Source organism: Miscanthus floridulus, chromosome 10 (assembly GCF_019320115.1).
Source record: "Miscanthus floridulus cultivar M001 chromosome 10, ASM1932011v1, whole genome shotgun sequence".
Classification (NCBI taxonomy): Eukaryota; Viridiplantae; Streptophyta; class Magnoliopsida; order Poales; family Poaceae; genus Miscanthus; species Miscanthus floridulus.
Window position 1 is genome coordinate 7,209,667 of NC_089589.1, and position 71,743 is coordinate 7,281,409.

At 44.4% G+C, this 71,743-nt stretch overlaps 5 protein-coding genes and 2 pseudogenes across 5 annotated transcripts; 5 read left to right on the top strand and 2 right to left on the bottom strand.

Moving 5' to 3' along the window:
• The first annotated feature begins 991 nt into the window (after window positions 1-991).
• On the top strand, window positions 992-2,166 carry LOC136486406 (probable WRKY transcription factor 53; annotated as a pseudogene).
• A 3,974-nt stretch (window positions 2,167-6,140) lies between these two features.
• Window positions 6,141-7,864, bottom strand: LOC136487848 (cytochrome P450 716B1-like). Its single transcript, XM_066484958.1, has one exon. The coding sequence runs from the start codon at window positions 7,765-7,767 to the stop codon at window positions 6,310-6,312; it is 1,458 nt and encodes a 485-aa protein (XP_066341055.1). The 5' UTR covers window positions 7,768-7,864; the 3' UTR covers window positions 6,141-6,309.
• An 11,378-nt stretch (window positions 7,865-19,242) lies between these two features.
• Window positions 19,243-26,585, top strand: LOC136487573 (transcription factor WRKY45-2-like). The gene is made up of 4 exons (XM_066484697.1): window positions 19,243-19,375; window positions 23,380-23,742; window positions 23,859-23,963; window positions 25,944-26,585. Exons 2-4 carry the CDS (start codon window positions 23,534-23,536, stop codon window positions 26,431-26,433), a joined length of 804 nt encoding a protein of 267 aa, XP_066340794.1. The 5' UTR covers window positions 19,243-19,375; window positions 23,380-23,533; the 3' UTR covers window positions 26,434-26,585.
• Window positions 26,586-27,619: 1,034 nt separating this feature from the next.
• On the bottom strand, window positions 27,620-28,390 carry LOC136487922 (UDP-glycosyltransferase 89B2-like). The gene has a single exon (XM_066485010.1). The coding sequence runs from the start codon at window positions 28,388-28,390 to the stop codon at window positions 27,620-27,622; it is 771 nt and encodes a 256-aa protein (XP_066341107.1).
• Window positions 28,391-34,580: 6,190 nt separating this feature from the next.
• Window positions 34,581-37,356, top strand: LOC136487923 (primase homolog protein-like). The gene is made up of 6 exons (XM_066485011.1): window positions 34,581-34,720; window positions 36,718-36,748; window positions 36,804-36,851; window positions 36,942-37,027; window positions 37,125-37,185; window positions 37,303-37,356. The coding sequence occupies exons 1-6, from the start codon at window positions 34,581-34,583 to the stop codon at window positions 37,354-37,356; spliced, it is 420 nt and encodes a 139-aa protein (XP_066341108.1).
• Window positions 37,357-41,033: 3,677 nt separating this feature from the next.
• On the top strand, window positions 41,034-42,520 carry LOC136487754 (uncharacterized). Its single transcript, XM_066484858.1, has 2 exons — window positions 41,034-41,444; window positions 41,569-42,520. Exons 1-2 carry the CDS (start codon window positions 41,125-41,127, stop codon window positions 42,260-42,262), a joined length of 1,014 nt encoding a protein of 337 aa, XP_066340955.1. The 5' UTR covers window positions 41,034-41,124; the 3' UTR covers window positions 42,263-42,520.
• Window positions 42,521-44,077: 1,557 nt separating this feature from the next.
• On the top strand, window positions 44,078-46,380 carry LOC136487924 (protein FAR1-RELATED SEQUENCE 5-like; annotated as a pseudogene).
• The last annotated feature ends 25,363 nt before the right edge of the window (window positions 46,381-71,743 follow it).

The window sequence follows — 71,743 nt, forward strand, 5'->3', positions numbered from 1 at the left end:
CACAAAAATGAACACGAACTTACAGAATATCGACAATTTCAAAAACAAACTAACTCGAGCGGAATTAGACTGACCCATAGGACCAAGTGCATAACAATTAACAAGTGCATGACCAAGTGCATAACAATTAACATGTTCTACAACTTTCATATGAAAAGTATCTCCATTTGAAACTAAGAAAGAAATGATTTTTCTAAGGCGACAAGTGCTTGTATGCGATTAATATACTTCTGAAACTTTGTTTAATTTTTTACCATCTTAACGACTTCAAATGAAAAAACTCAAAACTAGAAAGTTGTATTTCTCGTCGAGAGCTATAACTTTTATACAAAAATCATCTTGATCCGAGAACGTATGAAAAAGATACAATTTTTGTAAGGTTGCACCTTGCCATAGTTGAGTTGGACTTCTAGTGGGCCAAAAACGGTATAATACCGTATTTAAAAAACAGGATATCCTGAATAAAAAAACAGAAAAGTAGAAAACTAACACCTAAACCATTTCCGTCCTGTTTTCAAACTTGGCATATCGTATTTCGTACCGATTTTTGATTTGTCCAAAAATACGAATTCAATCGGATCAAATGTAGAAAATGATGCAGGACAGTATGGGGTATATACCGACCTTTCATCCCTAATGATGACAGATATGTCTCACAAGTCTTATAAGCCATCAAAACCTCTTACCAATTTATGTAAAAAACACGATCTTGAATATTGCCATGTTTTGTTCTGGCAGGGTGTTGGATAGAGACAGTACGCTCCCTAGTCCTTGTTCTGGCATGCTGTTGGATAGAGACAGTACGCTCCCTAGTCCTTTTTCTAGTGAGAAAATTTGAACAATAACTGATTCCCTACACCATGCTCTCAGACTGTGTGCTGCCATTTGCTATTATAAATAGATGCCCAAAACTGCAATTATCTTGCACCCTCAATTCCAACAATCCAACTATTAGCTACTTATATGTATACATATATTGAGAAACCATCACATGATGAACATCCTTGAATCTTCCAATCTTGGTGGCTGCAAAGAGGTCATCAATGAAGTTGAACACCAAAGGGCTCTCATGATGAACCTACATGACCTTGTACTACCAATACTTGATCCCCACAGTGGGCAAGCAAAGCTCGTACAGCGACTCTTTGAAGAAGTATTCAGTTGGCTCAAGTAAGATTATCTCTTCTCTGGAACTTGGTGATAACAGCGAGAAACAGGCCATTCTTACCAAATATAAAAGAAAAGGAGGTGAGAATAACGTGGAGAATCACATATTGGAGGAGAACAAGGGCCGTGGAAACAAGAGAAGGTAAGTGGTAATGGAAGCATATTTATTTATCATTCGCTGGGGCTAAAAATTTTGATTGCTTTTTCTTGGTGATGGTAAGAAGAATGCAAAACACATAAGTTCAGTTGTGACACAAGCACCATACTTTGATGGATATCAATGGAGGAAGTATGAGCAGAAGTGGATCTCCAAAGCAAAGCATTCTAGGTATGTGGAAAAAAAATCAAAAACATTTGCATTAATGTATGCATTTACTATGTTCTATGTTGGATTTACTATTGTGTGCTTTGAACTCTTTTTCTCTTTTAATTGAAAAGGCAGAGCTCTTGCCATCTTCGTTGAGAAAAAGTATATGTGGATAGATAGATTTTTGCATCGTGCAGCTCAAAAATGCTCCATACATATCTACTGGTATGTAACTGTATATAGTAAAAATAATCTTATTTTTGATACATCCAAAAATAGTTTTCATGCCAGTATGGTTAACCAGGAGCTACTATAGATGTGCCTATAGTAAAGAGCAAGGGTGTCCTGCAACTAAGACAGTACAACAGAAGGAAAGTGATGGCAATGGGACGGTGAGGTTGTTCGATGTTGATTACTGTGACCAGCACATTTGCAGCAGAGATGGCATAGCTCATCCATATGTTGTTGAGGCAACACACGACAGTGTGCCAATTGTCAGTCAAAACCAAAGCAGTAGCTCAACGTTTGTTAACACCGATGCCCACGGAGTTCAGGATGAAAGCTTTGAAAGCTTGTTCATGGTGCCTGACATGCCAGAATATTTGACAGAGTTCACAGATGTTGAAATGGCAAGGGCATTTGAGATTACCTCAATGAACTCGCCAATGATCCCGGAAGACATATGGGCATGAAGAAGTCAGAAATCAAACCAGTCCTTTTATTGAATATATATGGGTGTAGACATATGGGCATGAAGAAGTGAGAAATCAAACCAGTCCTTTTATTCAATATATATGGGTGTAAATCATGAGTTCTGACAAGGAAAAAGGACATAGTTGAGTTACCGATTAGTCTACACTAAGTGTGGTAAGAAAAGTAAAAAGAGTGCAGAAAGTACGTAATAATAGACCGAAACTAAACATCGTGCAAAATCTGTACATATGGTCTAGAATGCTGATGTACTATCTAGACTTTGGAGTGACATATAACTGTAAGGGATGCATCATGATTATATTACTTGTCATTCCATTCCAAGTCTGTAAAAGGACACCCTGCAAAAGTCTTCCATCGGTAGAGTCCTCCTGACATCGCTTACTCTGCTAACATTGATTGAGAAAACTAGAGACATAGGACATAGACACATAGTAATCAACATTAAAAAAAACTGCTTGTTAAGCAATACCTAATGCAGCCTAGCTAACAATCGGGACGGTTGTATTCTCACCTGACTGCTTAACTTTGTCCATTTTGTACATGCTGTTGAATTGAACTGTACCGAGACTGAACCTTGCAACCAAAGAACGGAACAAATAAATCATCTACATTAATTTGTCGACCACAGAAATAAATTAGGCGATGAAAGATTCACATGTGAAATGAAGACCGATCCATCGATTCGGTTTCCAAAGACTCTGAACTGCCCACGGTTTGGCAGGAAAACCCAAAGCGAAATCCGTCCAAACCTACTAGAATTTTTGCTCCCCAGAGAAAGACAGAGACACAGAGGGACGGAGGGAGAGGTGACCTTGGGCGTTTGGCGGAACTGCAGCTGCTCCCCCATGTCCCCTGTCTCCGCAGGGTGATCACTGATCAGCGAAGAAGCCACGGCCGCCGACCACCATCGCCGCCTTGCCGGAGCCGAAGACGAGATAACTGGGCTAAAAAAAGGAATTAGGCAAGGGGCCCCTGCGCATTGCACCGATGGCGCCTGCTGCACCATGGATGAATGAAGCCCTTAGAAGGAAAGCCTAGCATGCCCTTAAGGTCAGTCTCAGCGGAAGGTTTCATGTCCCAGTTTTCAAGATCAAATAGTTTTGGAAACTGAGAATGAAACAGGGTCTCTCAATGCAAAGTTTCATTTCACTATTTCATACACTAGTTTTAGCATTTAATTGTTGCACTATGTTATGATCAAATGTGGCTTGTGAACTATGTAGCCATTTGATATTGCTTTAAGTATTAGAATAGTGGAGCATAAATTAAAATAGCAAATAAACTAAACATGGATTTTGGGGAAAATTTGATCCGGGGCAACATCTTGCGTCTTGCTGTGGTGGTGGCCGGTGCCTGTTGCGGTTGTGATGCAGTAGAGGCGGGCGGTCGCTACAGTGCAGGCGAAGCACTCGTTGGCTGCGGCGTAGACGAGGCAGTCGGTGCGACGTGCAATGGTGCTGGCAGCCTAGGAGAAGCACTTGACGGCAGCGGCGTAGGCAATACACGCTAGAAATCTTGGTCCCCCGGCTTCTCCAATCCCTCAATCCAAACCTTGGTGTCCGTCCTTTACGGCTCTCAGTTCATCGGCACGAACATGCTTGACCTTCATCGTCGACCACCACCGTGCTCCACATCTGTTCACCACAATCCAAGAGACATGTTGTACAACACAAACCCACACCATGGTTAGTCTCAAACTCTACCAAAATCGAACTCACCTTGACAATCACTCATCATCAACCGAGTCACATGGGCACATGTCAACCATGTGTTCACAACATATCATTTCATTGTATGTAAGGTGATTTGCCAAACCTAACACCATGTTATGGTACCAATAAGAAGGAAGCTATGGTGAATATGTGCGCAGCCGAGCAGTAGACAATAGACTAAGAACTCATGGGCATGCTCAGTATGGACATGAAGTACAGTAACTGAAGTGCTTCCCATCGCTTCATCATATTTTTATCGACAATGCTACAAACAGGATATCCGACGCCAGCGACTCCCTCAGCTCGAACATGTGGCGTGACGTGCACCATAACTTTGAATCCCTCCGTCTCTTATTCTTATCGGGACACCTCGGTCACTCCGCTCGGCCTTCACCCATGGCACCCAGACCCTACGCCGCTCGCTCCCTCCTTGCTCCGACGCCATCGCGCGTCCCACCTATGCCACTCGCTCCTCGCTCCTCTCCCCCACCCATCGCATGCCCCACTCACACCTCGCTCCTCTCCCACGCCTGTCGCATGCCCCATTCGCACCTCGCTCCTCACTTTGGTCATGCGCCGCGCCGCCCACTCCCTCTCGTAGCATGTGCCGCCCGCCAGGCTAAGCCAAGGCCGGTGCTGGTGGCGCTGGCTGGTGGTGGTGCTCGCACGCATAGTTTAAAATAGCGCGCTCTTGAAAATAGCAGCAACTTTTTTCAGCAGCTATGAAGCTATAGCTGCGCTACGACAGATAGCGTATTTATAAAATAAGCATGAAAAACACCAATAATTAATGCAAAAAAGATGTCAAATATGAAATTCGATGAACACAAATATGTTTCAAAGATTCTACAAGTCTAGGTAACATTACCAATATGATATTACAACATGGTTCGTGAAACTCCAGTGTTTAATTGTTCAAAATACCAAATTAGTAGCAAATTATAAGTAGGAAATAACTAATTAAATTAGTAAGCAAATGATAAGTAGGCAAATATGAAATAGTGCCACTATTTTAACGCTAAAGCTATGCAACTTAACGGTGCTATAGCTCACAATAGCTATCAAAGTTGGCATAGTGGCATAAAGAGCAATAGCGTAGCATCAAGCCTCTTCGGCTACTATAACCCGCTTTTTTTCTATGCTTGCACGTGCCGCTGGTGCTAGGTGCTAGGTGCTGGTGGTGCTCGTATGTCGCAACTTGCCGTCGGCTCCGACCCGACGACTGGAATCTACCGGCCCAGGCTTCCCCTCTCCTATGTTGCAAATATATGTTTCGGGTGTTTAAGTCATTTCAAATGTATATTGTAGTTGTTTCTTATGGATGTTGCAAAAGTAGCGAGATGTTTGCACATGTTGCATATGTTGCGAGTGTTTCAGAGGCATGTTGCAAGCGTTTGTTCAAAATATTTCATCTGTTCCAGAAGTATGTTGCAAGCATTTTGATCCGGATGTTTGCATATGTTGCAATAACATGTTCCATATGTTTTATGTGTTTAGACATATGTTGTAAGTATTCTATTTGGATGTTGCATATGTTACAATGATTATGTTGCAAGTGTATGTTCTAAATATTCATCTGTTTCAAACGTATGTTGTAATTGTTTCATCTGAGTGTTGCAAAAGTAGATCTCAATGTAGGGTTGTTTAGCGCGGAAGAGAGAGCTAATGCGGGAGCCTTGGCGGCATCGACCGTAATTAAGCTGGCGGCAGCGCTCCACCGGAGGATGCGCAGGCGTCTGCGCTGGCGCAGCGTTCCCTATACGACATGCTGCCTCCACTGACCCCGCCGAGGTCCTAGAGCAGAAGCTTGTGGCATCTCCCCGCGCGACGGAGGTGCGGACCCTGGCTACAGAGGTGATGCGGGCGCAACGAGGTCAAGACGCCCTGCGGGCACGGCAAGTAAGCGAGCTCCCCTGTTATGCAGGCGCTACACGGGGAACGGGACAGGGTGTGGCGGAGCTGCTCTGGATGCGGGCCTGGTACAGACGCTAGTTATTCCGTATTTTTATGTCAGTATTATTGTCACTTTTGTCAGCACACGCTCTTGATGTGGCCACCATCCTACTTGCTCTATACTACTGCCATCAACTTGCAGACATGTTTACACAATGTCCTTCGATCATCCCGTTTTTTATATTGCAAATGGTGATCTTCCAGAAAAAATTGCAGATGGTGATCTGTGCATGAATGTATACAACAGATGCCCCTTTCGTTTCGCTGAAAAGTCAGACTGAAAAAGTATTGTTCACTGATTTGTTATGAGATAAAAACAATGTAACATGGCTAATTACCCCCACTGATTGCGATACAGCTTTTCTCATATGATTCATGCGCTAAATCAGAAGCCGTAATTTTGTCAAGCTGTCTGCTACTTTGTGCGTCGACGGTTTACTAGCACTGAATTGAATGTCACCGGGAGGTGTTTCCATGATCGATAGGCTCGATGTCGATGAGGAGGCCCTGAGACGGGTACGGCATGGGCGACCTGGAGAAGCTGCCGTCGCAGCCGGCGGCGAGCTTCCACCTGAAGCGCGTCACGATGTGGTGCACGGCCACCAGCGTCTCCACCTTGGCGAACTCGTTCCCGGGGCAGATGCGGGCGCCGCCGCCGAACGGCACGAAGCCGTAGGCCGGTATGGCCGACGGGTCCTCGAACCGCGCCGGGTCAAACCGGCCGGGGTCCGGGAAGATGGCCGGGCTCCAGTGCGTCATGTTGGTAGCGTACATCACCTGCCACCCCTTGGGGATGACGTAGCCGCCGTACTCGACGTCCTGGAGCGCCTTCCTCAGCATGCTGAACGCCGGCGGAACCATCCGCAGCGTCTCCATCGCCGCCGCCCAGGTGTACCTCATCCTGCGGAGGTCGTCCCACGACAGAGCCTCCCCTGCCGCCTTGCGCCGCGCGATCTCCTCTTGCTCTTGGAGAACTTTGGCGTAGGCGTCTTTGTTGGCGTCGAGATGCCGGAGGAGGAAGGTGATGAGGGCTGCCGTCGTGTCGTGCGCCGCGACCATGAGGAACATGACGTTGTCCGTGATCTCCTCGTCGGGGAGGCCCTTGGAGAGCATGTGGGTGATTATGTCGTCGGCCGGCGAGCTCTCACCCCGCTCCAGCTTGGCCCTCCTCTCTTCGATGACCCCCGCGACGGCGCGGCGCCCGCGACGGCTCGCGGCCAGGCACCGGCTGAACCTGGTGAAGGGCAGGTTGAGCGGGACCGCCCAGATGCCCTGCACCAGCTGCTGGAACTCCGCCGACAGCTCCCGCCGGACGTCGGCGTCGTCCCTCGACATCCCCAGCCCGAAAAGGACGGTGCTCATGACGTCGAAGGTGAGCGTCTTCATCGACGGCATCACCGCCACGCTGTCCCGGCCGCGCCAGTGCGAATCGAGGTGGCGCCGGACCTCGGCGTCCATGCCGGCGACGTGCCTCTTGACGGCGTCCAGCCTGAGGAACTGCACCATCATGGCCCTGACGCGGGCGTGCTCGTCGCCCACCACGTCGCGGACCGTCCGCCGGCCGACCATGCGGCTGAAGGCCTCGCTGTTCATAGTGGTCAGCGCGGGGCTGGTGAAGACGAACCTGTTGGCGGAGGGGCCGACGAGGAAGGCCGTCCGGTACCGGAAGAGCGACAGCCGTGACACCGGGCCGTAAGCCGCGGCGCGGCGGCGGAGCCAGTCCTCGGCGGTGTTGGCGCGAAGGGCGCGAAGCAGGCTAAGCGTATGCCCGACGACGGGTAGGCCAAAGGAGCCGGGAGGGAGGGCCTTTCTGCTCGTCTTGTTGCCGGCGCTGGCGAAGAGGAGACGATACAGCACCGGGAGCGATACAAGAAACGCGGCAACGATGGCCATCGTCATCGAATCAGCCTCCATTGCTTTTGCTTAATTGGGTCGATTGGGTGCGTTGAGAGAAATTAAACTGCTTTTGCTCACTCCGTATATGTTGCTAGATGAGATTTAGCGATGTGTAGTGGGTGGATTCCGCGAGGAGATGCCATTAGAGTATATGCATCTAACGACAAGCTAAAGTCACATCGTGATGCTTTATGCTTTGGGTTGTACTGACTCGTGGTTACTCTATTGGTATTGGGTTGGGTTGGGTGTTATCGAACTGACAAGTGACAAGGACGTGAATATATATGTTAGAGTTAGACTATCATTAGGATATCAAAACAAAGGACTCCATTCCTGTAAATTAACATAAGGCCTTTCTCCTTTCAAAAACATAAGGCCTTTCATCCTTATCCAGCCATGCCGGCCTTACGAAATCAATGTTGAGCAGTGTGTTTATACTTTATCCACTGTATTCGTAGTTAGTGATGAAGAGGCGATGTTTTTTTTTCGCGAACAGATGGTAACCTGTTTTCATTACGACGACAGGAAAGTTTCAAAGTTACACGACATCGACGAGTTCCGGCCGTTCCACACCGCTAGCAAGACGCTAGCGTTCAGGACCAACCAAGAACGTCGACGCGCTACAGCTAGAGCCTAGCGACTACAACACATACAAAGGACTATATGGCACTAGAAATTGCGACCATGGGTACAACAAGGCAAAACTCTAGAAACGCTTGGCCTATTCGACGTCTGTCACATGACGTCGACCTCTCCCCGAAAAGAGGGCCCACATGGCTTCCCGCCTTCCAGGGGTAGCTCCGTAGAGAAAGTCTGCTGAAACTCCTCAATGGACACCTCATCAGGCTTCTCTGTCTCGACCTCCTCAAGCCCGTGCTTTTTCAGGAGCACCTTTCATGCCTGGGCATCCGGCTTCGTTGCTCTGAACTTGCTCTTAGCAGCTAAATGGGCACTGCGCTTGGGGACGAAATCACCATCATCAGCAGCCTTGGGATCCTTGGTGATGCGCAGCCTAGGCGGTGACACCATAAGCGGCTGCTTGAGCGGTAGCTTGATGGCATCGATGAAGGACACCATGGCACTATCCCCAGAGGAATCCGAACCCGGCCTATCCGTGTGCGGCGATCCACAACTACGCACAGGCGAAGCTGGCGTTCTGGGCGCTTCGTGCTCAGTCGGTGCTCTAGCTGTCTGGATGATAGGGAGCGCGGCAACAACCTCCACCATCATCGGATCCTCCGCCACATCTCGACTGGCCTGCCCCACGTCTAGACACAGTGACCCACAGGAACACCTAGGCGAAGATAGCATTTCGGGGGCTTCATCCTCCGCGGGAGCAGCAAGCACGGGAGGCAGTGTTCTAGCTGCCTAAATAACAGAGAGCGAGCGAGGTGACAAGCTCCACCATCATTGGATCATCCGCCACGTCCCGACCGGCGTGCTCTGCGTCCAGGCGTAGCGACAACGTCAATGGTAGAATGCGGAGCAGGAAGGAGACGAAGCTCTGACGGTAGTGTTGCCCGAGGACACCGCTTGCCTGCCTCTAGCAGCCGGTGAACCCTTGCGCTGGTCCGGCTTTCGCTTCCACTGCCGCCGCCGACTTCTGTGGGGATGACCACAGGCTAAGGTGTCCAACGTGATACATCAGCAACATCCACTGTGACGCCTGAGAACGAGGTGCGTGGTGGGCCATCAGAGGACCGGCGAAGAGGTCATCCACGGGCCGCTCCCCGTTTATGCCAGCATCGACGTGCATGGTGACCCTCATCCCCACAGCGGAGGCGCCTAGACCGATTGCGGCAAGCTACGCAACATGGTCAGGACCAAAGCAGTTGAAGCAGTGCCCAATGAGTTCTGGTGGAACCGGACGAGCCTGGGGCCTTGGACCAACCGGGTGTGCCTGCAAATCCACGCCGTGTGGTAGAATCTTCCTCCAGCCATCAACGTCCAGGGCCGAGATATGGCGCCGCAGGCCGAGACGCTGGAACACAGGCACCCTCAGACAACCGATTTCAACGTCCCGTGCACCCTGGCGCTTTGGGTCGCGTAGGGGTAGGCCGTGGACAAGCACAGGGCAGCCCCAACGCCTCCTACGGTGGTGCCGACCCCTGCCGCTAGCGCCAAATGGGGGTGCCCCCTGCACCATGATTGAGCGCACGGCGGGGGTGGCAGAGCCACGACCGAAGGAGCCCCTTCCTAGGGACGCTCGAGGTTGGGCAAGGAAGGGCCCGGAGGTGAGCGCTCAAGGTTGGAGTTGAAGACGAGAGAGATGGAGTCCTCTTCCCAGCGACGCAAGACCGCCTAATCTAATGCCTCCCAGGAGTACTTGTCTTCCATTAGAAATTAAGTACTCAAGGGAGAACACTAAATTACACAGTTTAAATTACTCAGAGTATAATATTTATTATTTATAATAGCGGAATATGAACATGTTATCAAAGTTATGAACAATTTAAATTAACAGCGGAATATAAACATGTGATCAGAATTACAGCAGAAATAAATAGCTATTCATGACATGATGAAGCATTGATATGTAAACTATGACAACTGATTATAAAACTTCCATTTATAAAAACCTTCAGGGAGAGTTATAAATAAAAACTATGATTGCAGCGTAAAGAAAATTCTCTCTGAGCCCACCAGGAGGAATCCACATATAAAGGTCAGCTCTAGCGTCCACCTATCACCTGCAATAGGGGAAATAAAACCCTGAGTACTCAATTGTACTCAGCAAGACTTACCCGACAGGAGGGAAAAAAAGACTCCAAAGATATGCAAGGCTATCTGGCTTGTGGGTTTATTGCATCTGCAGGAAGCATTACTAAGCGTGCGTTCTTATATTCGATTTTTATTAGCAGTCGCATTAGTTCATTAACTAACCATTCTATGTAAGCACTTGTGCTACTTTCAAGCAGGTGGTAAGCAATCAGAATCATTTTACCATCTTTCATCTTCCAGTTCTTACTACGTTGCTAGAATGTAGACAGGTCGTATCGATATGGCGGCAATTCGTGAATCAATGAGCATAGCTAGGTACCCCAAAACACATGTCCCGCTTGTACCTCAGGCACAAGCAGGACTAACCCACTACCCTCATGTCACGGGGTCTAGGTCTCCGTCCAAACTGAGACTCTAAGCCCCCGCACCTAAGTCCCGGACTCAGTGCGGTGCAAGGTCCTCCATCCAAAAACCACCCTAATAGTCGGTCTAAAAAGAGCCAGAACCCATGACAAGAGAGTAACAAGTCTTCCCTACACCCATACCTAAGTTTGTGATTGGGATAATAAGTCTGTGACCTGCCTAGAACCCAATGCAACGGTCCATCCTTAACCGACACAGACATGGAAAATAGTGTAACCAAGCTATGTCCCATTGGCTGCAGGACACAACCTCTTACGCCCACCAATACCCAAACCATATCCCTGTCCAGTCTCCATTTCCCTTTCCACCATTTTATATATTCCAAGTGATAATAATACAGTAATATATTTTCTATCTCTCGCGAGTGACAGGCAATCACTCGACTTCTACCGGAGCCCTGTAGCATAGCAATCTACACGATCATGTCATACTAGTAAGACTCATAGGATAAACATATATATGCAAGTGGGTTTCATTCAACTCCTTAAAACTTAATGCAGAAATATAATTTAAAGTACAGAAAAGTAGGGGTCATGCACTGTGGCTTGCCTAGATAAGATATATACTAAAAAGTTAGTATCTGCATCTTCAGATCATCCACCATCAACTGAATAGAAAGCCTATTGCATCATCTCCTGGAGAGAATACCATTACACCATCTTCAGATTCCCAATCATCCTTCAATTGATCCGTTGATCCAACATCGTACCTATATGATATGCATTGATGCAAATGATGCAATAGATAATTAACAAGGCAAAAACAACTCTTAAAACAGAGTACATACTACGAACTAACAAGCTAGCTCTAATGACTAACGTACTAATCTACGTATCAACATCGTCGAGAAAGGTGTTATCTCCCAATAAGTGTTTTAGTTATATAATTCCAAGGTGTCTCTTTATTTCATTTACTTGATTTACTATATATTCAAACTTACCAATTTAATTATTCTAGAACTACACAATTTACAGTGGACACCTAACCATATGATGAACCCACCATAAAATTTTTAGAGTTAATACTATCACCGATTTATCACGGAAATTCCTACAAGTTCATATTTTAACAATATTAAACACTTTAAAATAATTAGAGCAACCCTAAAACATACGGAACCTATACGAACGAAACACCCTATCAGATAGATCATGATTTTAGAAACTCAACAAACTGGTTTGGCATTTTTATGATTTTTCTATGATTTACTATGCATTTTACAAGTTTCAGCCATTTAAGGGGATTAATAACAGTGATAAAAAGGAAAAAGGCTTCGCCATCCATTTCAGCCCAAGTCGGCCCAATCCGACGGGCTAGAAGGCCAGCCCCCACAGCCAACCGTCGGAGCGCAGCCGGAGCAGGCTGGCCCACACGGCACCAGGCCCAGGCGCGAGCGGCGAGTAGGCCATGGCCACGGAGGCGCAGGGCGAGCGGCCCAACAGGCCGGCCCATGGGGGGGAAGCCCAGCGGCGGCGACTCAAATTGCACCGAGGCCCTTGCACTTTTACCTAATCCACCCCCGGGACATTAATACTATTCGAGTGAGTCACAGAAATTACATTGAGAACCCTGAACAAAATTTCTACTGCGATTCTCACCCTTCTCTTCCTTTGGTGAAATAGAGGAGCAGAGCTCGGTGGCTCCGGCGACCAAATCCTGGCCATCCAGCGCACCTGCCGGTGGTGGGGAGACGGCGTGGGGCAGCGGCAGACTTGGATGCGCACGGGCATGGCCAAGGCTCTCCCCACCGTGGCTCGTAGAGACATGACCACGCGCAGCGGTGGGCACGACGGCCGGCAGCTAGCGGTGGTGGTGCTGCGGGGCGCGGTGGCTGGCAAGGGTGGCTCCTCGGCACCGGGCAGACTTGGCGCGCCCCTGGCTAGGCCCCGCACGTGCCGGGGCAGGACGTAGCGGCCCGGCCACATGCGCAGCACGGCAAAGGCCTGAGCAGGGGCCACGGCGGCTCCCGACGACGCGGCTACAGCGATGACGGGGGCGTGGTGCGGGGCTTGGTGCTCGATGGAGGCGAGGCATTGGCAATGGAGGCTTGGGCATGGTGGATTATGGAGGGCGAAGGAGGAGGCGCTGGAGCGGACGACGGCGAGGCAACCGCTTAGGAAGGGCAGTGCAGCGGGGCCGCAGCTCCAGCGCAGGACCACGGGGTTACGCACGTGGGCGCATGAGGGGAAACTAGGCGACGACGGGCGGGAGCTGGGGCACATCCACCACGACAGCAAAAAAAAGCAAGGGAGGGGGCGGCGCTGTGGGCATAGGCACACGGGAGGGACAGTAGTCCAGAGCGGACTGGGGGCTCACGACGGACGGGGCAGGAGGCGTAGTAGGCAAGCAGCGAGAGTGAGAAGCTACCGGCGGTCGCGTTTTATGCAAGCAGCAACAACGGCGCCCTGCCCAACAGTCCGGAGGGAGAGCGCGTACGAGCAGCACAGCGCCTACACCGGAGCGCACATGGCCAGGTGCAGGACATCAATAGTATGGATGAGACGACTCAACTTGGCAGGACGCGAAGACAGACCACGGCGCTGCGACCAGGACAATAGCGCGATAGGACAACAGAGGAAGACCGCGGTTGAGCGACAGTGGTGGCACACGTGCTGGTGCTGCGTAGCTCATGGCTAGGGAGATCGTGCGCGCGCAGTGCCATTAAGGCGGCGATAACGCTGTGCGGGGAGGGGCATCCCCAAGTACGCGCAGCAATGGTATCAGGCGGCTGACTGCGTCACAGCGGTGCAGGGGCCAGGACGCGATGCGAGACAGCAGGAGCACAGCGCAGAGTGAGGCAGTGGCAGCGGCCCGGGCTGGCCGGGCGGGCAGCCAGCGCCCGGTGTCTGGAACGACGTCACGCACGCTTTTAAAATGAAACCGAAAACAACTTACTAATGCGACGAAGGCTCAACCGGTTTTGCGAACTCAAGTTGGCCCTAACAGCTAGCTAGCGAAGAAATTCTTATGACCAGAGGATAATCGGAGATGAAATTAGAGCGACGTCAAGATAGGTTTGTCACGCTGAACGACAGTTCCCGACCAGAGCTCCAACGGCATAGCTACAACGCGTTTCAATGTACTTTGAATAATTTTTAAGAGGACCACGGGACAACCAACACAACTACCACCAACACCATGCTCAAGTACATACTTTGATGCAACAAATTGTACCAAAATACGAAACTAAGATTTAGGAAATTTTTGTTAGAGTTCAAACGCCAAAATAGCATTTTTATCTACTAAACTTGCACTTCAAACTTTTATCTACGTATGAATTACAAGCTATATTTTATTTGGTTTATAAAAATTGTTTTTACGCTTAATCTAATAGAACAAACCGTTCGCTATCTATTTGCTAGAATTGTTGTCCGCCATTCCTAAATATCTTTACGCACCGAGTAATTTAACTTGGACGTTTATTTGAGTCAACAAAACTAAGTCACACAGGATTCACTTATCACATCAAGTATATTTTAAATAAAAAATCTGAGAAACTCGTTTCGGAAATTTTTCTTAGGTCTAAATCTCGGTACTAAATGAGTTGGTAACACCAGAGGTGTTACACCCGCGAAGCTACGGGCAGGAATGAAGGGAACGGCGAAGGGAGATAAGGCGCTTGAGGCATCGGGGACGGCGGGGGCTTGTGCGGTGGCTGCCGGCGCCGGCGTAGCTTCCGATAGGCTGGAGGGATTGGGGCTCTCGGTTAACCTGCGCACGTCCTCCAATCCATCAGCTGGTAGATCAGGCAGTGGAGATGACAGATGTAGGGTGAAGCAGTTGATTTGTGTAGCGTTGGAGCGATATGGGGAATCCATGGGTGGAAACATTGAGGGTGGGAGGAGGGAGGCGAGACGGGGGTGGAAGGAGGTGAGGCGCTCATTCGGATTTGATGCCCATCCTATTGATATGGCTCTTGGTCATAGTTAAGGCTGGATGAAAAGCTCGAAACTCATTAGCTCGCTCGGCTCGTGACTGGCTCGACTCGGCTTGGCTCGGCTCGTTATGATAACGAGCCGAGCCGAGCCAAGATTTTAGCTCGTTAGCTATAACGAGCCAACTCGAGCCAGTTCGCGAGCCGCTCGCGAGCTAAACGAGCCAAGCTTCCAGAAAAAAGTATCAAAACTTATATTAGTTTTTGTATTACTTCATGTCTTGCACTTTATAATTGACTGGTAACTGGTCTAGACCCTATAAATTGACTGGTAACTGGTCTAGATGTATTTCTTTTATATTATTATTATTCTCAAACTTTAGATAAATGCAAATATTATATTTTATGTATTTTTTATACCTAGCTCGTGAGCTTAACGAGCCAGCTCAAGCTTTTAACGAGCCGAGCCGAGCTGGCTTTCTAGCTCGTTAGGATAACGAGCCGAGCCAACTCGTTATTCAGCCTTAGTCATAGTACATCTCTGCGTCTCTAAGATCATGATCCTTCTCTCCCACTAAAGCTCTACGTGTTGTATGTGAATGAGTATTGCATGATCCTAGTTGATGCTTGTTGAATTATAGATGAATTGTTCATATAAGCTTTTTAGCTAAAAGCTAAATTCACCTTTTGAATGGTCGAACGGCTAGCTTCCTGGCGAAGATGACCCGGCCAGTTGTCCCGGAGAAACCAGGTGAGTACGCATTCCTATATAGGATCTAGCTTGAAACTAATGGTAATGCTTTGATCCGAGAGTCCGACTCTTTACTGGATATCGGACGGACGCGGAGTGTGGGGCTATGTTAATTTTAATTCTCGTCTACTCTAGCCCAACTAACACGACCTCTGTTTAATATCCCGTCAATTCATCACATGTGTATCTCCCACTCCGCAGCTCGTCCCACTGCTCCGCGCACTCGCCCCGCCGCTCCTGCCGCTGCTCCGTGCGCCCACCCCGCTGCTCCTACCGCTCACCGCCGACGTAAAGAAGACTCCCCACCGTAGCACTGTTGCACCATCCCTATGGCTATGGCTTCCACCATCACCGCTGCTGCTCCACCTCGCCTTCCCTCTCCTCTCCACGCCCTCCTCCTCCTCCTCGTCCTCCAATACCCTTTGCTTCCCTCTCTGCCGCCGCCGCACCTCCTGCCCCCTCACCGTCACTGACTTCAAGAAGCTCTCAGAGGCATCCCTCATTCCCATCCCTCAGCAGCCCACACAGCCCCTAGTCGTGAGGATGCCCTACCCCCAAAGTTCGGAGTCTACGGCGTCTACGACCCCGTTGGGGAGCTGTAGTTCGTTGGGATTTCGCGCAACATCAGGGCCGCACCGGGATATGATGCATGTTGCAAGTGTACATTTAAAATGTTTATGATGTTTTAAGGTATGTTTTAAGTGTTTCATATGGATGTTGGAAAATTAGATCGGGATGTTGCACATGTTGTAATGATTTGTACACCTATGTTGCAAGCGTCTGTCCCCAATGTTTCATCTGTTTTTCAGACGTATGTTGGAAGTGTGTTTATCTGGATGTTGCATATATTTCACAGATATGTTGCAAGTGTTTCACATATATGTTGCAAGTATTGACAGAAGTGGGTCTCCAAAGCAAAGCATTCTAGGTACGTGGACAAAAACATTTGCATCAATGTATGCATTTGCTATGTTCTATATTGGATTTACTATTGTGTGCTTTGAACTCTATTTTCTCTCTTAAATGAAAGGCAAAGCCCCCTGCCATTTTCATTTAAAAAATATATATGTGGGTTGTTAGATTTTTGCATAGTGCAGCTCAAAAATGCATCAATATTACATATCTGATAGTATACCTGTAGATAAGAAAAAAAAAATCTTATTTTCAATATATCGAAAAAAGGTCTAATGAGGTTATGTTTAAGCAGGAGCTACTATAGACGATGTGCCTATAGTAAAGAGCAAGGGTGTCCTGCAACAAAGACAGTGCAACAGAAGGAAAGTGATGGTAAATGGAACGGTGAGGTTGTTCAATGTTGACTATTATGACCAGCACATTTGCAACAGCGATGGCATAGTTCATCCATATGTTGTTGAGGCAACACAAGACAGTGTGGCAACTGCCAGTCAAAACCAAAGCAGTAGCTCAATGTTTGTTAATACCGATGCCCACGGCGTTCAGGATGAAAGCTTTGGACAGAGTTCACCGATGTTGAAATGGCAAGGGCATTTGAGATTACCTCCATGAACTCGCCAATGATCTCTGAAGATATATGGGCATGAAGAAGGGAAAAATCAAACCAAAGTCCTTTTATTGAATATATGGGTGTAAATCATGACTTCTGACAAGAGGACATTGGTGTGTTACCGATTAGTCTACATTAAGTGTGATAAGAAAAGTAAAAGAGCATGTGCAGAAAGTACTTAAAAATAGACAGAAAACTACATCGTACAAAGGCTGTACATATGGTCTAGAATGCTGATATAGCCTGTTCGGGAGGTCGTATCGTATCGTGGATTATTTACTGCTGGCTGGTTTGGTGTGAGAGAAAAATACTGTTCCCAGCTGGAAATTTACGATCGTTTACGAGCAAGCGAACATGCTGACTTTCCTGTGACATATACCAACTGTAAGGGATGCATCATGATTGTACTACTTGTCATTCCAAATCTGTAAAAGGACACCCTGCAAAGTCTTACCATCGGTAAAGTCCTCCTCACATCGCTTACTCTGCTAACATTGATGGAGAAAACTAGAGACATAGGGCATAGACACATATGGAAAAAATCTACTTAACCCCACCTTTCATACATGGTCTACTTCACCCCTCAATTATGAAACCATCTGTTTTACCCTCTAAACTTTCCAAAACCGTCTATTTTACCTCCCGATGGTTTTTGACAGCGGTTTGCTACAGTAGATTAAACCTGACTGCTAATATATGGTTGTCAAAAACCGCCGGGGGGGGTAAAATAGACGGTTTTGGAAAGTTCAGGGGGTAAAACAGACGGTTTCATAGTTGGAGGTGAAGTAGACCATGTATGAAAGGTAGGGGTTAAGTAGACTTTTTCATACTAGTAATCAACCTAGAAAACTGCCCCTTCGCTGTCGAATGCTGGAACATGCTCCACTTACAAACTGGGGGCCCTTTGATATTCTGGACAGCTTCAGAACGCAGCTTGCAGTTCCTTTTTTCCTGGAAATCCTAATCTGCATGTCTTGGGCAATTTGGTCTGTGCGTAATGACCATATCTTCAGAAATAAACCTGTCTCTCTTCGGCGATGCAAGCAAATTTTCAAGGATGAGTTTGCAGGGGTTATCCTCCGGGCAAAGCAAGCACTCCGGCCTTCACTTAGTTCATGGCTAGACAATTATGTGTAATCTTCCTTATTTTCTTTGTGTCCTTCTTTGTTTCGTGAACCTGTATTTGTATCCTTTTGTTTGTTTGTTTGATAAATCCCAGCAGGGGGAAACCCCTCCTGTTTTCCTAAAAAAAAAACTGGAAAACTGCTTGTTAGGCAAATACCTAATGCAGCCTAACTAGCAATCGGGACGGTTGTATTCCCACCTGACTGCTTAACTTTGTTCAGTTTGGCCCCGTTCGCGTGCCCTTTGGCTTGATCTGCTTTTTTTTTTATTCGGAACAGTGTTTTTTCTCATAAATTCCTCTAAAATTTCTCTAGAACCATACCATCCGAACGGGGTGCAGAGATGATGCTGAATTGAATTGAGCTGTACCCAAACTGAACCTTGCAACCACAGACGACAGAACGGAAGAAATAAATATCTGGCTATACATATACACGTGCCGATAGATCGGAGTGCCGTGTTTTGTGCTCGCGTCTACTCTAGGTCTGCAACGAGTGAAACGACGACCATGACGACCAATCGATTCGGTTTCCGGAGACTCTGAACTGCCCACGGTTTGGCAGGAAAACCCAAACCGAAATCCGCCGAAACCTACTAGAATTTTCGCTCCCCCGAGAGACAGAGAGAAACGGAGACAGAGAGGGACGGAGGGAGAGGTGACCTGCAGCTACCCCAAGTCGCAGTCACAGTCCCAGCAGGGTGATCAGCGACGACGAAGCCGCGGCCGCCGTCACTGAGGAAGCAGAGCGAGAGATGAATGAGGCTGGGCTAGGCTGAAAACGTAATTAGGCAAGGCCCCGTGCGCATTGCGCAGGTGCTGCACCGTGGATGAATCAAATGAGGCCCATAGAAAGCCCTGACGGCCCGAAAGGCCGACCACAAATGAGGCCCACTAGACTAGCGTGACTCATCCGGCCCAAGCTGAACAAACGGTGGTTGCCCGCAGACGGAGCCGGGCCTAACCGAAGGCCCACCAAGCACGGCGTCCCCTCTTCTCCAGTGTACTGCACAGTCCCGTCCTCCTTCCCCGGCTCCGGCCGGCGACCCGACCAGCGTCGGCGGTATCTCTCTCTCCCGTGACGATCGACCAACTCCGACGGCCGGCTGGAGCCGGAACCGGTGGCGGACTGGGCGTGGGCGAGTCTTCTCGGTTTCGCCCGTACGTCCGATCGAATCCGACGGATGGCTTTCCGGCGGCTGGCAGACGGTAATTCCAATGCGCCTGTTTACTTCATATTATTACATTGGTTCACTGCACTTTCAGGGGAAAAAATTACATTGGTTCATTTGGAGGACTCCTTTTTACTGCATACTCTAATTTCGGTAGGTTGGCGTGGTTTTTCATGTGCTTGTTTGTGTTAATCTCGATCCATTTGATTTGCCACTCACTCACCTCTAGTTTAGATTTGCAATAGAAGTTTAGGATTCTCATGTGATTCTCCAGAATCTTTGCCAAAAGCACCCTAAAAACGTGAAAGGTTTTACCTTGAATCACCTAATAAAACGATTCTTGTTCTTAGCACTACTAGGTAGAATCACCGAAAAGGGTGTCCCACCTGTTCTAATTCATCATCATCTTCTTCTTTTTCTTCACAATCCAAATCCAAAATCCTTACCAATTTTTTTTTTACAAACTGATGGAGAATAACCATGCATCACCTGAGAAACATTTCAAGGAGAATTCGGATATGAAAAGATTTTATGAGAATTTGATGCTCTCTGCCAAACGAGACATGTCTGAGTCCTGACTCCTGGCGCATACCTATCTCCCTTTCACCGACGACACCGAAGCCAATAGGTACGTGATTTTCTACTATCTCGTTGCAGCCACAAGCCTGCACATATAATTATATAAATAAAATATTGCTGGGCAGCAGCAGCCTGCTAGATAAATTAGAATAATACTAGTAGCAGCAGCAGCAGAGACTGACTTTTGTGAAGATTGCCGTGTCCCTAAGCAGCTTCCTCTTGCTTTACAACATGACACTGCTAGTAGCTAAGCTGATGCATGGACTGCTAATTAACAATAGGAATCCTAAACCAACTCAACATCTCATTTCGATTTTTTTTCTCCCCAGATCAACTATATACTTGATTCCTACACATGGGGTGGTGGCATTATTATCAAATAAATATTACTTAAGTGCCTGCCGTGTTTTATCGTCTTTGAGAACAATTCTTTTCTTGAGCCGAGTGAGATTCAACAGACCTTCTGTATGTAAAGCAAAAAGGTTAAAATCGATGTTTCTGAGGCTATTTTGTATTGGGAAAGGAGTTGATTTAATTGGGTCCAAGACGAATAATATCTTCTTCGACTATATATTGTAGATTCTCTTTATTAAAAAAATCACTTCCTAATGGGTCAAACAATTCTAATTTTTTATCTTATATTTAAAATTAGTAATATTTATGATGGCAATAAGTTTTACTAGATTAACTATAAAATATATTTTACAATAAACTTATATACTATTTTCTATAAAACTAGTCAAATCAAACTCTAGATTGTTTGATTTTTTTTATTTAGAATGTAGGGACTTTATTTATTTATTACTCTAACTTTTACAACATGGAAGAAAGCTAAGCTTGGCATGCAACACAGATCAGCTGTCAGAAGACGACAGCACTGTTCAATTTCTATCTCAGGTCCCCCTGAAGAGATGATAGCATAGCATAGCTTCCAGGAAACATCCCACCGCGCTCTCATCATATGAGTTATTAACAACAGAAAGAAAACTGTTTACAATAATATAATTAGAGAGATTCTCACGCGGATCGATTAAGATGGAGCGATTTGCACGAAAACAGCGCAACAGCACATGGAAGCACCTTGTATCAGCGTCCACTTTTTAGATAGCGGATCACTAGGTCGTCTTTGTTTTCCTCCAACAGGCTCTCTCTGATTATTCAATTAGGTGCTGCTCACAAGTTCCACTGCATCTGCCCCATTGTTTATGACCCATCACCTGGGTGTGCTCAAGAAATAATAGAAATTAGAAGCCATTGTTAGATCAAGTTAGTTTTGCGCTTCATGTAGATGTAGTACCCATTCCTGAAAGGTGGCTTCAAGTGCTACTTGTGTAAATGGTCTGTTTTTACATATCTAGTATTTGTCACTTTTTTTCTATATTTGGATGCAGATAATAAATTTAAATGCAAATTAAAGGGTATTTTGCAGAGTAGAGAATTATATCCCTATTGTTCTCTGTCCTCTCCTCTTCCAAGTATTTGTCACTTGAGATGAAACCACTCATATTTGGGGAAATCAATTTTTTTTAGGGAGGGTGGACATTTTTGGAACTGACACAATACTATATATATATGTGTGTTTTTTTAAGACAATGTAATATTTGAAACATGGAGGGGTCCATTTGGACCTCCCCTCAATCTTGATTGGGACTAGGTACTACTGCACTACAAATATAATTCTTTTTGCAACAGTTTGGTAATTGAATAACGCAACCGTCTTCTTCTTCATTCCACAATTAAAAAATAAAGAATGGTTGGGTGGATGAGCTGTTTGTTTGTACGTGGATGTGTTTGAAGCAAATAAACTAAGCTTGACTGCTTGAATGTGTCACCAGAAAGTCCACTATCTCTCCTAATTCCGCAACAAAATAATGCGTGAGATGATGCGGCTACTTCGATAGCCACGATCTCAATGGCTAAAATATTGGTATGATGCAATCTTATCTTATTAAAAAGGACAAGTGGTTTTCATTGATATGGGCTCATTGGTAACTCGGTATTTAGTATTTAGCTTCTGGAATGTTAGCAGGATATTATCCAATTTTTGAGAAGAAATATATTAATTTTTTTGAACGAAAAATATATATTTAACTTTTTAATCACATAGAATCCATAGCAACTAAGCAGCAGTCTTTTTAGATTAGTAATTTTGTTGTCAGTGTCATGTTCAGATGGAGATTTAGGTTAAAAAAAATGTTCAGATGGAGATTAATTGCCCATGAACAAGTGACAATTGATAGTAAGCGAATTACAAGCTACAATAAAATGAATTTTGTGGATTGGAGAAGTGAAAAACACACACTGCTCCACTGCTAGTGCTATTTTGCTTCAGCCTTTAGGAATTCTGTATCTGATTTCCGAAGAGTGTAGAAAGCACCTTGCAACTAGTTAAGTGCTTTCAATTTTATCATCATTATGCAAAGGCTCTGTTCGATTGGAGGAATTTTGGAGGAATCTGGATGAATCTGAAGGAATTTGTGACAGAAAAGTACTGTTTCGGATAAAAAAAAGAAGCAGATCAAGCCGGGTTTAAAAACACGCGAACGGAGCCAAAAGCAGGAAAGACATATTTAAAACATGTCATTTTCAACTATTCCTAGCTAGCGCATTTGTCTTCTGCCCATAAGGTCATTATATTAGCATTATGGTAACTAATAATACAGCTCAATGAGGAGCCGTCGACAGGATGACATATTTTTCTTTTCTTTTTGGGCTTCTCTCCTCTTGGGACTTGCTTTGAAAAAGACTACTTGGTGAAAGTTTGTTCAAAGCGATGCAGTATTAAATATATGTAATGAGGTCTTTAATTTATTTATGCTAGCCTGTGGCGGTGGAGATTCATCCACCAAACCCAAGATTTTGTAGTGAGGCTGTGCCTGCTTTTTATTTTATTTAACAAGTAATGTAAGACCAAGCTGAGTCTTCAGAAATGTAAAGAAATGCAGAGCTAGCTGTCCTCCTGCACTGAACATGGATTTGTATTGTTAATGGCGTTCAGTCCTTCAGATTTTTTTTAATAACAGTCATTCAGATGTGGCCGGCTCTTTGATAATACCAGCAGCCTCACTCCGTCAGGTCTCTCCGTTACTCATTACAGCTACTAAAATTATTTCTGAAACTACTGTAATGACATGATCTGGAGATATATAAAATTAAATAATAACAAGGCAGACACACATCAGAAGTTTTATTATTCGGGAAATTTCATATAGTATTCTCGCTCTCAATCCTTGGACAATTTTGCTGCTCTGTCTCTGATTTGTATGTGTTGTTTGTTTTTCATTGTTTTATTAGAAATAGAGAAGTAGTTGTTATGTAACAAGGTTTGCTTCTTCTTTTGTATTATTAAAAACATATCTTTTGTATATAAAAAAAATTGCTGTCTATTGTTTTTTTATAAGTTTTCTGTCTATCGTTGAAAAGATACTATAGATAGCTCCTGGCTGTTATTTTTTATTTCAGGGCTGCAGAAAGGGTATTAGTATTTTCGAAGGAGAAAAAAAAAGAAAATAATTGATGTTTGATGAAGACGAGAAGAGTGGAAGCGGCGTTAAGCGACGCGTGTTAATTAACGTTGAAATGAAAGAATACTCTGCTCCTGCACCGTCGTTGTTTAATGCCTATAAATAAAGGTGGTCAGAAACGTCGTCTCCAGCACCACCACCAACATCCAAGCGCAGGCCGCCGAGCTCAAGAAACGCCTCCTCCGGTCCTCCCTCTCGCCTCCGCCGTCCTCCTCACCATGGCTCTGGACTCGGTTCCTCCTTACCCCTGCGACCTGGGCTCCAGCAGGGCTGCCGCCGCCAGGACCCAGCAGAGGATCAGGTACGCAGCGTCCTCGGTCGATTCCTCCTTGCCCCCCGCCGCGAAATTTGCGCCGCGAGTTTCAGTCTCACGGTGTGTGTGCGCCTGTTCTTAAAAAAAAATATCAAAATCGGCAGGAAAGATGAGCGCACCTGGACCTCGGACACGTACGCGCCGTACGACGACGGGCACCAGTGGAGGAAGTACGGCGAGAAGAAGCTCTCCAACTCCAACTTCCCCAGGTTCGTTCCGTTTACCCATAGCCCCTCTTGCCCTACAGTGTTCCCTCAAATTAGCGTCTTTTGTTCCTGTTATGTATCGCGGATGGTCAATTTAGTTCTTATTACCAGATCTGGAGTGTGTTTATGAGACCTGTTGCTGGTTCCACTGGGGGTGGTTACCTCAACTCTTCAGAATTTATTTAAGGACAAGTTCTTGCCTTGTTTTGACTGCAATAATTCCTCATTTTTAGTTTCTTTATATATGCTATCCTGGCTTCTAGTGTAGTAGTATAAGTAAAGATGAACTGCGCGTACTTCCTATCTCTAGTCTAGTGTTAGTATAATTTTTATCTTAAATGAAGCGTGTTTGCCGGTTGCAGTAGTTTTGTGGGCAGGCACACATCTTGACCTTTTCAGTATGGATTGTTTACCTCCTGATGCCACATGGAACTGGAAGAGGATCATATATATGCCTGTTGTGTATTTTACGTCTCTCATTCATCTTGTCTTGTGCTAGACCGCTAGCTTAAGAAAATTGCAATTCACCAAAATCCCTGCTCGCACAGGAGTATCGAATACCATAGGTGGTTCAGCGGTCTGAGTGAGTGGAGAACAAATCTGAAACTGACAGTGGGTAGCGGTTGCAGACATGTTCATCTAAGCTCCAATTTCCACATATCTAAATTCAATCTAATGTTGCTACTATACGTTGTCCGCAAAAAGAAACAAATCTCTTGCTTCTGGTCAATATATAGTCTTTGTATGTTTAGTTTGTGGGCCAAATACTTTTTATTTTCCGCCCCAAATCACATTGCCGCTTAGTGCGACTAACGTTTGAATATCAGGGGAGACGGACATATCAAATTGTGTGATTGTCTACTAGTCGCTCTCTGGTGGAATTGTCGGTGGACAGGTGTCGCCGTACCCTTGAATGATTGAAATAATAACAAATGCTTGTGAAATAGAAAAGTCTTTTATGTCGTGACTACTGGAAAAAGAACATTCAAAGTGGAAATCTCTTTCCTAACTGACAACTCAACTAGGCACATAAAGAACTCGTAAAGTGTTACTTCAGACTTCCTTCCTCTTAACACTTCTTATATGTGAATATACAGTTCACAAGTTGGCCACCTTTAGTACCTGTCATTTGCAACTCGTTTGAAATCTAATACTTCACTAGCATACTAAAAGTTGCCTCATTTGTTTAGCGTGCATGTTGTCCAACTCAAGTCTTCAGCTATTAGTAGTATCCATGCCGACAGTCTCTGGCAGTCCTTTTTCTGCATTTTTAGAAAGCGATTGGAATGCGGTGCAGACCCCCATATATATTGTTAGCCCATCAAGAGCATGTTAATTGATGGGGAGCTAATGTTTATTTTCTAAAAGGCAGTGGACGCAGTAGATGAAGAGGCCTCAAAAGTGTTTGTAGATGGTGTTCCACCTAATTTAGGTAGACTGAATGTTGACAGAGGGGGGAAGGACATGATGCATCTTTATTTTCCAAAATACTCACCCACTTACTGAGTTAAAGGTAAGTAGACCTTTGACATATGGATGTTATTGCAGAGTCGTTCCAGAATTGTTAAGAAGAATAAGACAAGTTGGTACACTAAAGTCTAAAGAAATCTTTAAAAAGGTGTTATTCAACCTTCTGAGAGGAAATTTAATAGGACCGTGTGTTTTACTCACTAACTGTCGGTGGTCTAACTAAGTTCCAACCGCTCTAATAGAGAATTAGTGAAAAACTGAGAAATTTCATTTTGACGCAAAGCAGCTCAACTCAAAGTCCCTTCCTGTGACTTTGTGATGTCCTCTTGTTATATTATTAGTGGAAGACATGCAAGTACTGATCTCAAAACGTAAAAAGGATGGAACAGAGTATTCTCTTACATATGACTGAACTTTTCGTTTAAAGTATTTAAACTGCATTTAGTATTTTCGCAAATAATTCTTCTCTTCCCTTTTGGAATGAACTTTTCTTACATGTCATCCTATTTTCAGGTTCTATTACAGATGCACCTACAAGAACGACATGAAGTGCCCCGCGACGAAGCAAGTCCAGCAGAAGGACACCAGCGACCCACCATTGTTCTCTGTCACTTACTTCAACCATCACACCTGCAGCACCAGCTCAAGCGCCTTAGGAAGCGCTAGAGACATAGCGTCGCAGTCATCTTCGAAGAAGGCGGTGTCAATCTGCTTCAGCCAGCATGCCGCCTCTGAACAGCCCTCATTCCTGACATCCCCAACCACACCACGGTCGCCGATCGTGCACTCTTACAGCGCTAACCAACAGCCTGACAGGAGCGCCTACGCACACCAGTTCCAGTGGACAGGCGGTGTACCATCTCCCACAAGTAACGGTCCTGCTAAGATGGAGGTTGATGACTCTGCGCAGCCAAGCCCTTCGTCCAGCAGCAACAGCGCTCTGTCAAGGACGCTGTTGCCAATCGGTCAGTCCAGGTGCATCGAGTACTTCCATTTCTTGTGATGAACTTCAGGAATGGAAGCAGCAGCATTGTCTGCCTCTTGGAGTGGCAAGTGGAGTTTGTATCTTGAGTTGGCGGCGATATTGCTGTCCCGGGCCTGAAGCCTGAACTACACAGGCCGGGGCCCAATATACTGATCTGCATTGCATAGAGAGATGATTGCCTGCTGCTTACTTCTTTGCATTTGGATTCAAGCCATGTTTTTGTGCTTGAATGATGTGAAGAATGGTATTTGGACTATTGGGGTTTCTTTATTATCTGGTAGTACATAAATGATACGTACGAAGAGCAGGCCTGGTGCAATGGTGAGAGCTGTCAGACTGAGTCACCAGGTTGTGGGTTCGAAGCAGCCTCTCCGTAGATTTTGCGGGAGAAGGCTTGCCTCGGTTTTTTTCTTCCCCAGACCTCACTCATGTGGGAGCCTCCGGCAGTGGGTCTACCCTTTTTTACATGAATGATACGTACAGAATGGGCGCTTGACAGTTGAGATAGCTCCATTTGTTTGTTTAGAGACTGATACTAGTATGTCTCGGATTCCTGGCAGCAGATTATTGGCCATGTTCAGTCTGCTACTACTGAAATGCTGAAGGTTACAGATTCTATACAGTCACAGTTTTATTAAGATGTTTTCTACAATTTTAGAAGCAGGTTGGTTTCTGTTTCTCTATCAAAAGAAAATACAGTCTAGTTTATACCTGGTGGATCTTGTTCAGTTCATATTCGAAAATCCAAATTCGTCCAAAGTTGAAGTGGAGAAATGAGACTAGAGTATGGCTCCAGTGACCTTATTGCAACACGAATTACGAGCGCACTTGAGACGAAGGCAAAACCATCTACGGCCTGGATCCTTTTTTTAGTTTGTTTTTTTTCAGCTGAAACAATGTTTTTCTCTCACAACAAATCAGCAGAAACGTGTGCTGCCTTGCTCGCAGCCGAACTCCCGCGCCAGCTCCTCCAGCTCGCGCCCCCGAGTCGCTGGCTGGGCGCACCGCCGCTGCCACCTCGTCCGCGAGCTCCCTCACCCAACTGGCCACCTCAGCCCACCGCCGGCCGTTCACCGCGTCGTCGAGCACCCGCGCGACCTCGTCCGCGGCGCCACCGGGCGCCGCGTTGAGCCTGCCCCAGCTCACGGGCATGGCCGCGCCGAGCTCGTCCACGAGCAGCCGCGCGTTCACGAATGGTCGGCGGTCATCGGCCACGCCAGCGGGCTCTCGGAGACGTCGTCGCCCTGCCGGAACGTCCGGTCCGATACAGCGACGACATCTGCCGCCACGGGAACGCCGGCGCGCCCGGGAGGTCGGGTAAGGCGCTGGGGCTGTCGTCGTCGCGCTCGTCCTCGCGGCGGGGCATCCGGCGGAACAGCGACTGCAGCACGGCGGTGCCGCACACCGCGCCCGGCGAGAACACCACCCGCGGGACGCCGAGCTCGGCCGCCAGCGGCTGCGTCCAGCCGCAGAAGAAGTCGGAGAGCACGGCGACCACGCGGTCGGGACCGTCCGCACGCGCGCGGGCCCAGGAGAGGAGCGGGCCGCGGAGGTCCGCGAAGGCGACGATGAGCGCCGGGGGCAGGTGCTTGGCGCTCTCGACGCCCGCGGGCAGGGCGTGGTGGGAAGAGAACGGGGGCGTGAGCGCGCGGACGGCGCCGTCGGGGTGCGCGGACAGGAGCGGCGCGAGCTGTGGCGCGGTGGCGGGCGTGGCGACGACGGTCAGGCGGAGGCCCCGGGACGCGAGGAGGCCGGTGAGGTCGAGGAGCGCCAGCATGTGGCCTTGCGCCGGGCACGGGACGACCAGGACTTGCGGCGCCGCAGAAGAGTCGGCAGGCGTGGCCATGGCAACGTACGTACTGTCGCACTCTAATCTCCTGCCGGAGTGGGAGGCAGGGAGGGCGAGGGCGAATGTGATGCCCGTCCGACGTCTGTGTCGGTGCTGTCCTTTCATGTCGGAGATTCCCCGGTCCATTATCGTTAGAAGAGACGATTTGCAACTGAAATAAGGGGCTCAAATTTCTCTTTATTATATCAAACTAATAAAAATTAAATTTTTTTCTCTATCTTAGTGCAAATACGCTGCGTGATCGAGAAAAAAAACTAATGAACATATCTATATGTTGCAATGAGACGTATAATTTGTTGCATGGTCATCTACTCGTAGATAATTACAGCTATGAGATTTTCAATAAATGTGGTCTATTCCAATCACCCTGTTCGCTTGTTGGTTTCAGCCAGGCTTATTCAACCAGCCAACAGTGTTTTTCTCTTAAAAAAACCAGCACCAGCCAGCCTAAACCAGCATCAGCACCAACCAGCGAACAGGGTATATGTCTTGGAGTCGAACTCCATTTCGTCACTTCGCGAAATCAGCCTTCGTACCATGACTAGACGCTAGTGTTCTAACTCATATGAGTTATTGAGTTCAGGTTACACACGGAGGACTTAGTGGCATTTGTGAAAAAAAAAGGTGTACTAAAAATTTCTTTTTGTCTTCAATATTAAATATAGACAAACTATTCCAGTAAATAAAGGGCATGTGTCTACCTAGTAACACATCATTCTCGGAGGTAGTGATAAGGTGCAGTTGGAAGGTTTTTTCGATCATTGGATCGACCAAAAAAACATCAAAGTGATCAATTAGTTAAGATTATGAAGCAAGAAAGTTGGTAAACGGATGAAGTAATTAAAGAGTAGCCCTAAACTACCACTAGATATCGATTAGGCTGAGCTAGGTTGCATGGGCAAGAAATAGTTCTGGGTTGCGGATTCAAACATGATTGTTTGCAAGTATTCTCTTTTTTTTTCTCTCCATGCACAAAGTAGTTGCTAACGCATAAAATTTTCACGGTGAAAGGTGCTCAGGATCGGATGCTCTATCGACTATCACTCTCACTCCATAATGGTAATAATCTCTAAACAAGGACAGCATATTTGCATTGTCATTCTGCTATATACTCTCGAAGAGGCTGAAGGTTTTATACGCCTCTTTTTTGTTTTTGTTTTCCTTCAGATGCATGCATGCAATTTTAGAAATAAGCTGGTTTTGTGCAGGGACGGATCCAACGGTGGGGCGGGCGGGGCTCTAGCCCCCCCTACGGCCGCCGGACCTAGAGAAGAAACAACTTGAGAGGAATTTTGCCATGGATGTTGTCTGGATGTTGAAAAAGCCCCCCTAGATATTTTTTCTGGATCAGTCCCTGCTCCCTTTCTTCTCTGAAAAAAAGGTCAGTATTGGAGGCAAAATATTGGCAACCTTAACTGAATTGAATTTATTACAGTTGACCCAGGGTCCATGGACCTGGAGAAGTTCGTTCATATTTAGTGGGCCTGAAGAACCATTTCGTGTAGGATGTTGACTTCAGAGTTCATAGACCGTCACTGGCTGTGGTGTTGGGCCTGCCCATGCAAGCACGTGGGCTCAGGCTGCGCGTTTGGGCTGTAGCGCTGTGGGCTATCATCCAGTGACATGCGGAGCTATGGTGGTCTGGGCGTAAGATGGGTTCTCTTCTTTCTTTCTTTCTTTTTTGAGAAAATTAGTTTCTTGACCCTAAAAATAAGTTGTGCTTAGTTTCTTAGCCATTTTTCTCTTGAACTTGCCTATTTGGCCCTAAAACGAATTTTATTTAGTTCATTGGCACTTTCCGTTAGTTTGATGGTCTAACAGTGCTAACTTGTACACGAAATGACTCTTTTACCTCAAGCGCCGAAGGCAACAGTCCAGCCGCCTACAATAGAGATATACAGACCTTTGAGGCTGCCTATTATAAAAAAATTCCGAAAATAGGGTATAATGTTTTTTCAAGCAAAGAATCATTAGTTTTTTTATATATATTGTGCAAATATAATGATTTCATACTTGAAAAAATATTTTCAGCAGGCTGCCTATAGTAGAGTCATGTGCAAATATATATAAAAATAATTTTCTCGTACAAGTTATTTTGCGTATAAGTAGAGGACCGTTGCCTTGGGCGCAAGGGGTAAAAGAGTCATTTCGCATACAAGTTAACACTGTTAGACCATCAATTTAATAGAAGGGTCGAGAAACTAAACAAAATTCATTTTAGGGCCGAATAGACAAGTTCGAAGGAAAAAAGGCCAAAAAACTAAGCACAACTTTCTTTAGGCCAAGAAACTAATTTTCTCTTTTCTTTTTCAATTTTGTTGCTTCTGTACTGTTGCTGGAACGGTGGCAGTACTACATGCAAAACCTAAAATGGAACAGATACCGCCATACTCAATTGGTACTACCTCCGTCCATAAAAGAATACAATTCTAGCACAGTATCACGTTTTAGTATCTTAAGTTTGATCAATTATAGATAAAAAAAATATCTACGTTTATGATACCAAATAATTACCATCAGATTAATTATAAAATATATTTTTATAATAAATTAATTTAAAGTCATAAATATGAATATTATTAACTAAAAACTTGGTCAAACGTGAACCACTTTTCGTGGCACGTAAATCATAGTTGTATTCTTTTCAGGACGGAGGTAGTACAAGACATTCTATTATGAGCTAATAAAGGGCGGCACTTCCTAAAAAAAACTGGTACAGGATATTGCAAGTTGCAACGACGACCTGTCCTTATTTTTAACAGAACTTGATAACTTGTACCCGAATTTATGTATGTTTCCAACAAGCACCTTGGCATCATCATTATTATTAGAGTCAAGTTTGAATTTACCGCTAGAGTCATTGAATTTGAAAAAAAAAAACCCTCTAACTTGAATACCAGACTATACATACACCTTAGCTTTTAAAACTGAACAAAATACACTACTTGACAATTTCAAAGTAATTTTTATTGACGTGGCAATGAGCCCCACATGTAAGGTGGTCTCTTTCTATTCTCTTATATAAAGAATCATTACTTTTTCATATGATATCGGATTAATACAAACTTTATATCAACATTGTAGAGCTCGACACAATCTATGACTTTTTAGTTGATAACTTTTATATTTGTAGAGCTCGACACATGTAAAAAAAATTCAACGATCTTGGGGATGTTGGCATGATCTATATTCCTCAATGTAATCCACAACTTTATAGCCGATAACTTTTTTTTATCTCAGATCGTTTAAATGCATAAATATTTGTTTTAATATCTCTATTTTTTATTTTGATTTTTCGAAACGACCTGAAATGTTGTCAAGGCCCATACCAAGTTTATACTTCTCAATGTGATCTAAAACTTTGCCGTTAACAACATTTTTGTCGGAGATCATTTAGTGGACCAAATATTCTCTGATTTTGATTTTTTTTAAATCAAATGGCCTTGGACTTTGACATGGTCTATACCAAAGTTATATATCTCACCTTCATCTATAAGCTCAAGATTTTTTTAAAAGCTCAAAGGTTTGTTTTAAGTTCTCTGATTATGAAATTCATTTTTTTTTATTTTTTTTTCAAACAACCTTAGATGTAGGCATACCACATTTGTGGTGCTTGATAAGATCTAAAGCTTTGTAATTTACTTTTTTCATTTCATGTTTTTTAGGAGCCCAAATATTCAATAAAGATGACATGGCTAAACAAACCAAGGGCACATGGAGCCCACAAGCCAAATATGTGCCGCATCAGCTGAAACAATCATCAAAACCACTTTGAACTCTTTTAAAACGGTAATTTGTTCAGTTTTAAAAGTTGAGGGAGTTTTTTTAGATAATGGGAAAAAAGCTTCTGGCCTCTACGAGAGTGCACACAACCAAGGTCTTACAAATTTTTTAGCTAATTGTTGTAAAAAAGGGAACAAGAACACAACTAGATCAAAGTGATTATAAGCAAAGTCTATTATTGCTCCTCCATTCACTCTTTGGCATAAAAGTCCAATGCAACAACTTCAAAGGTTGAGGGATTTATGTTGTTCGGTATTTAAGTTCGAGAGTGTTTTTTAAATTCATGGAGCAAATCGAACTTTACTCTCAATTATTATTATAGTTCAACTCCAATTATTATGATTAAACCTGCTATAATATCATGCTGGTAAGTGGCAAGTGACATTTTATATTGACCCCAGTCCCTAGTACTTGTGTGGACAGAAGAAACGATATGCATGGAAGAACCTTTGATTTCTGAATTCTGATAGTCGCCAATATCGGGAATGTCCATTTGAAATACTGCAAACACGTCAGGTTGTGGACTAAATGACAAAGCCGTGTGACTATTGCTACGTTCTTCAAATAAAAAAAAAGTCAGGCGCGTATTGCTACGTTCTTCACCAACTCTTAATATATTGCAGCGCCATTGGGGCCTAGTAATGTGCTCCATCGGTTTCAAGTTTATCTGTGTCAATTTCTTTTAACTTTGATCAAAATTATATGAAAAATGTGTCGACATATACACATTAAATTAGTTCTATCAAATCCATCGTAAATATGTCGTGACAGTATATTTATTTGGTATTGTGGATATTGATATATTTTATTATGTATATAATTTGGTCAAATAAAGTAAGACACTAGTATAGAAGCGAGCATCAGTCCCGGTTGGAAAACCCTTCAGCGCGAATCCAAGACTAAAGCCCGCCCCTTAGTCCCGGGTCAGGGAACCGGGACTGAAAGAGAACCTTTAGTCCCGTTTGATAATACCAACCCGGATTAAATGGGGCTCCAGAACTTGCCCCGGGTTTAGCATGTTTAGTCCCGGTTGGTGTTGCCAACCGGTACTAAATGTACTTTTTTCCTTTTTCTTTCTTTTTTTCTTTTATGGTTTCTTTTTAATTTAATTCTTTTTTGTTTCAATTAGGCTTTTGTATATGAATTCTACGCTACTAATATACGTCCATACATATAAGTTTCTATTCAAGTATTATACATACATGACAAATTAAAATGTATGGAAACTATATAAATATTTCAAAAGCTTGTACATGGAATCTCATTCATCTACATATGCAAACTACCAAGTGAGTTTGAGTTCAAATAACGTATAAATCAAAAAAATTCACCATTATTTCCAATCTAAAATACCATGAATTCCTCTATTTCTAAACCAGGAAACGAGCCATACTAGCAATGAAACAGGAGAGGATGAATGTGTTAACCTTTAGAACCCATGAATGGATGGAGGAATGAAGTCTTCACAAATCCCACAAGAATTAACTCCTTTCACGAGCAAGAACAGAGAGCAGCAGAGCTCGAAATGGCTCAGGCTGGGGGATTCAACCTGGACTAATGATCCCTTTAGTCCCGAGCACAAATCCAACTGAGACTAAAGCCAAAAACCAAAAATTTGTTCTCTACTAGTGAGATAAATTTAACTTGGATTATTGGAACAAAACTATAAGGGCATGTGGGATCTAAATCCTCGTGGAAACATTTCGGATGAGGTTTATTCCTTGAAACGTTCATTTGGAGAATCAAAATCACTCCATGAAGCTGGTTGACTAGTTATTTGGAATTTGAATTTTGAAAAAGAGAGGAAGTAATCACAATGACCAGCATATATACCCTTGTGTTTTTGTGAAACTATAAACGCCACTAGCTAGAAAAATTCTATATTTTCTAGACATTTAAATTTTACATAGAAAAGCCTACTAATACACTCTTGGTTAGCTTAATTAACTGTTCGCACCTAGTATATATTTTAGAATTGATGGAGCAGGTTAATTTCCATACCGGTCATCTGGTTTCATGTTGCTTGCTCAATTTCCACGCTGTAAATTTTTTTATGAAACTGGAGGCATTACGTGAAAAACAGTTTGTAGCAACAAGACTTTTTTAGGGGCGGCTGGCATTGGAGCCGCCCCTACAGTGATGTACTCGGACTCCAGTACAGCAGCGCCTCTATAAATAGCACAATAGGGGCGGTTGGTAATACGAGCCGCCCCTACAAATGCGTCGATTTGTAGGGGTGGCTTGTATTACGAGCCGCCCCTGCTACCAGCAAGCCACGTCGCCCCAATTCACCCCAAATAAATGGATGCCTTCCCTTCGCGAAAAAGGGCTCCCTCCCACGCCCAGCCTCCCCTCCCGCTCATCTCGCTCACGCTCCTCTCGCGGCGCGCCGCCTCCACCGCTCGCGCCCCGTCCCCGTCCCCTCCCCCGCCCATGCCTCCCCTCCTTCTCCCTCTCCTTCTCCCTCTCTACCTCTCTCTCTCGACGTGGTGGCGCACCAACCCGGCCCCGGCGCGGGCACCTCCATGTGCGCATGGCCTGGGCGGCGCCGCCGCCGGTGTGCGCCGCAACCGCGCCGACGGGCCCGGTGGTGGCCGCCTCCTGCCACGACGCGGCGCCCGCGTGCCCCGCCGCTAGCCGCGGCGCGTGGCTGCCCCCCGGCGCTGCTGAAAGGTCCTAATGGCTAGAGGGGGGGTGAATAGCCTAATAAAAATTTCTACAACAACACTTAACAAAAGGTTAGACAATTATGAGGCGAAGCAAGTGTTGCGCTAGCCTACTCAAAATTGCAAGCCACCTACCACAATTATAGTTTAGATAGTGTCGATTCACACAAGAAGTATGACACTACTCTATGTTAGTGTGCTCTCAAAGACTAACTAAAGAGCCACACCAACCAAGCAAGCAAGCTCTCACAACTAGTTACACTAAATAGCTTGTCAACTAGTTTGCGATAATGTAAAGAGAGTGATCAAGATAGTTATACCGCCGTGTAGAGGAGTGAACCAATCAATCACAAGGATGAATAACAATGAAGACCAATCACCTCGGAATCAAATGATGAACACAATGATTTTTACTGAGGTTCACTTGCTTGCCGGCAAGCTACTCCTCGTTGTGGTGATTCACTCACTTGGAGGTTCACGCGCTAATTGGCTTCACACGCCAAACCCTCAATAGGGTGCCGCACAACCAACACAAGATGAGGATCACACAAGCCACAAGCAATTCACTATAGTACCTTTTGGCGCTCCACCGGGGAAAGGTCAAGAACCCCTCACAATCAGCACGATCGGAGCCGGAGACAATCACCACCTCCGCTCGACGATCCTTGCTGCTCCAAGCCGTCTAGGTGGCGGCAACCACCAAGAGTAACAAGCGAAATCCACAGCAAAACACGAACACCAAGTGCCTCTAGATGCAATCACTCAAACAATGCACTTGGATCACTCCCAATCTCACTATGATGATGAATCAATGATGGAGATGAGTGGGAGGACTTTGGCTAGGCTCATAAGGTTGCTATGTCAATAAAAATGGCCAAAGATGTGAGCCACAGCCGGCCATGGGGCTTAAATAGAAGCCCCCATGAAATAGAGCCATTATACCCCTTCACTGAGCACACTGCGCTCTGACCGGACGCTCCGGTCTTACTGACCGGACCCTGGACCCAGCGTCCAGTCCACAGATGAACGCCATGCGTCATCAGCTTCAAACGTTGTTCGTCATATTCCAACGGCTACTAAGTTGACCGGAGACTCCGGTAAAACTGACCGGACGTTGGAGCCTCAGCGTCCGGTCGAGTACAGTAAGGGTCAAAACTTGGTTTTCCTCGACCAGACGCGTCCGGTCCACCTCGATCGGACACAGCCCAGCGTCCGGTGGTAAACCCTAGCCTCTGTACCGCCAGTCAACGCGACCGGACGCAGCCAGTCAGCGTCCGGTGCTTTTGGATCCAGCATCCGGTCAGTTGACCGACGCCAGCATCTCCTCTGTTTTCACTTCTAACTTCTTCACCCTCGCTCCAATGTGCCAACCCCCAAGTGCATCACCTTGTGCACATGTGTTAGCATATTTTCATAAATATTATCAAGGGTGTTAGCACTCCACTAGATCCTAAATGCATATAAAATGAGTTAGAGCATCTAGTGGCACTTTGATAACCGCATTCCGATATGAGTTTCACCCCTCTTAATAGTACGGCTATCAAACCTAAATGTGATCACATCCTCTAAGTGTCTTGATCACCAAAACAAAACAGCTCCTACAAATTATACCTTTGCCTTGAGCTTTTTGTTTTTCTCTTTCTTCTTTTCAAGTTTAAGCCCTTGATCATCGCCATGTCATCACCATTGTCATGTTATGATCTTCATTGGCTTCTCCACTTGAAGTGTGCTACCTATCTCATGATCACTTGATAAACTAGGTTAGCACTTGAGGTTTCATCAATTCACCAAAACCAAACTAGAGCTTTCAGCTGCCTGCTCCCTGCGGTCCTCGCAGTGACTCAGATCTGGGGCGACGAGATAGGGTTCGTGTTTTCTTCTTCGATTCCTCCCTTTTCCTCCGTTGATCTGGTCAAGTCAGTTGTATGGTGATGTAATATGACTGTGGTTTCGTATTTTTCCACTGAATTGTTCTGTATTTTTTATTTCCCTTTGGATGTGTAGCTCTGATTTCGTTGTTGTTCTATCTCTGCAGGTAGTAGTTTGTTAATCTGTGACCTAATGCCTGTGTATGTTCACTATAAAGCTAGGATAAGAAGTATAACTATCTTTGGAACTGCAAAGACTATCTCGACTCGGTGAAGACTTTCTTCAGAAATCAATCTATTAACTTATTTTATGAGGCTAGCAGATCACTTTACTGATTTTGTTCTGGCACATGGGAATAGGCATCTAGGATAATATTAGCAACTGATGATGATCATCCAGGTCAGGCTCTGGCCGAGGAACTTGCTCGTCGACTTGGTAAAGAAAGGTTTGTGCATCAGCATTCTTTAACTATTGTGAAATAAAATGTATGTGACCATTCTTTTTTTTCATTTCCTTTTTCCCATTTGATTTGACTCAATCAGATGTTGGAGAGTCAAGTGGCCAAAGAAGAATGATACAGATACTTGCAAGGATGCAAATGAGGTTTGTTATGGAATGCATAGGTTCATTTGACATATTCTTGAAATCAGTTCTTGGAACTTGGGTAGTCTTTTGTCATTATGTAATCAGCCCTTGTAACACCTTTTTTTTGACCTACAGGTACTGATGTTTTTAGGTCCGCAAGCATTGAGAAAGGTTATAGAAGATGCATAACTGTATCCTATAAGAGGCCTTTTTCATTCAAAGATTTCTTCCCAGAGATTGATAATTACTTTCTTGGAATACATGGTGATGAGCTTTGGTATTCATACTGGATGGAAATCTTTGGATGATCTTTACAAGGTAAAAAAAAGTTTTATTGCATTATTCAATATTCCTTAGTTCATTGGTGAAGGTGGGTTCTCAAGAAGAGTTAGCTTTCTTTATTATAACAGTAATGCTTTTGCGTGCCTCATCACAGGTACTTTGCTCACAGAAGTTTTATTTCATTATTCAATATCCCTAAAGAGAATGATTATCTTTTAGAGGAATGTTAGTATTTCACCGTGTTTATTTGGTTATAAGATGGTAAAGTTTAGTTGGTTAAGCAATACTTGTTTTGATGGAACAAAATGCATTTAATATCAGTCTAGAGAACACAATTTGTTGTCTTTTAATGTTACTGCCACTGATTCATGTATTTTTTTTTGTATCATATTCGTTTTCTGTCTACAGAAACAATGATATGCTGCTGCTTAGCTTATAACAAGTGGAAATGAGTTTGAGCTCATTTTTTGCAATGCCATGTCTTCAATTGGTATTGAATCTCTGCCTGGTTGCTTGAGTTATTTCTACTAAATGTAGCCGAATGTGGTTCAAGTTCTGAACCTGCAAATTGTCTATGCAAATTTGTCATTGTTGGCTTTGTCTTAGGGCCCTTAAACTTAACACTTGGAGATGCTTTTTCATGTATGGAAATTACAAACTTATCAATTATGAAAGGCAAAGGCAAACACAATAGTTGACATGATGTGAGGCAAATCACAACAAGAGAACTAATGTGATCTGTGGGCAGCATATTTACAAACCATGACCCAATTGGATCATTTACGTGTTTATCCATACAGATATCGAGCAGCAGGTTGGATCAAATTGAAACTTTTCTTCTGGTTTGCTGATAACTTACAATAAATTTTTATAATAATGCAAAAGTCTGCATTGTATTTTACGTCATCTTCAGTTCTGCATTGAGAACCAATAGATCATGCCTTAAGATGTTGCATTATGCAATATTAGTGTTTCTCTGTACATTTTTTTGGTAGCTGTCTTCCTTTTTGAATAACTTTTACCTGTTGCTACTGTCCCCATGTTTTACGGTTTAAAGTGTATTGATTGAAATGGAAATACTATGTTTCTTATCTAAAATGTCTGATACTATAGCCATCGTTCAAATATAGCTTTAATACTGAAACTTTGTTTTAAGCACAGTGCACTTAATTACTCATTTTTTACTCTGTTTGCCCTAGTGGTGATTACCTCTTTGCCAATTTATTACATATGTTAGACATATCTACTTGTACTACACATACTACCTCTATTTTTTGTTTTGTTAGCACTTGAGTGCTTGCTTGGTCTTTTTGTGATATAGATATATGTTTTGTTGTCATAATATGAGCCTGTTTGTTATTATTGTGATTCTCGTACTATAGAAGATGTTTAGAAACTTTTGGCTAAACAATCTTGTTTGGGCCACAATATTACAGTCAAGTTTGCCAGGATACTTGATCATGTATTTTACTCGTCACAGGATGATTTGGGGGAGCACGTGTTGGTAATTTGAATTTTTTTTAGCCGAAAAATATACTGTAGGGGCGGTTGGTACTGTAGCCGCTCCTACAAATTGATTTGTAGGGACGGCTGATAACACTAACCGCCTCTACAAATCGATTTGTAAGGGCGGTCTGGGAACCGCCCCTACAAATGCATGATTTATAGAGACGGTATGATAGGGGCGGCTGACCGAGCCGCCTCTACAAACCAACGCCAGCCGCCCCTACAAATGCTTTTTGTAGTAGTGAGGGGCCTAGGCCCCTACATGAATTTATTGAAAGGTAAAAGAGGTTTACAAAATATTACAAAAGGGCTTCAAGAGACCCAAAAGGAAACAAATAAAATGAGAGCGCCAAAGAAAATTACAACAGATTCTGGATCCATGAGTCAAAAATTGTTGAATATTTGGCCTTTGCTCTTAGAGAAAGCAGCTTCATTATTTCCTTTTTGAAGCTGAACTTGACTGCCTCCAAACTGGGCTTCATATTGTTGAAGATGAAGTCATTTCGTATATTCCAAATGGCCCAAGTCATCAGTATGGCTATCATCATGAAACACTAGCTAGGTCCGGATCTCTATACATCATCGTAATATAGGTGTCTTTTGTGGCAGGCATGCATTATTGGCAATTGGCATGCATGGACCAGTCTCACTTTCTCATGTGAACGCACGCTGCACCACGATTGATATATGAGCGAAGGGGACACACTGCACTGCGCGCTAGTGGACAACATAAACAACTAGCGAACCCTAATTAGTTTATCTATCCACTTGCAGATCTATAGCAACAGATAGTATATATTCATCTAGCTAGAAGGGCCACACTGCATATGTTTGCTGTTTAATTAACTTGATTTCATCAAAAGAAGTATATGTACTCTATGGCCATGCGTGCACACGGATTTTAGTTTTGAATTCGAATTGTATATAGGCAAAACTACTCACTATGTATTCAGTCATTTGTTGTCAATCCACATATATAGGCACATGCATATATATGCACCGGAAGGTATATGTACTAGTAGGGCAGGAAAGGACAGGGCAAGGTGCTGATGTGCTACACCGCGTATTGAAAAATTAAAAAGAATTCGAAAGCAGAGACGACAAGGCGCGGGCGGCAACAAATACCACTGTAAAGGTGAGGGGCAAATCTAAGGATTCGACGATCGACGAACCTGCAGGAGCGAGCTACCTAGTCGTGTGGTCGTCGTCGTCGTCAACGTTCCACTTCCACCATCATATAGCCCATTTTATCTTAAACTAGCTACCCCATATATACGGCCATACTTATTAGCATTACGTTAGCACATGACGAGTGCATCCTTACGTTTGCATTACACTCCAATAATTCCTTTCCAACATTCCGCGTATCATATATATCTATCCTTTATTTTAATTAGTAGAAAATTAAAGAAGAGGCGAGATCGACATGCCTTGTCAAAGCGCGCACTATCAAAGGAGAAATAATGGGTCCCCTTTTCCTTCTTGCCACCGGCATACTCGCGGGGAGAGAAAGAAGGAAAGGGGCCTAGACTGCAACAGCGGTAGCGGTGAGGAGCAAAAGGGCAGCGCCGGCGGCGCGGCAGCTCCTGGAGGGTGGCAGCGATCAGCAGCTAATGCTCGTAGATCCACGCTGCTCTTGTTGACTGACTGCGCATGCACACGCGTCGTCAACACTGATGAGGAAGGACCAGCAGAAATCTTTGGTTAATATGATTATGACTGAATTTTTCTGTGAATGCGTAGCAAATACTAAAGCTGCTGAATGCTGATGGAAGAGAACGACGAAGTTAAAAAGGTTTGTTTCAGTTTCAGAGGCGGTGTTTAGCTAGTTCCGGGCATCTTCTAGCTTGGACTATTAGTGCCTGTCCTGCTGTAACCATACTTTAGTGAGCTCACCTGCTACCTGCTGAACGACCAATGTATCCATGGATTGCTATCCAATTCCAAGCGCTCTGGTCTGGTCCACCACCCAAACGGCCACACCACACATGGAGGCAGCAGGAGAGGAGGCTGCACTGCCGCTGCATATATATAAGCTCGTCGAAGGCCACCATGGTCCATGGATGAGTTGCCACATGCCCACAACACAAACAAGCATCAGTTCTGGCAGCACTACTCCATAGTCCTCCGTATATATCCAGCAAGAACTGAAGAGGAGGTCATCGATAGATGGCTTGCGTGGCGGACCGTGAGACTGCGGTGAGGGAGGTAGCGCAGGTGTACGAGCTCATCAAGCTCCAGCAGCCTCTCCTCCTCGTCAACTGCTCCTCCTCGTCGCCGCCGTCGACCCAGCTCGCGCAGAGCCTCCTCAGCAAGGCGCTGCGAGCCCTCAACGTCGCCCTCTCCGTCATGAAGCAGCAGCAGCCTGCTGCTCCTGTGGCACCAATAAGCGTCGTCAAAGCCGAACCTCAGCTCTCTCCGCCCATCCCGGCGTCTGCCGACTCCCAAGCCATAGTACCCATCACGGCAACAAGAGGCGCCAAAAGAAGGTGTGTGTGAATGTGTGGCTGTGTGCACTGCTGGATCGATTTCAGCGGTTCTGTGTGCAGTTAACTGTTAACCCTCTTCAACTCATTCGCTGACTGCTGCTTTCAATAATTGAAATTTCTACAGATCATCAGTAGCAATGGAAGGTAAGAAGAAGACCTCGTCGTCATGGACGACCTTAACCGCCGTGCCCTACGACGACGGCTACGGGTGGAGGAAATACGGCGAGAAGAAGATCAACGGGACGCTCTTCACGAGGAGCTACTTCCGGTGCACCTACAAGGACGACGCCGGCTGCCTGGCCACCAAGCACGTCCAGCAGATGGACAACAGCGACCCGCCCATGTACCACGTCACCTACAACAACGACCACACCTGCAGCAGTGTCAAAGCCAACACCGGCAGCAGCAGCAGCAACCTCACTGCATTGCTAGCAGGCTGCTGCGGCAAGGGAGTGATGACGACGGCGACAACGACGATGACCAATGCTCCGACTGGGCATGCTGCTGCGGCTGCCATGAACATGAAGCAAGAACCACCGCTGCTGCTGCCTCCTCTGGTCGAGCCTGCTTCTGCCTGCTTTCCTTATGACCAAATGCCACAGCGCCAAGAGCCGATATTTCCTGTAAGTATGGAGCAGTTCTACGACTCTCCTGCAAGCGATATCCCGTCGGCTACTGGTTCATGCATCTCCGGCGAAACCAGCTGGTGGGATGGGTATTCTGGGGACATGGCGGCGCAGATGGCAGCTGAAGACGACCCTCTCCACGATCTCGACCGCTTCCTCGAGTGCGATAGTTTCATGGACTACCCGTGCTAACTAGCTCCGCAGCCTAGCTAATTAATTAATAGGATTTATGAAAGTAGAAGTAGTATAGTTTGATCTTCCATTTTTTGTTTTTTTTTGGGGGACAGTAGTAGTGCCAATAATGCAGAGTTTTGTAGGGAAAAGATCATTTAGCGGTTTATGTAATGAGATGTCAAATAGGATCAGTGCACGAGGATGAGATGTAAAACAACGACAATTCGATATGTATAATGGCCGGCACCTTATGTTTTGGTTTGCTGGTGCTTAACTGTTTAAGCACTGTATTATGGTCCTTGGAGAGAGGTGCCTAAGGTTTCAAGTAGCAGCCTAAGCTATATTAGTGGTGGCCTCCTTCACTCAAAATCTATAAAAAGCTACAGTAGGATATAGCGGTGGATATTCATTTAACGTTTTCTAAAAACATAAAAAATATCTCAATTTATTATACACATAAACATAGAACTAACAAAATTTCAAGGACACAATACTCAAATACATGTCTATGGCTTTAGGATAACATGTCTCCATGTCCATTATTTCACAAATGTTTAACTAATCACTATAATCCGTAATTAATTAACATTCATATTCACTTTGCAATTCAACAGTAAACAACTTAAGAATTATTCAATGGTTCGTTACATCATTTAACTAAGTAAGAACATATTGGAGAGACATATATTCTAGTCACTTCAGCAAAGAATGAATATTTACCTCAGTAAAGATTAGTGGGGCTCAATAAAATGGAGAGCGCCGATGCCTGGACGTCTGATGGATACAGATCCATCGGACGGTTCCCGTGGATGCAAGCCTAGCGCACAGCCCGTGTACCGAATGGCCCAAAAATCTCGCTTCCCTTTCTTCCCGTCGCGTACTGCTCCAGTCGACCGTGTCCCCCCCCCCCCCCCCCCCCCCCCGCGCGCCGCTCAACAATCGTTGAAACAATCGATCCCCAATGTCTCACCTACTGTAACAAATCGAGTTTCTCTAGAGAATCATCCCTATGCACATCACCCACCCCAATCGTTGTAAACGATTCGGCGGATTTGTTCAAGCAGACTCATGGAGGAGGTGCTTCGAGCAGCAGATTACCAGTTCATTGATTAGATGGAGATCTCGCAGCTGCCAATTCCAGGAGCGTTCCCATATCTATTCATGGCATGGCTGAGGTAAGATCTATGATTTCCAGCTTCTTTCGACCTATGCTTGCAATAGTGGATAGTTCCTTGTTCTTATCTGTAGCAGACTGTATGCAGATTACCATTTGCAACGGAGTTTTATAGAACGTGAAACATCTACTTATGCAGTTTGCAACATGGGGTGTAAGTAGGATGATCTCGAATTTATGATGTATTTACTGTGTTCATTTGATCTAGTCCATGGTTGCTTGTTTTCATGTTTATACCAAGGAAACATAGAATTATAGCACACGTGAAACATCTACTTATACAGTTTGCAACATGGGGTATATGCAGGATGTAAATAGTGCCAGCATGCAACAACAAACATTTGTTGGACTGCCACAAAATACCGCAAGCTCGAGCAATAACAATTGCAGTCACACAAATATTTATACATCACGTGGAATTGTTGCTGAAGTAAGATCTTTTTACTACATCAAGCATTGTTTCATTAGTTTCCTTTAAGGATGGTGCATATGTGTGTCATGCTTAAAACTTTTGCATCATTGTTTTGTAGGGAAAAGGTGAAATGGATATCAATCATAGTGTCTCCAACAATGACACTGATGTGCAAGGCTATATTGATTTGGATGTGTCATCTAAAGAAGAAGTTTACCATGAAGAAGAAGATGTGTGTTCATAGCCTATGGTGCCATTTGTGAGGGTGGAATTTGATAGTGTTGAAGAAGCGAGGAGACTTTACAATGCTTATGCATTCAAAATGGGTTTCAGTATCCGGGTTGCATCATCAAGGAACAGTACTGTTACTAAGGAGCTTATTAGGAAGGAATTTGAGTGCACACATGCCAGAAGGCCAGATAGTGAGCAGGAGGACAACACTTCAACTAGCATGGTGACCAATGATGTATCAAAAGTTAAGGCCTCAAAGAGGAAGAGCTCGACCAAAGATGTAGCACAAGCTAATGCCTCAAAGAAGAAGAGTTCTTCGGCTATACTGACCACAGCGTCAAAAAAGTGCAGCACTATCAAGAAATACGACCGCAAGGCACATATGGCAGTTGGTCTGCGGGGCGGTAAATGGAGAGTGGTTGTGATGAAAGTAGAACACACACATCCCTTCGTGAAGTAGATTGGAAGAAGGAAACAACTAAGGTCCCATCGACGCATTTTGTTTGCAGATTATGAGCTTCTGAAGACACTCCACCATAGGAACATTAGCACCATGCAAATCATGGTTGTGCTTTCTGATTTCCATGGTGGGATTGAAAACTTGTCGTACAACACCAAGAATATTTCAAACTTGAGGAGTCACCTGAGGAAGGGAGTTCATTTAAGAGATATGGAGGCAACATTAGAGTATTTCCAGAAGCAGCAGTTCGAGAGTCCAACCTTTTTTATGCGGTGAAGATTGATAGTGACAATGCTGTTAGGGGGTTGTTTTGGGTGGATGGAAGGACAAGGGAGATGTACAAGACTTTCATGGATTGTATCTTTTTTGACACAACCTTTTATGTTAATAGGTACAACATGCCATTTGCTCCCATAGTTGGTGTGAACAACTATATGCAGAGCATATTGCTTGTTTGTGCCTTGCTTCCGGACAAAACGATTGAATCATTTGTCTGGGTATTCTGAACCTTGAAAGAAGCAATGGGTGGACTTGAACCAAGGAATATAATGACCGACCAAGATAAGGCCATGAAGGCTGCAATAGCGCTGGTGTTCCCTGATGCTGTACATAGATGCTGCAAATTTCATGTAGTGAACAAGGCTTGTAAGAAACTTGGTTGGCTGATCAACTCTAGTGAAGAATTTGCTAATGAGTTCGATTCTTGCATTAATCATACTAAAACGCAGAGAAGAATTTGAGCTCAGTGTGGCATAGCTTGGAGAAGTACAACCTGCATAAGAATGAGGCATTTTAGAACATGTCAGTTGCTAGGACAATGTGGGCACCAGCATACTTTAGGAAATCATTCTTCCGTTTCACAAGCACTACAGGAAGGTCGGAAAGTATGAATTCACTCTTCAAGAAGCTAGTGCATCCACAAGATTCGGTGCTGCAATTTGTAACATAATATGAGTACATCATGGACACAAGGATTGAGAAAGAGAATCTTGAAGGCTGCAAGGGTGAGATTTTAGAACCACCACTTTGGGGGAGATATGCATTTGAGAAGCAAGCTGCTCGCTTCTACACTAGGAGTGTTTTCTTCAGATTCCAGGAGTTGTTACATGACTCAACATCATGCAAGAAGGGGCAGGTCACTGTAGAGGGTGAAGGTGTTTCCATAGAGATATTGAAACAAGTGCACAGATGCGGTTAGCTAACATGGAAAACCTACAACGTTTCAGTCCAAGATAATGCAACAACATATTCATGCACATGCAATATGTTTGAGCAAGATGGACTTTTATGTCCCCACATTCTGAAAGTATTCACCAGCTGCGATGTAGAACAAATTCCAGAGAAATACTTGCTTAGAAGATGGTCAGAGGAAGCAACCATAAAGATCAGTGAAAACTTCTTGTCACCTGAAGCCTGTTTTGGTGTTCCTACAACCAACAAGCTCAGATATAATGGATTGTGCAAAAAATGAGTGGACTAGCAGCAAATGCTTGTTTTGCTCCTGACAAGTATAAAATTGCTTTACAAGGGATAGACAAGGTTTGGGAAGATGTTAAGATAGCCGGAAGTGAAGCAAGTATGGAAGTAGATGAATGCCAAGAACAAAGGACGATCAACACAACCATGGTGAACAACCCTCCCACCAATGATTCAAAAGGAAGGCCAAAGGATAAAGTGGAAAGGAAGAAGAGCATTGTGCAGCAAGTGAGGGAGAAAGCTATAAAGAAGAGTAAATCAAAGAAGAAGAAGGGAAGTAAGAAACCCCCATGCTCCTATTGCCATGAAGACGGGCATAGCGTTCAAACATGCAAATACATGTAAACAGCACAAGAGATACTGAAACGGAGTTGAAGCTCTAGTTTGAGTTCTTGTTCATAATTAGGTCATAGCACTAGATCATTTTTAATTTAATTTATAGCATTTTACAATACAATTAATTGCTGCTCTTGCAAGTGGTGTTCTCAAATGTGATGTATCAAAGTTTGAGTGGATGTACCCTAAAGACTACCCATAGCAAAAGCAGTTGCATGTGGTGAAGTATGGCAAAACGCACATTGATGTTCTGTTATGCCATTTTCTGAGACTATAATCGACCATATTGAATTGGTAGTAGCGGTCTGTTGCAAGTACCTAAATCATATGTTGCAAGTACCTGAATCATATGTTACATCTAAAAAATATGGTCATAAAACAGCATAATTTCACTACTGCTACATCTGAAATGCTCTAATGAAACAGCCGAGTCTCACTACTGTTACATCTGAAAAATGTGGTTATGAAACAGCAAAAATTCACTACTATTATTTCTAAAATGCTCTAATGAAACAGCCGAGTCTCACTACTGTTATATCTTAAATACTCTAATGAAACAACATAAATTCACTACTGTTACATCTGAAGTGCTCTAATGAAACAGGCGAGTCTCACTACTGTTACATCTAAAAATATGGCCATGCAACAGCAAAGGTTGACTACGGTTACATCTAAAATGCTCTAATGAAACAGCCGAGTCTCACTACTGTTACATATGAAATTGTGGCTATACAAAAGCAAAGGTTGACTACCAGATCGTGCATATGGAAAACATTGTTGCAAAAGTGGACAAACATTGACAAAGCATGGACCAATAGAAAAAGAAATGTTGCAACACATGCTAAAGAACTAACCAACATTTTTAGAAAGATGTTCACAGTACACAACATTGCAACACTAGCAGACTTTAGTTGCTACCAAAAGTAGATCAACATCATGCCAGGATGTTTCCAAGGTATGATGACCTAAGATTACAAGCATTCAGATATTACCACATAGCATAACAGGACTCCATATTTACAAGAATTCTAGTATTTCAATGCACATCGTTCTCCTGACACCTCCTAAGGTACATAGCATCAACTTGATCAGGTCTTCTTGGCATCATACTTCTTCACAAAGTCATCTAGCTTAACCACATTGCATTCTGATAGAAGGAGTAGTGTAGTAGCGTGCTTCCTGTACTCTAGCATCGACCCCTGGCAGAGAGATAATGAAAAAAAGAAAGGAGAGCAAAACTGAGCAAGCATATTTAGAGACAAAAATAGGAGTTGCAAAAATAAGAAAAAATTAGAATGGAAACACATACTTTCTCAAGCGATGAAGCTACAATTTTCTTGCCATCCCATGCGTCCATATAATCCATTGTGTATAGTCGGTAATCAAACCTTTTAAGAAAAAGGAACAATAAAACATGTGAACATCCAATCGTTAGGCGATAATGACAAGGAGGGACATGCTAAATTGGAAACATACAAATTCTTTTGTTTAGGATATCCTATAGGATAGATCCAGTCAAAACGAGACACGTCAATTTTGAGGACCCCATGTTTTAGTGTTGTGGCTGCAAAATTCTGAATCTAAAAAATAATGAAACAGTTCAGGAATACACATGCAACAAATAATCAAGAGCTACTTCAACAACTGAAAAATGAATGTGCAACATGTACAAGAGGCAGTGACAAATTAGAAAACACCAGGTGACACTAGATTTTCCGAATCCTCTTATTTGGTATTTTTCAGCTTGCTAGCTAAATTATATGCACATCATATGTCATCACATGTGTTGAAATTTACACCAAGAACCACAAATATGTTGCAATAGGTAATCGAGAGCTATTTCAACTAAAAGTAAAAGCTACTTAAAAACACCCAAGAAACACAGGATACAACAAGAAAGCCACTTACCAAGTTCTAGGCACGCTTCAAACATGTGCTCTCCTTGGAGGCACTCAAAGAGTTGAAGAAAACAATTTGCTTCATGAACATACTAACACAAAGAAGCACCCAGTGGTTCTCAAATACTATCGGAAAGAACATCTGCGTAGTATGGTTATGTAAAATTAAATAAATTAATGTGGCACCTTTGACAACATCGTTAATCGTATTTCATTGAAACCAAACAATGTATATACAGCTCACGTACTAGATCCATCTTGGTGATAGTCCATTTTTCATTTATCTTGGTGTAAATGTTCTTGCAAGTCCCATCATGTCTGAAAGAAGCTGGATCCACACTCATGAAGTCCTGTCCAGCACACATAAAAAGAAAAAAGCTAAATAAAAGATGAGTCCTAGGAATTCAGTTTGAAATGGAAAGTCACATGTATTGTATCATTACCGTGGCCAACAAGGGAAGCAAATTTTATATCTCTTGTTTGTCTCTTCATACAATTGAAGGTGGTCAAGGTTGAACTGGTAACTCCACAAGGCCATTACATTGTTACCAACCAATCCCCGTGGCTTGAAGGAGTCATAGAACTCATCATACATAATGTGGAAGCCATCGATCTCAATGAAAGGTGGCCTTGTAGAAAAGAAAAGACGATATAATTACCACAACTGATGTAAAATAAACAATGAACACATAATCAAAACCTACTAGAAGGAAGATGAGCAAAGTGCTAAATCAATAGAACCTTGTTTCAGTAGTTGAAAAATACACTTGCAACAATTAAATAAAGCTATGGCTACAACTACTTGAACACATATGAATGAAGTAGAGCCAGTTTTTATTTTTTGTTTAGAAAAAATGAAGACTATAGAGGTGGCAAACAAGCAAAAGCTAACTAATCACTTAAGGCAACAGGTATGAATGAAGTATGGAAACAAAAAAAGAGCTAGTTTCAACACATGAATAATGCATTCACAACAACTAAGCAAGCCTAATGCAACATATATTGTCAGCACATTAAACGGGGCATAAGTGTAGGACAAGTCAAAGTGAAAAAAGGTAGGGGGAGTTGGGAGTGGGTAAACTCATGGTTGTCTTTCACCCTCTATCTTGAATCCCTGATCAAAAGCTCTTTTAGCCAAAAACTTGTTCCAAATTTCTTTGGGTTCATCATCATCACCATTGTGTCTTTTTGCTTCAGCCAAAGGCCAACATAAATTCTTTTCCTCTTCTTTCTATTCCTTTTTTTATTGTGCTTGAGCCTATTTGTCTGTCCTTGGAAGCCTCAATGGCGGTGTCCCCTGGACAAAAAATCAGGGCAGAAGTATATGAAACATATGTACTGAAACATATATAGATAGCTACTGCAACACATGAGGTAGTACTAATGAAACAGTAGAAAATCAGGGTTGAAGTATATGAAAACATATGTATTGAAACATATATGGATAGCTACTGCAACACATAAGGTAGTACCAATGAAACAGTAGAAAATCAGGGCTAAAGTATATGAAAACATATGTACTGAAACATATATAGATAGCTACAGCAACACATGAGGTGGTGCCAATGAAATAGATTAGCAAAGTTATTGCAATGGGACTACAAAAGAATATAAGACAAAAAGGGAAAAATGATGTGTCCAACAAAGAAGCCACATTTGAACACATAAAATGAGATGGATGAAAAAATTAGAGTGTTTACCAGTAGGCGTAGGGCTTCTAGATCTTTCTCCATAGATATCTTCGAACTCTGGTTCATCAGGTTTGAATAGGTCAAAAGAAGGGATATCATGTACATATGAAGGGACTGATGGCTTGCAAGGAACTAGACCTCTTTTACTCTCCTCTGGTGGGATTGGTGGAGGGGAAGCAATTGGACCTTTTGTACTCTCCTCTGGTGGGATTGGTGCAGGGGAAGGAACTGGACCTTTTATACTCTCCTCTAGTGGGATTGGTGTAGGGGAAGGAATTGGACCTTTTGTATTCTCCTCTGGTCGGATTGGTGGAGGGGGAGGAGTTGGTTCATCTGTTCTATCCTCTGGTGGGATTGGTGCACTAGAAGTACTTGCATGTCCTATACTCTCTAGTGGGCTAGACGGTTTTTTGGGTGACTCAGTAGGTGAAGCTGTTGGATCTGGTGGAGGATGCACATTGGCATTGTCATTGGAAGGTTTCTTCAGCTGGCTCATCTTACTTGCCAAATCAACAACATCATTCAGACGCTTGTTCAGATGGATCAACTTAGAAGCCAACTTAGCACCACGCTTTGCCATGATCACCTTTCCTTGCTCTTTCATTGCCTGCACAAGCTCATCAAAATCTTTCTCCACCAAAAAATTATGCTGAGCCAATAGAACTTGGTATTCTTCAGGAAGGGACTGCAATAAAATAATATATGCAATGTCAAACATAGGAAATTGCAAACATATATATACATATATATTTGTGCAATATAAAATAGGGTCACTAACACATGTAGGAAATGACACTGCAACATATGAAGTGGAGTAAATGAAACATGGGGGAAATTACACTGCAACATATGAATGCACATTGTGCAGCATGTATGGAAATTATGAGAGGATTTTGACAAAATCACCTCAATGGCAACCGTAGGAGTATCAACTGGACAACGGCTGGAAGTGCCTGGGCAATCCAGCTAGTCCTTAAGACTTGGCTGCATGGGCTCTTCTTCTTCTTCAGGCATTGGCGGCGGGGGTGGCCCCATGGCCTCTTCTTCAGGCTTTGGCGGCGGGGGTGGAATGTAACCAGTCATGGGCACCAAGGTAGCGTAGGGGCTGGTCGTTCGGAACTAACAATGAATGAAGATATATTATGCCAAGGAATAATATAATGACTAAAAGAAATGACCAAAGATGAATGAAGATAAAAAAAAGCATCAAACTCACATGTTGCCGCCCATATGCATTAAGTTGTAGCCTACTCCTGTCAACAATTTCAATGAATTTAAAATCATTGTTGGTGACATGGCAAATGCGTGGGACAGAATAATTGATCTTGTGAGTAGCCCGGTTAGCAGGTATGTCAAGGTGGTCCATGTACGCAATCTACATACAACCCAAAAAATATGAAGGCCCAACATTTAGGAAAATTAGGGCTGCAGTATATGAAAGCACGTGTAATAAAACATGTATAGATAGCTACTACAACACATGAGGTGGTAGCAATGAAACAGTAGAAAATCAGGGCTGAAGTATATGGAAGCACATGTCCTAAAACATACATAGATAGCTACTGCAACACATGAGGTAGTAGCAATGAAACAGTAGAAAATAAGGGCTGAAGTATATGGAAATATATATAGATAGCTACTGCAACACATGAGGTAGTACCAATGAAACAGTAGAAAATTAGGGCTGAAGTATATGGAAACATAAGTACTGAAACAAATATAAATAGCTACTGCAACACATGAGGTAGTACCAATGAAACAGTAGAAAATCAGGGCTAAAGAATATGGAAACATATGTACTGAAACAAATATAGATAGCTACTGCAACACATGAGGTAGTACCAATGAAACACTAGAAAAATCAAGGCTGAAGTATATGGAAACTTATGTACTGAAACATATATAAATAGCTATTGCAACACATAAGGTGGTACAAATGAAACAGATTAGCAAAGTTATTGCAATGGAACTACAGAAAAGAATATAAGACAAAAGGGAAAAATGAACATACCGCCAAAACAGCAAGGCGGGAGCCAAGGTAGGGGCTTGCGACAGCACCTTCAGCTTCAGGATCATGGGTCTGGTACTTTCAGACTTGATTCATCATCTCATCAAGGATGTGCCCAGCCCAGTCAAATTATTTGATTTTAGAGACATCCTGTAAGTTGTACAAGTACCGTGGGTGGTTGCATTATCTGTTTCTGGGCAGAGTATAGACCCAAGGCAAGCAACATGAATGCCCTCATAAAAGAGTCTTTGTCCTTAGGTTTAGTCAACACCTCCATGCACTTGGGCCACTTCCCTTTGAATCCATCCATAAAAGGCTCCCGAATCTTCTGGAATGCTTCATATTGATCGGCGGTAGAAGTAAGCTTAAGAGGCTCTTCTTCGCTAGGCACACCAAGAATGTTGCAAATAAGCTGCTTATCAAATACAATGACTTTATGTTTGAGCCAAAACTCTCTCAAATCAACATCAATGTGCTTTGTGATCCATGCAACGAGCTTCATAGGGATGGAAAACTCAGACATGGCAAGTAAAGCACCAAAACCAGCCTCTTCAATCCACCCTATCTGATCTTGATAGAACTCATGGTCATGGATCCTGTGGACTGAAAATCTTGTTGTGAAGGGGTCTCCATTGCCTTTGCCTTTGGTTTTGGGAGAATTAATTCCTGCATAAAAAAGACAAAGAAATAGCATATTAAAATCAAATCCAAAAATTAGGGTACACAGTTCATAATAACGCATAAAAAAGTAGACATAAGTTGCTACATATTCCAACACGCTAGTGGACAACATAGATGTGCTGATAACACATCACATTTAAAAAATGAAACATGCCAATATATAGACGCCCTATAGCTGATTGTTGCAAAAAAATATATGAAGAAGGCATGAAACACTGGACATATCATGGTGAAACAATGCAGGACATCATAATGAAACATGTTCAAAGTTTTTATCCAACACTAACCCAAGCAGGAATCAGCATACATGTTCAAAGTTGCTATCCAACACTAGCCCCAACCGGAATCAACATACATTTTATCATATATGATAAACAGAATATCCATTAGAGATGCAGTAAAGAGTAATGGCATGTCTGATCACAAGATTTCAATTATATTCATTCAATATCTATAGTCATTGGACATATGCATCTACTGCCTAGCAAGCACCACCAACATACATTGAACACACTATCATCCTGTGTATTGCATTTACAAATTCTGAAAATGTGCATATGAGATGCTTCAGGTAACCAGGAGCTACATGTTCGATGTCATACCTTCCTGGTTTGGGACCTTCTTCATTGGAGATTTCTTCATAGAGATGTTGCGTCATCCTTTGCTCGAAGATGCTTGTCTTGCCTTGCTGTTGGGGACCTTGCTCACTGCCAAAACCCATCGTGCCCTACTGTTGGGGACCTTCCTCACTGCCATACACCTGCGACCACATCCCTGCCCAGCATCTGCCTCCTCATTAGTGCTGCAAGGCGAGTCACCCCTGACGGGCAACACATCCTAGCCTGATCTTGTATGCATCACTCGAAACTGGCGTTTGGTCGCAGTGGAGAAGGAGGAGCAGGCGGGAGGCAGGCAATCGGCGTCATACCTGCACCACTAGGGTTGGGGTGACAAGCAACCATCGCAATCCCTATGAAGGCGGGCCACCTGATGTAGGTAGTCACGGTGGGAGGATGGGATGGTGGAGGCGATCAGCGAAGGTCGGGGCGGAGTGGAGCGGCATGGTGGACTAGGCGCGGCAGGCAGACGCCGCGGTGGGGGCATACGGTGAGCGGGAAAGGCGGACGGCATGGTGGAGGAGGGCGGCGCGCTGGAGGCCAATGATGCAGTGGAGGCCGACGTGGTAGGCGGATGGAGCAGTGGAGGCGCCGTGCGGCGTGGTGGAGGATTCCACAGCGAGGTGGATGCGGCCACGTCCGCGATCGGGTGAGGGGAAATGTCGATTTAGAAACTCATCGCTAGTGGGGAACAACTAATGCAGTTGCATGGGGGTGTCTGGGTCGCCCATCCGAAAGCCCACCAAGGAGGCCGCAGGCCCAGCGAGGAGGCGTCCGGATGGTTGCGCTTCAACCAGACGCCCTACACCAAGCATTTCCAGAAAAAAAATTTGTGGCTAGGCCAAATAACAATGTTTAATGGAGCTAAAGCATTTGTAGCTACAGCAACACAACAATTGACAATATCAAAAAGGTATACCTCTGAAAATGTTGGAGGTATGACCATAATTACAACTTAAGATTTGGCATCTTGGACGTCCCAAGTTATAACTGATTGTACCTCTCGATGCTAAAATCAACCTAGTTGTAAGCATTGTTCTGGTCCTTAGCAAAGGCAATGTGACATTGGGGTCATCAAGTCCCTAAAATGTAGTAAACAGAGATTCATGACCATCAAATTCCTCTCTAATTTTGGCAAGATTCATGACCCTCCTGGTAGAATTTTGGATATTCACACCCTTACCTTTAGTATTTCTCTTCAATTCGAGATTTGAAGATTTTGGAGAGCTAGGAGTGGGGGTTTTGGGTTTCATGGTATGATTGGTGGAAGAATATCAATGTGGTAGTGTATATGTGGAGTGGGGCAGTGGTCTAGGAGCCATTAGTTAGCAATCCTAATGTTGGGGAGGATAGCCGATATGGAAGGTTGGGATCGGGAAACTCAATCTGATGAATTAGAGCATCTTCACTAGATTGAGAAAAACAATCTCCTTTTCTTCAAAACCTGTCATATAGGGAAATGGGATAAAAAACTCATTGCAGCAGATGTCCTTTTCCTATTTTTTCGATCCCTCGAAAAACTCCCCCATTCTCTCAAACAAAGGGGATTATCCTCCGTCCCCTTTCTATTTTCTTTGTCAGTTAATTAATCTCCAACGCATCCGACTTTCATTCCGCCCATCGCATAGCAAGCCGCCAAGATCTGCCATTGGAGGCCACCACATGGTTGGCTGCTGGCTAAAATTGGCCCTCCATAGCCTTGCTAGCGTTTCCCAACGTCACGCCACTACACCGGCGTGTCACCCCCGTGAGCAGTGCCGATGAGTAGAGCAACGCTCATGAGTCATTGGGCAGGCCAACGCCGCCATGTGGCACCTCCATGTCGAGGCTACGGGCAGGTCACCACTGCTGCCTTGTGCCAGCCTTGCATGCCGAGCCATCAGAGAGGGAGAGATGGAGAGAGCCAAGCCATGGTAGAGGGAGAAGCCATTGTCTTGCTAGGAAAGGCTCAGTGCCCTTAGGGGGGAAGGTTGCCGCACCCGGTGCTTTGAGCTACCCCAATCCCTGCTAGGAGTCATGCCGCTTAGTGGTAGAACCATCCAATTTAACGTAATCCAAGTGTACCTATTTACACCAAAATTTGGAAAGAAGGTCGTGGTGACTCAAGCTCCCAAGATCATGTCCTCAAGGAATCAATTACATGCAGACCAGAACTAGCCGATTCGGATGCAAGAATTATAATTGGCTTTCTTTAGATAGCGCCAGCAGATAAGGACAAAGGCTACAATCAGCGCCAGGACGGAATGTGATGGACTCTGCAAAAAGGGAAAGATTAGAGTCCAAGTTATCTTAAATTAGGAATGTTTTCATTATGCCAAAGAATGTATTAAGTCGTACTCGAATAGGTCGTTTTAGGCTCCGGGTATAAATGCCAAACCCCGGCTATTGTAGAGAGGACAACCAATCAATCAAATACAAGTCAATTTACTTTTTTGGCTCCGGCCACCCCTTAGGAGTAGGAGTAGAGTAGATCTCGGTGAGTTCTTCAGCGAGTACAGCTGCATCGATCCGGTCGACCTCCACTGCTTGTCTATAAGTACCGTCATGGATTATACCTCTATTCGTATGGCTGCATCGATCTGGTCGACCCCCACTGTGGCTCTGGTATAGGCTAGTTATCGACTCTTGCCTAGTTCAAGTATGGCCTATGTGATTCTGCCTCACACCCCACTGCTTGAACTAGTTTGAGGTCAAGTTATCGACTCTACCTTTGAATGGCAGTCTTTGATAGATTCATTAAGTTACCAATATTGCTTATTGCTTTCATTGTTTATCTAATTACAGCAATATCACTCTGCCAGATTGAGATTAATTTGGATCGGCCTTATATCTTATTTAGTCCATCGTTTGCTAATCTTAAACTGATCTAATCTACATCTTAAACGATGAGTTATGTTTTCATTAGCTGTTTTATATCAATCTTAATCGTGCATAGTGTGCGGTTAAGGCATGTTCGATCTTGAGTAGATCTATTGGTTAGCGAGAACCGTTCCATGGCCCGTTATCACGGTATGTGGGATTCTGCCTCTCACCCCACTGTTAGCACCATGGAGTGTGGATTGTTAGTTGATAGATCCGTTCCTGAGAATGCATGATCTTAACTGTGCGCTATGCCTGAATCGATTGTTTAGCCGATATCAATTGCTTTCATGAACAGCTCACATCATGAGACCATTGAAATAGAGATAAGTTGAAAGATATGTTAGCCCCATGATCTTGTTATTGTATTACGGCCTGCATGATTCTGCCTTATGCCCCACTGATATTAGTAATGAGATAGGGTCATCGAGTCTATTGTTGTTTCTATGGCCTGCATAATTCTGCCTCATGCCCCACTGGTCATAGTGATAGATGAGATCTAACATGTTCATTAGATTTATCTTTATTAGATGGTTGAGTGGTGTTGGATTGTTTCTTTACATAAACAGGAGTTTGGTTACTTGTAATCATTGGCTCAGTATAAACCAACCATCATCGATATCTTATTGCCATTGATTAATGTTTTCTTAAATGATATTTATTCTAAATGATAACCGATTCTTCTCACACAACCCCATGAGCTCTAACTGACTTATTCTCATGAATATACTGGGATCGGCTATTTATCCGATTTCCTTCTATATCGGCTCTCACAGCCATACTTTTGGAACTGTCTAGTAACACCGGTAAGTTCTGCCCTTAATTACTGATGAACTTTTTCTCCTTGTCAATTGCAGGGTCAAATTGACTGGCACGCCTTGGGAGAATTGTGCAAGATCGACCACCCTTGCGTTGAAGCTAGGCGGATCTACTCCCTCGAACGGACCCTTCCGGCTTGCTGCATGTGTCCTCGGCATGGAACGAAATTCTATGTCGACGCACATTTCTGGCACGCCTGGTGGGACACCACAATCGTCATGGCGGTTCACAACAACGACGACATCCTTATGGTACATTATGAAGACCTACCTGATGAAGATAGGGATACCATCAATAAAGCTATGAAAGAATTTTAGAAGAAGTGTTTGTTGTCCTACACCAAAACACGTGATAGCACAGTTATTTGGAAATTTCCACTACCAAGAGTTCTACTACACGGATAGACAGATATAGTTGAAGCTAAAGACAGGTGTTTCTTTGTGGAAGCCATAGACAAATCTGTTCGTGATGCCCTATCAAGCCGCAATGAAGCTTTCGTTGACGTATTTCACAACGCTATGAAAGAGGTGATTCATGGAATTCTAGTTAGTCAGGTTGGATCAACTTGTTACAACATTCCAGATCTGTTGACCCAAGGGACTAATCAAGTAGGCACCAGCCATCAAGAAGCAGCACCAGCTGGTAATGGTGAAGTCCAGGCACTTCAAGGTTCATCTAAACAAACTCCATGTACTACTATGAATCAGATATAGTACAATCCTAGACCGTCAGTACAGCATGTGCAGCAGTCGGTAGGGCAAAGTCAAAACTAGATGATCAATTTTGGCACATTAGGCCACATACCGTCGTCGGCTCAGAAGATAGCACCATCCGTTCAGAGGATCCGTAGAGATATAGATCCTTATGTCTATAATCAGAGACTTCAAACAGCAAGCCAGCAAAGGACCCAACAGATTGAGATTCCATAAGGCTATCATTATGGCACAGATTATAACACCCTCCACATGATACCAAATCTAGGATATCAAGGCACGCAGGATTTCAATCCACAGATGGGTCAGCAAGTACTGAGAAATCCAAATCCGCAAGTTGACGAGTTGCTGCTCAAGGTGACCAAGATGATGAAGAATCAGTTCGATCTAAAGCCAAAAGGAATGACTTTTTCGTACAAACGTCCATATCTAGAATGGTATGATTTGGTCGCCCTCCCTATAAATTATAGGCTCCCAGAATTCGCCAAGTTCACTAGTCAAGACGGTACAAGCATAATAGAACATGTCAGTCAGTATCTTACACAATTGGGCGAAGCATCGGTTGAGGATGCTCATCGAGTTTGTTTCTTCTCCTTATCCCTATCAAGGCTAGCCTTCACTTAGTTCTCATCACTAATAGTCAACTCTATTGACAATTGGGCTGACCTGAAGAAGAAGTTTCATACATATTTTTACACTAGAACTGGAGAAAAGAAGATAACCGATTTGACAACCATGAGACAGAGGACTAACGAATCGAGCACTGAGTTTCTTCAGAGATTCCGAGAGACTAAGAATCTATGTTTCTCATTGAGCTTGGCCAATGATCAATTAGCTGCTTTAGCCATCCAAGGAATGCTGCCGATGTGGAAAGAGAAACTGCTGAGATAGGAATTTGACAACTTCGGTCAATTGGCTCAACGAGTGGCAGCACTTAATAGCCAATTCTAGAGCATACGCAGAGATACCCATTTCCAGAAGAATACTTCAGTGGCCGAAGCTTACGATCCATATTCAGTCGATGACGGCTATGAAGATGAAGAAGAAGAGGTTGCTGCAGCTGAATGGAATTGGGGAAAGAAGACAGTGATGGTGCCAAATCCTTGGGGAAGAGGAATTGAGGAGAGTTATGACTTTGATGTTACCAAATCGGACAAGCTCTTTGATTTCTTGATTGAGAAGGGGCAGATCAAGTTGCCCGATGGTCATGTCATGTTGCCCCCTGATCAGTTGAAGAACAAGAAGTTCTACAAATTCCATAATGCTACTTCTCATTCCATGAATGAATGCAAAATCTTCAGGCAGCATATACAGAGAGCTATTCAGCAAGGGAGGCTCAAATTCGATACACCTCAGAAGATGAAAGTCGATGATAATCCTTTCCCAGGAGATCAGAACATGGTTGATGCTAGGCTGTTCAAAGGAAAAACCAAGGTCCTAACATCGACCAAATCAAGAGAAGCTAGAACATTCGATCCCAAAATGCAAATATCGGCTGATGAGTACAGAGAGATTAGAAAACGTCGTGCCAAACAAAAGAGCCGATACGAGTAGGGGAAGACGTCAAAAGTAGAGACGTCAAAGCCGCGGGTCACATCTCAGATTCTGTTGAATAAATGGCAGCGACAGAAAGAAAAGGATTATCAGCGTTGGTTAAAAGATCAAGCATACCAGCATCAATTAGAAGAAGAGAAGTATGAAAGGGAACAAGCTGAATTACATTCGAATTGTCTCTTCTTTAGACATTGCTGGAATGAAGGTTTGAAGTTGCCTACCAGACATGACTGTCCAGAATGTAGAAATCAATATCGAGAGTATAGGCAATCTCGAACCAACCACCGGTCTATCCATGCTCAAGATGCATATCATTATAACAACATGGATCGACGCTTAAAAAACAAAAGTGTTCATGATCGGTTGGGGAAAAGAGTCATTGGATAGAACTGGGCTGATCATGAAGAGGAAGGCACTGAAAGAATATACATGTGGCAGGAAGGCCAGTGGTGCCCAGGAGATTTGACGAGAAGCCAAAAGAGGAGGGTGCAACGCTTAAGGAATAGAGAGATGGAACAGGCTCAGGCACCTGATAAAACTCAAGTATGGCGTACCAAGCAGATAGCTGATAAGAGGCAATCATCGGCTAATATCCAAATGGCTTTTCTGTTACCATCAGAATTCAGAGCTCCGGCAGATCAGGAAGTTTATTCAGACTACGACGAGTCAGAGTATGAAGAGATGGTTGCCAAGTTAATAGTTGTGCAACAAGCAATATTTGATAAGTCAGTCAAGCATTGACACTTAAAGGCTTTATACATGAATGGTTTTGTTGATGGGAAGCCGATGAACAAGATGTTGGTGGACGGAGGAGCTTCTGTCAATCTTATGCCATATACCACTTTCCATAAGCTTGGCAAGGGACCAGGAGATTTGCTTGAGACTGACATGATGCTTAGAGACTTTGAAGGAAATGCATCCAAGACCCAGGGGGCAATAAACGTCGAATTGACAATCAGGAGTAAAACTCTGCTCACCACGTTCTTTGTTATTAATGGGAAAGGATCATATGATTTACTCCTCGGTCGTGATTGGATTCATGTGAATTGCTACATACCGTCGACCATGCATTAGTGTTTGATTCAATGGCATGGAGATGATGTCGAACTGGTTCGTGCTGATGAGTCCGTAAGCATCGCGACAGCCGATCCAGTCTTTTGGGAACTAGAAGATTTCGAGTGTTTTTCTAGCAAGTCATGGGAAGGAGGCTTCATTAAAATCAGCAATGAAAGCCAACAGCCGATGCAAGCGATCGGCTCTGAGAGTTTGTTTTAGTAGAAAAGTCACCGCTTTACGTCGGCCGTTGGATCAAAGGAAAAATGAGCATTAAGTCTTGGAGATGGGTTTAGGCCGATGTATGTGAATGCTGAGTTAAAGTGTAAGTGCGATTCAGAGTTAATGGATTTTTTAAGAGAAGTTCTGTTTCGCTTAATCAGGCGCTTGACCTGGGTTGATTACTCATCTAAATCTTTGATATTAAAAATTCTACTAGACGTTATCCTAGTGTCTGGGCAACATTCGATAGTCGATTCAATCTCGGCTCTAATAGTTGATACCGTAAGGGTATCGCCTCTAGTTCAAAAATGAAAATCTTCGAAGGCAATAAAAGTCGATACGATATGTATCGCCTACAAAGCAAAAACAAAAGGTAGAAACAGTCATACACAAGAGCATTGTACCGAGGTGCATCCACAGAAAGAACAGGAGTCGTTGTTCATCAGATTACCCTAAGTACAAACTAATCAAAGACCTTGTTCACCACATCCTGAGCAGATGTGATGTCTACTACGGCCTCCGCTGCCATGGTGAATTCATCAAGCAGGTCCTTGTGCTCCTTAGGGCCATCGCCCATTGGGAAACATGTTTCCATGGTGTGAAGCTCGTACCCAGTTTGGACTTGTGCTGCGGTCAGCGCCACCGCCGCACTATGATGAATGTCGTGGAGGGCGATCTCTCAAACGCGGACCAGGATATCTTGGAGACGAATGTCGGTGGAGGAACCCTAGGCATTAATGGTGTCCACAGCTATGTTCGTCGCTAGTTGGAGAGATTCCAACTATGTTGTCAGGGCTAACAATCACGAGAACAAGAAGACGGTCAAGATGAAGATAATGGAAGTTGGAGTAAAAAGCTCTCATGGGATTCATCTTACCCACCACCATGGCATCGGATTCGGCCAGCCACGCTCGAACGACACTGGCCTCCTCCTTAGCTATGTGAAGGGTGGCCTAGGAAACCTCGAGGTGAATCTCCAGTTGGTCGTTCTCCCAAGTTGCCTGAGAGTAATGGTTTTGAGCCATCCTCCACTCATGAAGATAGCACCGGGCGTCGTCACCATTGTAGGAATCGGAAGAATCCGGCGACGAGGCCGGCACAGAAGATGCAACATCAGAGGGCCCGCAGGCCCTTGAGAGAGGACGAAGGCTGTCATTCACAACATACCTGTAGGTGAGTTAGAACTATTCATCGTCATAAACAAGAAATGTTGATCTCACCTCATGCGTCGGAGACGCTGGTTCATTGGCATACTCTCCTCCGAAATTTCCTCCGCCGCACGCTTACCACGGTTATCTTCGCCGGCCATGGAAGAACAATTGGATCTACGAAAGGGAGAAAGAGAACTGCTACAGGGTTTCGATGGGCGAAGAAGAGCAGAGAAATAGTTGCGAGTAAGGATATATTCGAGGCCAAAACCACCAACCAGTATTTGAAGACCTGAAGCAAAGGGACGGGCGCCTCGAGACGTGTAAAAGGCAACAACAATTAATGGAAGGTGAAGCACCACTTCACTAATGCCAATGGAAATACAGCACTGAGCAACTGAAAGGCAGGAAATCGAAGGGTTCTCTTAACAAAAGCCATGTTTTCAGACTTGGTTAAACCAATGGCCTGGATCGGCTATATCAAATCGGCTCTTTAGCCAAAAAAGCAAGCATAAACAAAAGTGATGCGCATAGTGCCAAGACAGGAAAATTATCTGCTAAATATCACCTATTACAAACTATGGGCCAAGGAAAACCTTGCCTACTATGTCATCGGCCAAGGTATTAAAAGCTACAGAATTGGCGGCACTCATGAAATCCTCGACAAAGCGCTCCTACTCCCTAGGGTATGCTGCATCTGGAAAACCATAGGGAAGAAGCTGAAGATTTTGGCCCGAACGGGCTTGGGCGGCAGCCAACGCCGTGGCAACGCCATGGAGAGCAACCTCCCTGACACGATTTGGGATGTCATGCAAACGAACCACCGGAACGGCACCCCTGTCATTGTCAAATCCCGCCGCATGATCCACAGCTGATCGAAGGCTCTCTAGTTGAGTAGATAGATCTAAAAGATTCAAAGGGGAGGTGGTCAGAGTCTCGGAGACAAAATTGAAAAGAAGCAGAGGTTACGATAGGTATCTCACTCGCAATTCTGGCCTCGGCCTTGGCCAACCTATCCTCCACTGAATCGACCGCAGGAGGTGATCAGCATCGAACCATGGCCAGGGCCGCTTCTGCGAGGGATAGACACTCAGCGAGACTCTGGCCATGTCGATCAATGGAGGCAAGCAGATCATCATTATCAATCCGCCTCATCTGATGGCAAGGGGGCTGGTGGCAAGTCATCGATGAGGAAGGCCTTGAAGGATGAACGAAGTCAGCCCTGTTCCCTGAGGCAGTGGAGGCATCGTGGGATATGCCCTCCTGATGACGAAGGCACTGACGCGATGATGCAGATCCAATGAAGACCTTCTCAGGAAACCTCTTGCTGTTCTCCATGATCTCTGATCTGAGGGAAAGCAGGAACTATGCTAAGGGTGTAGAAGTTTTGGGGCAAAGTGAGTTATCCTTATATCAACTGCCGAGGCCCGTTTATATAGCCTAGGAAGGCGAGAAGATAGATTTCACCAGGGGTATGAGTTTGGAATCAGAAACGGAAGCGAAACGGCACTCCGGAAGTTTAGGAGACGGTTAACGAAGAGATAACGGACTCAAATTTATTACTTCCCCAAATTACAAAATATCATGGGATGGATACATTGACCAGGGATTAACTCACCAGAACCTCTTTGGATTGAAGGGAGTCTGAATTTCCACAAGGCCAAAATTCATTGTGAACCAAGTCACATCGACCCATCAATAAAGTTATATCTGGGAGAAAGAAAGATCGCCCGCCTAATATATGCCTAACAGATTTCTCAATAAATTGAGGAACTACAGGAAAAAGCCTGAGGCTTTCTCGGTGGGCGTTAGGAGGAATAACAAGGGGAAGGTAATCAAACATTCTAGCCCTCGCAAACACTAGAACATCTTCGTGAGCATAAAGTAAAGACTCAGGTGATATCACAAGGATTCTTCTAAATACAATGACTAGTCTCCTTGCTCAACGAGGCGCTAAGATAGGTGACGCAATCACCCTGTGCACAAGAATTCTTCTAGCCGCTCAAGATCTTCATAACAAGAAGGCAGACCATGGAGGGTCTGGCGAAACTAGAGGCACTCAAGAGAGTAGATGGAAACAAAGCATGGTTGAGTTGTTGAGTTGCTCTCGCCAGAGTTAGATGGGCATTTTATAACCGGCCCAGGAAGGTAAATCCAAAAGCCCGTGAGGCTCCATAAAAGTTTCTAAAGCATGGGATCATGAGCTGGCATAGGCGGCGACAAACAGTAGACCCCTGATCAAAGATTCTTCACCCGTGACGACAGGCCTATTGGAAACACAGGCATGGTAATTTTGGAATAAAATTTCTTTTATCCCAAAATTGGGGGGAATGTGTTTACACCAAAATTTGGAAAGAAGGTCGCGGTGACTCAAGCTCCAAAGTTCATGTCGTCAAGGAATCAATTACATGCAGACCAGAACTAGCCGATTCGGATGCAAGAATTATAATCGGCTTTCTTCAGATAGCGCCAGCAGATAAGGACAAAGGCTACAATCAGCGCCAGGACGGAATGTGATGGACTCTGCAAAAAGGGAAAGATTAGAGTCCAAGTTATCTTAAATTAGGAATGTTTTCATTATGCCAAAGATTGTATTAAGTCGTACTCGAATAGGGTTTGTTTTAGGCTCCAGGTATAAATGCCAAACCTCGGCTATTGTAGAGAGGACAACCAATCAATCAAATACAAGTCAATTTACCTTTTTCAGCTCCGGTCACCCCTTAGGAGTAGGAGTAGAGTAGATCTCGGCGAGTTCTTCAGCGAGTATGGCTGCATCGATCCAGTCGACCTCCACTTCTTGTCTATAAGTACCGTCATGGTTTATACCTCTATTCGTATGGCTGCATCGATCCGGTCAACCCCCACTGCGACTCTGGTATAGGCTAGTTACCGACTCTTGCCTAGTTTAAGTATGGCCTGTGTGATTCTACCTCACACCCCACTGCTTGAACTAGATCGAGGTCAAGTTATCGGCTCTACCTTTGAATGGCAGTCTTTGGTAGATTCATTAAGTTACCGATATTGCTTATTGCTTTCATTGTTTATCTAATTACAACAATATCACTCTGCCCGATTGAGATTGATCTGGATTGGCCTTATATCTTATTTAACCCATCGTTTGCTAATCTTAAACTGATCTAATCTACATCTTAAATGATGAGTTATGTTTTTATTGACTGTTTTATATCAATCTTAATCGTGCATACTGTGCGGTTAAGGCATGTTCGATCTTGAGTAGATCTATTGGTTAGCGAGAACCGTTCCATGGCCCGTTATCACGGCCTGTGGGATTCTGCCTCTCACCCCACTATTAGCACCGTGGAGTGGGGATTGTTAGTTGATAGATCCATTCCTGAGAAGGCATGACCTTAACTGTGCGCTATACCTGAATCGGCTGTTTAGCCGATATCGAATGCTTCCACGAACAGCTCACATCACGAGACCGTTGAAGTAGAGATAAGTTGAAAGATATGTTAGCCCCATGATCTTGTTATTGTATTACGGCCTGCATGATTCTGCCTCATGCCCCACTGATATTAGTAATGAGCTAGGGTCGTCGAGTCTATTGTTGTTTCTACGGCCTGCATAATTCTGCCTCATGCCCCACTGGTCATAGCGATAGATGAGATCTAACATATTCATTAGATTTATCTTTATTAGATGGTTGAGTGGTGTTGGATTGTTTCTTTACATAAATAGGAGTTTGGTTACTTGTAGTCATTGGCTCAGTATAAACCAACCATCATCGATATCTTATTGCCATTGATTAATGTTTGCTTAAATGATATTTATTCTGAATGATAACCGATTCTTCTCACGCAACCCCATAAGCTCTAACTGACTTATTCTCATGAATATACTGGGATCGGCTATTTAGCCGATTTCCTTCTATATCGGCTCTCACAGCCGTACCTTCAGAACTGTCTGGCAACACTGGTAAGTTCCACCCTTAATTACTGATGAACTTTCTCTTCTTGTCAATTGCAGGGTCAAATTGACTGGCACGCCTCGGAAGGATTGCGCAAGATCGACCACCCTTGCGCTGAAGCTAGGCAGATCTGCTCCCTCGAGCGGACCCTTCCGGCTTGCTGCGTGTGTCCTCGGCACGGGACAAAATTCTGTGTCGACAGTACCCGTCAACCATTTGACACTAAGCATACAAGAGACCAAGTTAAAATCGTTAACCTGTCGAGCACATCCTAATGGAAAACTCAAAAATCCAAGTTTTCACCAGGATTATAAATAAGTGAATAAAGCTTACAACACTCTTAACCATTTCATACTCTGCATGGTTACAAATCAGAGTTATTACAAAATAGATTTCATAAAAGCAGGGAAGAAAGGTCATTTTATACAAAAACAGCCGAAGTTATTTTTTTAATATTAAAGTAGAGGTAGAGGTATAAGAGTAAAACTACTACAACCGCAGCAAAAAGATTTTCTCGTTGAGCATGCCAGGAGGTATCCACACACAACATCAGTTAGCTTTGGCATCCACCTGACAGGGAGAATAATACCCTGAGTACACAACTCAGATAGACTTACCTGACTAGTGAGAGCAGTCTCCTGACTCTCAAGAATATGCAGGGGGCTATTTGGCTAGCTGTTTAGTTTTGTTTTTTGCAGAGAAGCTTACTAGTAGTGCATCTTTATGTTCAAACTTTTACTAGCAGTGTTTATATACCCATTTGGCAGTGTCTCTTCTCCTCCTACCCTCTCCAAATCCCAATCAGAGGAGAAAGACATTGCTTTTCTCATCCTCGCCATAGTCTCTTCCCAATTGTTATCCACCACCGCCCACTTGGCAGCGCCCCTACCGTCTTGCTCACCGCCCCACAACCCACCACCACCGTAGACCCTCCCCCTTCGAAGTCGGACGGCCATGGAGCCCCTCTCCCTCAAGAACCTAAAACCCTAACCCCATATACTCACCGCCACCGCCTTGTCCATCACCCTAGCTCATGGCGACGTCACCCGTCAACTGCTCCACACACACACACACACACACACACACACACACACACACACACACACACACACCCGCGCTTCTAATTTCGGCGGCATCCTTGCAGTGTCGCTTCGTAATACCACACATGCCAAATAAAGATTGTGCACCCTAGATCCCTATAGTTTCATCGTACCTCCAAAGGCGTCTTTGTGGCCGGCACATTGGCATGCATGACCAGTCTCACTTTCACATGTGAACGCATGCTGCACCACGATTGTAAGCGAAGGGCCCCACTGCACGCTAGTGGACAACATAAACTAGCAAAACCTAATTAGTTTATCTCTCCACTTGCAGGTAGTAGTAGTATATACATAATACATCTGCCATACATCTATCTAGGTCATCGGTCTAGCTCGCCACTCCACTTGAAAGCATGCCTTTTTGCATCAGTTTAATTTTCTTTCATCAAAAGGAAGGAAAACGAAGCTTTGAATTATATATGTATCTTTGACATGCGTGCACACGAATTTTAAGTTTAGTTCGAATTATATACAGGCAACTTGTATGTCTGCTTTGTACGTTTATAGTGTAAATGTGCATAGACGTATGTGTGTCTGCTTTGTACCATGATTTGAAAAAAAAGGTCTAATAAGTGCCCAACTACAGCAATAGTGACACGTGACAGAATTTGTTGCTTGTAGTAGTCTACTCCCTCCATTTCAAATTATAAGTCGCTTTGACTTTTTTGGTACATCCATTTTGCTATGCATCCAGATCTAACTTATGTCTAGATATATAACAAAATAAATATACCAAAAAAGTCAAAGCGATTTATAATTTGGAACGGAGGGAGTACTATGCTAGAGCTTGACAAGGACATGGAAGATGTGAATGCACCGTCTCACTAGACACTAGGTATTTATTTTCATCTTACAACATTCTTGGCTTCTTAAAGGTCCTACCTAGTCTACTGCTCCCATACGTAACCAATCATCACTACTCTCTGCTTCTTTATTACAAGTACGTTTCATTACATTCCAACCTCTGGTCAGACAAGATTTGTTATTAAAGCTGTGTTACGTGTAACACGTTTTTATTAGTTCACTACTGGATTCAGGTTCATTGCCGAGTGCCTGAGGCACTCGATAAAGGCTAAATTGCACTCGACAAAGCCTTTGCCGAGTGCGGCACTCGACAAAGAACACACGGCAAAAAATTGATCGGCAAAGCCCTCTTTGCCGAGTGTCTTTTATCGGGCACTCGGCAAAGGCTTTGCCGAGAACCCCAGGGGCACTCGGCAAAGAAAAACGATCGTCACGGCGCCGGCCCCGTTGACGGTCGCTTTGCCGAGTGCCAACCCTGCAGGTACTCGGCAAAGATTTTTTATCTTTTTTTTTAAAAAAAAAAATTCTTTGCCGAGTGCCCTCTATCCGGCCCTCGGTAAAGATGTTTTTTTTTTCTAAAAATTCTTTGCCAAGTACCACCTTGCCGGCGCTCGGCAAAGTTTGAATTTTTTTTAAAAAAAAATCTTTGCCGAGTGCCCTTTGGCCGGCACTCGGCAAAGTTTGAATTTTTTTTGAAAAAAAAATCTTTGCCAAATTGAACTCGGCAAAGCTTTTGCCGAGTGCGGCACTCGGCAAAGAACACACAGCAAAAAATTGATCGGCAAAGTCCTCTTTGTCGAGTGTCTTTTATCGGGCACTCGGCAAAGGCTCTGCCAAGAGCCCCAGGGGCACTCGGCAAAGAAAAGCGACCGTCACGGCACCGGCCCCGTTGACGGTCGCTTTGCCGAGTGCCAACCCTGCAGGCACTCGGCAAAGATTTTTTATTTTTTTTAAAAAAAATCTTTGCGGAGTGCCCTCTATCCAGCCCTCAGCAAAGATGTTTTATTTTTTTCTAAAAAATCTTTGCCGAGTGGCCCCTTGCCGGCGCTCGGCAAAGTTCAAATTTAAAAAAAAAATTCTTTGCCGAGTGCTCTCTGGCCGGCACTCGGCAAAGTTTGAATTTTTTTTTAAAAAAAAATTCTTTGCCGAGTGTCATGGTCATGGCACTCGGCAAAGCTAGAAAAATGGTTTTCCGAGCATCCATTTTTCCAGCTTTGCGGATTGCTATGACCATGGCACTCGGCAACGGGGTCCTTTGCCGAGTGCAACACTCGGCAAAGTGACTCAAAACGGTAATTTTTTATTTTTTTTTACATTCCATCATGATAAATAAATTCATACAAACATATATCACATATATATCTCATCCATCCACACATCCATCTGCACATATCACATCCATCACAATATATATCACATATATAATAATAAGTGCTCAAGTCCATCTAAATAAATCCAAGTCCATCAGAGTCCACAAGTGCATCACAAGTATATCACAAGTCCATCACCAACTGAACAACAAATGAAAAAAATACAACGTGCACTCATCTCGGCCACTGCGACTGTGGTGAAGGCCCAGCTCCATCATTCGGAGGTGCATGAGGTGGATTATTCGAACCACCGTCAGATGGAGACTACACAAAGGAGAAAAGATTGCATGTGAGACAAGATTATTTGGATAGCTAATCTAGGAAGGTAGAGGCCATACAAGCAAAGCACAAGCAAAAGTAAAAATCTTTCATACTCACAGGAGTAACTGGAGCTGCAGGACGTGGAGGCGGAGGTGGAACCAATAGCACAGCTGGCAGAGAGAAGCCCACACATTGCCCAAGCCCTTGTAGGAACTCCGTAATATCCGTTAGCCTCTGTGCCTGGGCCTACCGCTCGGCCCGCTCGGCCTCCAACTGGGCCGCCATCCTCTGGTGCCCGGCCTCCAGCTCCTGACGTTGCCTCATTTCTTGTTTCAGTCGGGCCTGTAATATTTCACTCCAATGTTTCAGTAATGCAAAGCTAATTAAGGTGTGTAAAGATCAATGTATGACGAGTAAAACAGGAATAACCTCGAGTGCGTCGACCCGGTGCTATGCAGCGGTCTGCCGTGTGAGAATGGCCGGGCTCTCGTTCGTGCTCCGTGCTCGGATCTGGGAGAGAGAGAGGGAGTAGAGGCCATGTCGATGACGCCGTCGCCAAGCCAGAACCGCCCATGCTTCTTGCCTTGCCCCGCCCTCATGACGGCCTCTCCATCGAAGTCCTTGGTGCTCAGATCGTGGTCTGGCCCATGGAGCGACCTCGCCACCTCAGTGTACTCACTGATGCGGGAGTGGATGCTCGGGTTTGTGTATGCCTCGAGCGGGTCCTCCAGGTTGAAGGAGACGTCGTACGTCGCCTTGCCCTTGTGGGCCATACACCATGCCTGGAAGTCCGAGCAAGCCTAGCCACTATGTAACACCGACTGCGAGAAAGATAGCACGATGATTACAAATCAGGTAGAACTGAGCATCACAATAGATAAATGAATTCGCGTACCCATGCTTGTTTGTATCTGGCGAGGCTGTGGCTGCCTTGATGGTGTGCTGGACCTTACATCTACAAACGACGGTCCCGAGCATTCCTGTGCATCTTGAGGTACTCCTCCATGAACCACCTCTCCACCATCATCGCCCAGCACTCAGGATACGCTTGGCACCACCAGGGAATCATCTACACGTCATCAAGTATTGGACATATAAGAAGATCAAATTAAACCAACTTAATCTCAAAACGAATCAATATTGACGTTCTTCATTTACCTCAAGGTACTGCTCCCAGGTCAGCTGCATCTCTCTTGCGTCTTTCTTGGTTTTCCTCTCTCCAAACTTCGACCCGTAGTAGGTTACGATGGCCTAGATGCACGTCTCATGATGCATGTCGGTGACGAGTTTTTTATAGGCTTTGGTAGTCACCTGCTCCGCCCTGGCCTCAAATCCCTCCTCGCATCTGTAATAAGTCTGCATATAAAAGCGATGTATCCATTCATTATTTCAAGAAAAGTCCAATGAATGTGACGTATTGAGCAATGTTGTGCGAGTGAGACTTACCCAAAACTCTATCTTCACCCGCGCTGCCTTGTTGGGGTACTCCGCATCGAGGGCAACGGCATAGTGGTCAAACGAGTAGGCCGGCTCCGTCTTCGATGCGTACGTGACAATGCCGGGGAAGTGTTGCCTGCATAGAAGACCCAGGATGCCGTTGACTAGCCGTGTGCTACCACCCGACACAACCACCCAGTTCCTGCACAAGTGATTAAGAAAAATATTAGTTTTTTTCATCATATCATATGAAGTAGTGGTGATAACATATAAAGTTACTTACTTTTACCCTTTCGGGGCGAATCACTGGGCGTTGCTGAGGAAGCAGAACCTGTGGGAGGCTCACGGGACCTCGCAAGTAGACACTCAAAGAGGAGTCGGAGGAAGCAGAACCCGTGCCTACTGCCTAGCACTCGTCGTCCTCGTGCGGCACCTCCTCCTCGTCCGTCTACCGAACCAGCTCCTCGTCCGACTTGTCCACGGACGCCACCTCCTCCTCGTGCGACATGGGAGGAGACGGCCCCCTCCTGCTGCTGGCGGTCCTCCTCCTCCTCCTCTTGTCCGATCCCTCCGCCACCCCCTCCGCCTCCTCCTACAGTTGGCGTGGTCTTTGGTAAATCAAGTTCATGGACCTATGACGGTCGCCCACCATCTTTGTTCAATCACCTGCAATAAAGAAGAAAAACAAGACGTAATTAGAAATAGGTGCAAAAATGAACAAAACATAATTACAAAAACATAGTAATACATGCATTAGAAATATATGCAAAAATGAACAAAACATAATTACAAAAAACATAGTATTACATGTATTAGAAATAATCTTCATGATTGAGATTAGCTGGATCATAGGTCTCGTCATCACTATCAACATTGTCCAACTCATCAACACTATCCGAAGGAGGAATGTTGTCTTCATTGTCATTGCCTAAATGTAATCACTCAAGCATTTGTATGTCCTTCAGATTTCACACCTCGTCTCCAGCGTCCTTGTTATCATCCCTTTCATTGTCTACTTCCATTTCTATCTCTTCGGTTAAGTCTATGTCAAACCTCCCTTGTAGCCTCTCTTCTTGATAGAACTCTCCATCATATGTGTTTGGGTCGAAGTTGTAATCTTCATCGTTTGGGATAGGTAGTTTACCGTGTGGCGATACCTTGTGAACAATAGACCAACCCTTAAGATGCTCGGCGTCTTTGCACACGTATGACGTATAATAAACCTAGATAGCCTGTTGAGCCACAAT

Excerpts from the sequence above, each read along its gene's own strand:
- LOC136487848 (XM_066484958.1), bottom strand. The coding sequence starts at position 7,767 with ATGGAGGCTGATTCGATGACGATGGCCATCGTTGCCGCGTTTCTTGTA.
- LOC136487573 (XM_066484697.1), top strand. The coding sequence starts at position 23,534 with ATGCCTATAAATAAAGGTGGTCAGAAACGTCGTCTCCAGCACCACCAC. Across the intron at positions 23,743-23,858 it reads AGGACCCAGCAGAGGATCAG|GAAAGATGAGCGCACCTGGA; the intron begins GTACGCAGCGTC and ends CAAAATCGGCAG. Across the intron at positions 23,964-25,943 it reads TCCAACTCCAACTTCCCCAG|GTTCTATTACAGATGCACCT; the intron begins GTTCGTTCCGTT and ends TCCTATTTTCAG.
- LOC136487922 (XM_066485010.1), bottom strand. The coding sequence starts at position 28,390 with ATGGACCGGGGAATCTCCGACATGAAAGGACAGCACCGACACAGACGT.
- LOC136487923 (XM_066485011.1), top strand. The coding sequence starts at position 34,581 with ATGGCCTGGGCGGCGCCGCCGCCGGTGTGCGCCGCAACCGCGCCGACG. Across the intron at positions 37,028-37,124 it reads CGTCGACTTGGTAAAGAAAG|ATGTTGGAGAGTCAAGTGGC; the intron begins GTTTGTGCATCA and ends TGACTCAATCAG. Across the intron at positions 37,186-37,302 it reads CTTGCAAGGATGCAAATGAG|GTACTGATGTTTTTAGGTCC; the intron begins GTTTGTTATGGA and ends TTTGACCTACAG.
- LOC136487754 (XM_066484858.1), top strand. The coding sequence starts at position 41,125 with ATGGCTTGCGTGGCGGACCGTGAGACTGCGGTGAGGGAGGTAGCGCAG. Across the intron at positions 41,445-41,568 it reads ACAAGAGGCGCCAAAAGAAG|ATCATCAGTAGCAATGGAAG; the intron begins GTGTGTGTGAAT and ends AAATTTCTACAG.